The sequence below is a fragment of the Talpa occidentalis genome, unplaced genomic scaffold (genome assembly GCF_014898055.3).
Source record: "Talpa occidentalis isolate TD23 unplaced genomic scaffold, MPIMG_talOcc4v2.1 talOcc4.2, whole genome shotgun sequence".
Lineage (NCBI taxonomy): Eukaryota > Metazoa > Chordata > Mammalia > Eulipotyphla > Talpidae > Talpa > Talpa occidentalis.
The window spans coordinates 72524874-72596270 of record NW_023602073.1 but is presented as its reverse complement, the minus strand read 5'-3'; the positions used below and the strand labels follow the sequence as shown (position 1 = coordinate 72596270).

Genomic DNA, 71397 nt, shown 5'->3' with positions numbered 1-71397 from the left:
TGGCCAACTTCCCTCTGCTGAAGGTGATGCCCCCACAGTCCTCAGAGGGGAAGGCCCACATCTCCCATCTTGGGATCTCAGATTTGGACTCTTGGCCTGGTGACCAAACTCCCCGGTATTGTCCCGGCCTTCACTCTGGCCCAGGCTTCCAAGTCTGCTCTCAGTCCCTGATCTGAGGCATGAAAAGAATTGTGTTTTGTGAGGAAATTGGAGATAGATGCTTCCCCAAGGAGAGTGACTGAGGTTTTCTAAGAAGGGCCCAGGCTCAGCCTCTCTCTCTCCCAGGTCCTGTTCCAAGAGGGTTTCTGTCCTGGTTCCTCTGGGGTCCCCTTTATTCCAAGTGTGTGCTTGTGTTTCCACCCGAGTCAGTGTGTGCAGGTCTCCTTCCCTCAGCTCCTGCTCCGCCTTTCTGATACTGTGGTCTCTCTCACAGCGCCCCCCCCCACTCCAACCTTTCTCTGTCTCTCTCTGTCTCTCAGCTCTCAGGGCTTCCCTTTATATTTTCTGTGTTTGGATCCAGCCCAGTTTTGCTGTGTCTTCATTATTCCCCTGTGGAGACTTTATCTGTGTGGAGTCTCACAGACACACTACCTGTCCTTGTATTGCATAAAAGGAAGAGTCTCAAGGTTTCCGTGCAGGGAAGGAGAGGGGGAGGATGTGAGCTGAATAGTCTGAAACAGTCTGAAACCAAGAGTCGTCTTCAGTAATGAGTATTGAGCTAGAGTTTCCCCTCTGATCTTCTTTCTCACTGGTGTCTGCTTCCCAACTCCTGGTGGTACTGGTGGAGGGGAGGGTCTGAGAGGTCCTGGCCTGTGCTAATGATGGGCAGGGGTTGGCTCCTCGCTGAGGCTTGCTCTTGTGCATTGCAGGCCCTGAAAGCCAGAGTCAGCAGCCTCCCGAATGTGAAGAAGTTTCTGCAGCCTGGAAGTCAGAGGAAGCCTCCCATAGATGAGAAAGCGTTAGAAGCAGCAAAGAAGATTTTCAGTATTAAATAAAGCAGGCATAGTCACCCCGCACACTGAAGACCAATCTTCTGAAGATTTGCAATAATGGAGAGATTTACCTACTGTAGATTCTGGCTAGTATGAAACTAATAAAGAATTCCAATGTTTTAGTGACAAATAGTAAACTTCCAATGAACATACTTAGATGTAATTCATTCTTTTTCATGAGTTTCAAATAAAAAAATCACATTTTCAATCTTTTTCTATCCTGTCTCTTGGAATTCTTTCTTGAATTTTCTAGAGCTGGCAACATACCAAAATTTTTTTTTTCAAAGATTTATTTTTATTTATTTATGCATACGCAGGCCAGAGATGCGGGGGGTGAGAGGATCCACCAGAGGCAAAGCGGGGAGCAGAATAGGCAGACTGACAAAATACACTGCTGAGGGGAGCAGCAGGTGAGACAGGAGAGGTCCGCTGCACCGTATGGGTCAGCCCCTGACCGGGGATCTAGCTTGTGCCGCAGTGGCCGCCAACAGCTCCACAATGCTGAGACTCAATCCCCTGCACCACCAGGGAGGCCCCAACATACTAAATTTTTTGATACAGCATATACATTCTAGGATTTCCTTCAAAAGAATTCCATGGTAGTGGAATTCTTCAAAGGAATTCCATACTATTTCCTCCTGGTTGCTCTATCCACTTGCTGCTACAGGTTAAGCAGCAGAATGTTTAAACAATATAATATATTCTCTCCACTTTGAAGACCAGAAATCCAAAGGTGTTGGCTGGCCTGCTTTGCCTTGGGAGACTCAGGAGGAACCCCTCCCTGCCTCTGGTGGCTTTTTGCGTCTTTGTTTCCCTTCCCTGATGACCTCCTTGCTTCAGACTGTGCCTCCATCTTCATTTCACTCATCCTCTGTGTTTTCTCCTCTGCTATAAGGATACTGATCATTGCATTTAGGATCTATCTGGATAACCCAGCACCATCTCAAATTCCCTAACTGAAATACATATCCAAGGATCCTTTTCCCCAATAAGGTCACATTCACATGTTGCTGGATCACCCACCACAGGGTACGTGAGAAAAGGTTGTTGGCAATTGTTGAAGGGTGTGGGTACATCAGGATTTACTAAACTATTCCCTCTGCTGTTCTATTGCTAGAGATTTTCATGTAATAATTTTTAGAAGCTATGTTATTTCTTGAACTTCTACTTTGTGCCAAGGCCTGTGCCTGACTCAGGAAACTTGACTAAATAGAAGATGAATGTCCTACTTCTAGAATACCATGTCAATGGGAGAAACTGATATTAAACATAATGTCAAAATAATGTAAGAGAAGACATACTATGGGAAATACATCCTAGCCCAAGGTACAAATAGCTTGGGCAAAGTCCCAAAGGCAAGCATTTGAGTGTGGAAGACAGGAAAATGTATACAAATAGGGTTGCCAGACAGCAGATAAAATACAGGATACCTTACACTTACATATAAATTTCAGATAAAAGTGATTACTTTTCCATATAAGTATGTTCCCTACCCTACTTAGGACACACCTATATTAAGACATTATTTCCTATGTACTCAAAAATCACATTGACCCAGGCATCTGTCATCTCTTCTGCAATTCATTATGAAAGTTTCCAGACCACTTGCTCTTTACTGACATCTGTTCCTGCTTGGTTCACAGTACAGGTTTACTTTCTTTTTTCTTTTTTTTACATCATTGTTCATCTTTAAACAATATTTGCTTCCCCCACCCTCAGGTGTAGTCCCCATAGAATTTCCTTCCTCAATGTACCTGTGCACCATCACCTCAGTACTCTGTGCTCCTTCCTCCCTCCCTCTAATCTCTCTCCCTCCTCCTCCCCTGCAGGATGTCTCTGATTTATAATTGTCTGTTTTTGTTTTATTGTGTTTTGTATTATTATTTTTTTACTCTGATGTCTTATTTTGTTCCCCTATATTCCTGCTATAAGTGAAACCATCCGATATTTTTCGTTTTCCTTCTGACTTATTTCACTGAGCATAATTTCTTTTAGCTCCATCCATATTGCTGCGAATGGCATTAGTTTATCTTTTTTGCTTGCTGAGTAATATTCCATTGTGTATATATGCCACATCTTCTTGATCCAGTCATCTATTTTGGGGCATTTGGGTTGTTTCCAGGTTTTACCTATTGGAAATAGTGCTGCAATAATCACAGGGGTACAGGTGTTCTTTTGAATCAATGTTTTTGTGTCCTTTGGGTAGATCCCTAGGATTGGAATTGCTAGGTCCTATGGTAGCTCCATTTTTAGTAGACTGAAGAACCTCCAGACAGCTTTCCAAAGTGGTTGGACCATTTTGCACTCCCTCCAGCAATGTAGGAGAGTTCCTTTTTCACCACATCCTCGCCAACATTTGCTATTGCTAGATTTTTTGATATGTGCCGTTCTTCACAGTACAGGTTTTTATCTGCCTCAGTCATTGCGTTCATGTATGAAACCCTTACAGTGAATTTCTTCAAAAATGCCATGACACACTGACAGGCAGAGAGCATCCAAGTAATCAAAAAAAGTTTTTTCAATCATCTATTGCCAGCCTCGAAAAGGAACATGTATTCACCAGTAGTTCAGTGATAACAGGATGATGTGGCGCTTTTTCCTTGTGGCCCTTGAACAATGAGGGAGTGACTTTCCCCTGACCAGACTCTACCCTTTAGTAGCTTCAGAGGGAAGTCATTAATTGTGAAATAGCTCTAAACCCAGAGCTGTAGGCATTGAGCTGCTGAGCCAGTGGGAGACAGACTTTAATAAGGTAAGTAATGATCTAAATCTTCACCCATTGCCTCATATCTTGGTCATTAGATGGGTAATTTAAAATATTTCTCTGGCACAAAAAAAGTTGTTTGACATACTGTGTGCCTTCTCGGTGGACTTAGGTGACAGTTCAGGAGTCTTTGTAGTTGCAGTTGAAACTAATTTTATTGAAATGTGAAACTGGAGACTTTAGTTTAATAGCACAGATATAAGAAAAATTAACTCTATAAGGTGCAAAAGAAATGATCCCAATTTAGACAATCTGAGAATATTATAGTGGAAGTGGTAGGGTAGTTGCTTATGGAAAAGTTATTTTATAGAGATAGTGAACACACAGCTAATAAGAATTGTGAGACTAAAAAAATTAATTTATATTATATTATTTAAATTAATTATTATATGATTAAATATTTTTATATTACTAATTAATAATTTAAATTAAGATTTATCACATTAGGAATAAATTAGTCTGAATGTCAGCTGAGATAAATTTTAATGCAGTCTTGGCCTGATTATCTAACAGGAAAGTTCAGTTCTTTCTGGGGTTCAAACAATTCATGGCAAACCTGGAGACTGGTTGGAACAGGGTTCCTCAACCTTGGGCTACTGACTTTGAGTCTGGGTGATACTCTGTAGTGGGAACTTGTCTACTATTCTTCCCTTTCTTGGTTTTTGGATTTAAATTATTTATATCAAAACATACATTTCATTTGTTTTAAGGAATAAGCTTAACATCTTTAAGATGACTACAGCAATAGTTTATTTCCAATTTTCACAGGAAATTGCCACTTCTTTAGTACTGTTAGAAAATTTAAGATTAATCTTCTCACTTATTCCTTTCATTTCATCTGTGCTTGTAGAAAGAACACAGGTGGATAAAGTTCTATCCATGCTACTGACAGTTCAGAGAGTAGAATGAAAGGTGAAACTGGATCAGAAAATTACTGTGTTTTTCAAAAATGACAATATACTTTACCCTGAAAGATTACATAGACATACTAACAAACCATAACCAAACAGAAGCTATTTCGAAAAAAATACCAATAAAAAGAAAAAAAATTGGATCAAATGTAGAATGACTAGGGGATGAAGAGCTTTTGGATGCACATGGAAGACACAATCCCCCACCTCCACCTCTGTGTCCTTCTATCTCATCTTGTAGGATTGCCCTTTCAGGTTTGAGGACCAAAAATGCCTCCAGGCACAACAAATCTCAAAGGCAGAACAAAATCACCCCAGTTAAGAATCATGAATAACATAACTTCTCATAATCCCAAACTCAGGGTGTCTTGATGAAAACTCACTCATCATGAGAGCATAAATATAGCTTTTAAAAAGCAAGAGATTCACCTGCTAGTATGAAGGAGTCATTCAATTAGGATGTAGGAGCAGACACTTCTCTTGTGGGTTAACACTTAATGTCTTCTAGAGGAGAGGCTGAGCATTGAAGTGAGAGTGAGTGAAAATGTGGAGCCCTCCAGTACAGAGCAGAATTCACTGGCAGAGAAAACAGTACCTATGGGAGAAAACAGTGAAGTGACAATGAGGAAAAGCACTTTGCAAAGGTGCTGTACAGAGAGAACAATGTTTGGAGAGGATTCTGCTTGGTCCTAACTTGCAGGATGGCAGGGAAGACAACCCAGGTAGCTGAATCACTGAGCTGGAAGCCATAATGCTGCCCTGGAGGCAGGACCCCCCTGGCAGGCTGGACACTCCCAAAACTTCTCATTCTGGCAGCCTTCCCACCTTGCTTTCACTTGTGTGGACTAAGAGGATTATGGTAGTTGGGTCAAAGCCAATGAAAGGAAGTCACTGCTGGGCCCTCTGTGAGCTGTCAGTCATCCCCAAGCTTGTTTTTCTCACTAGAGGTAAACTCCTTTAGCGCAGGGGCCAAATCAGGCCCCCCTCTTGTTTCCTACCAACCATCATCCTTGGCACACAGAGTTGCTCACTGAGTGAGAGCTGTGGATGTTTGAAGTTATAGTAGAGGAAATTTGAAAGAAACACATGTTCTACCCCATGTGTTGTCGCAGAAATAAATTCTAGCTTTTACCCAGGCAGAGGAAGAACAAGCGGTACTTCAGGAACGGTGAGGTCAGGAGAAGCTTTATTACTCATGCATGAGGTCCCAGACCCAGGCTACCTTAGGGTAGCCCCGTAAGGTCTGAGCACCCGTTTAAAGATCAAGGGTTCCTTTTATACATAACTGTCTCCATATCTGTTACATTGATAACATCGCTTTTCAGCAGGCACAACCATTTGTGGCAAAGTCCCCAAACAACGGGGTGGGGCGAGGCAAGGAGGGAAACATGCAGGCATTCAGGGATGGCCTTGGAGAGAGAGACCAGTTGGTTGGCTGCCCGACCTTGTAGATAAGACTGCTGAGGCCGTGGCCATGAATCTTGAAAGGGAAGGAGCTGTAGGTAAGCAAACTTGTTAATGATGCCTGCATTGGAGTGTTCATTGCACCTGGGCTGGAAGTTCTGCTGGAATCTTTATTATATTCATTTGCTCAATAATACATTTTCTTATCATTGTCAGATTCACCTATGGCCCAGGAATGTAGCAGGAAAATCTTGGATTTGCTGATCTCTATTATGAACTTTATAGACATTATCTCACTTAACATTCTCAGTAGTCATCAAATGTAGCTATAACAATCTCTACTCTGATGAAAAAATTGAGGGTCAGAGACAAACAACTAAGTTTATGTATTTCATAAGAGAAGAACCTGTCCTCTCTTCACTGAGAAACACTAATTAGGACCACACCTAGAGTCATTAACTCTTCTAATTTATTACTGTGATTAGATGCCTTGCAAGGAATATTTCCTTATTAGATGAAATATACTAGCCCTAACTTAGTTATTTTGGGATGCCAAAGTAAAGCAAGGAACATTCTAATCAGTTTTTCTTCTTATCAAGTCCCTAAAGATCAGTGAACAGAAAGGAGCTCAGGATTTGATATTTCTCTCTTCCCCTTTAACCCTTAGCTGCCCAAGGAATCTGAAAACAATTGAAAAATAAGGGTCTGAGAGAGAAGCATAGAGAGTGTCTAAATGTCACACACAGCATGAAAAAACCCTAGACTGGAAATCAGAAGGAGAGCTTAAACCAACCCAACAAACCAAACATGTGAGCATTGGAGTGTTGCTTGATCTCTTTGAATTTAAGTTTCCTCATCTTTAAAGTAGGGTATTAGAAGCTATTTCCTAGGGTACACACACTCACTAGATACTAGGTGTGAACCAGAAACAAGACTGTGTGGTCCGTGTAAGGCACCCAGTTTCTCCGGATCTCAGTTGCCCAAGTGTTGGGTGGGTCTATGGAAACCTCCCATTTGGAAGCTGAAGAAAGCTGCTTGTTAGGAAATGCATTGTGATAAAATAATATGCAAGGTACATTAATTCCCCTAGTAACTTGATCCTTAGTCTAGGGAAGGGAACATAGCGTGAGGATTTGAAGGACTCTTCTCTGCAAACTCTAGTCCATATCACACACACTTCACAGGTTAGTGTGAGCTTTCTTCTCCTACTCTCTCAGCAGAATTAACACCTCCGTGTATATTATAAAATACAAATACTGGTTACCAGAAGGAAGGGGGGATTACTGGAAGGAAGCATGGGAGGTGTGGTGGAGGGTGAATGAAGAGGTGTACATATGGAGGAGTAAGGTGTACATATGGAGGAGTAAGAATGTAACCCTTAAGTTATAGAGACATGCAAATGACTGACAAATTAATAATAAATAAATATTGGGGATAGATTTTTTAAAAGAAAGTACAGTAGACAAAATTAGAAGTATTAAGATAGACGAGTTGGTTAAGAATGTTTGCAAGGATTATGTTCAATTCTAAAGAACAGAATTTTTGGGTTCCAAATTTAAAATATGAATATTGAAAACATCTTGATATCTAAAACTTCAAGTGATATACACTTATTTAGAGATAAATCCACTGGGGAATGAGAAACATATTTTTGTCATAAATTCTATAGCCACAGAATCTTGCAAGAAATGTTAATGGTTTCTTTTTTTTAACTATTTATTTGTTTTTTTATATTTTATTTCATATTATATATAATTCTTACATCACTTTTCATTTTTGCACAATGTATGCATTTTCATTTTGATTATATTCCCCGTATAATTCCCACCCCCCCTTATTTTGGCCCTAATCCCTCATCTCCTCCCCCCGTAAGTGTGTCTCTGATTTATAGTTGCTTGTTGATTTTGATTTTTACTTTATTATAATTAGTCTTTCTCCTGGTCCCTTATTTAGGTTTTCTAAATTCCTGCTATGAGTGAGGCCACCTGGTATTTTTCTTTTTCTTTCTGGCTTATTTCACTGAGCATGATCCCTTCCAACTCCATCCATGATACTGCAAATTGCATGAGTTTATCTTTTTTGATTGCTGAGTAATATTCCATTGTGTATATATGCTACATCTTCTTGATCCAGTCATCTATTTTTGGGCATTTGTGTTGTTTCCATAGCTTAGCTATTATAAATAGTGCTGCTATAAACATAGGGGTGCAGGTGCCCTTTGGAATTAATGTTTCTGTGTCCTTTGGGTAAATACCTAGGAGTGGAATTGCTGGATCATATGGAAGTTCTATCTTTAGTAGGTTGAGTAATCTCCACACAGCTTTTCATAGTGGTTGGACCATTTTGCACTCCCACCAGCAGTGCAGGAGAGTTCCCTTTTCTCCACATCCTCGCCAACATTCGTTTTAGTTTTTTTAATATGTGCCATTCTCACTGGTGTAAGATGGTAGTTCATTATGGTTTTGATTTGCATTTCCCTGATTACAAGTGATGTTGAACATTTTCACATGCCTGTTGGCCATTTGCCTTTCCTCTTTGGAGATATTTTTAGCTCTTCTGCCCATTTTTTGACTGGATTATTTTCTTTGTTTTTGTTGAGTCTCATCAGCTCTTTGTAGATTTTGGTGATCAGTCCTTTATCATTAGTGTTGTGTGCAAAAATTTTCTCCCAGTCAGTGGGGTTTCTCTTTGTTTTGGTTGTTGTCTCTTTTGCTGTACAGAAGCTCTTTAATTTGATGTAGTCCCAGCTGTTTATCTTTGCCTTCACTATCACTGCTTTGAGTGATGTGTCTGTGAAAACATTTTTGAGGTGCATGTCATATAGTGTTTCATCTATAAGAAATGTTAATTTTTTCTAAGCACAGTTTGGGATTTGGATAGAAAATGTAACTGTTGCTCCTTAAAACTGGCTTTGGTACACTAGCTTTCATGAATCTGCGTGTTTTCACTTATACCTATGAAAAACTGGTTTTGTTTATTGCTGGAGCTATTGAGTTTTTTTCCTCTGCTCTTGATACAGCAATAAAATACATATCCCTGTCATGGAGAGAGTCACCCTCCCCTTCTAAGTTTAACAAATCTTGATTTAAATGATTAACTAACATCTTGTTTTTTCCTTGCATTCTGAGGCCAGAGGGCCTTACTACAAAGAAACTTCAAGAGAAAATCAGGAATGGAATCTTTGCATAGATGACATTTTAATTTCTAACTCTGGCTCACTTCCCTCTTTTATTTCCTTGCAACTCTAGCTAAATAACCCCACACTCTGCCAGTGAGCAGGATAGTAGTTTTTCAGACTATAACCTGCTGCTCTCCTCATTTGTTGACAAATTAATGAAACTTCTTTCCTTCTCCTCAAAACTCCATTCTTACTGGCTAAGGGGAAGTGAGATAGGGATTATGGTATCAGTCCCTGCTGTGTTCAAATCACAGGCAGGTTGGAATAGATCAAGAGCTTTCCATGCTATTCACCAGATGCAGCCAAAATATCACTTTCTTTTATCATGACCAAAAGACTGTGCACATAACAGAGAGACATACCACTGAAACTGAACACACATAAGATGATGCTTAACTTTCATAGATAATGCACTTCAATGTTTTCTATTTCATTGGAGAAATTAGTGGATTTCACAATCCCTTGAAGTATATCATGCATTTTTTTTTTAAAAAAAAAAAACAGTAATGCAAAGTCTAGAATCTAAATGTTGGTTTCGACTAAATGTTGGTTAGAGTGGGTTTGAATTCCAGGTTTGCCACTTACTTTAGGCAAATAACTCAAGAAACCTCAGTCTCCCCAGCTGTAAAATGGGAGGAATACAGAATCCATCTCAGGTGATTTTTGTAACATTACTGACTATAAACTGGTGAGAATGCCCATTGTGTGACAGACATTGGATGCATTATTTCCATTCTTCCATTACTATAAAGTTAAGGCAGTGATATCCCCTTTTCTAGATTATAGAAAGTTCCAAGTTGAGGTGAAATTAGGATTATAAAAAAGAGCGAATAAAATGGCACCCTATGTCTATGGAAAAATATCTTAAGCTAAAATATTTTTAGCTATAGTTAAGTGAGATTGAACCCTGACTTCAGCTTTTGAACAAAGACAGGATGTCATTTACCCTCTGACACTCAGTTTCATTAACTTTAAAGTGGAGATCAAATCAACTAGTTCATGATGGCAATTAAGAGGATTAAAGATTATGTATCTTTAGGACAAGCATTGAGTCAGGTTCACTAAGAGGTTTTCAATGCATATTAACTCTCTAATTCTTCCCTCCCTGCTAATCCCCACATAAGGCATCTTTATCACTGGCTCCCACCAATTAGCCTACCAAGGCAATTAGATCTTTCTCGTGGAGACGTGACAATGGTTGGCTGCTGATGGGTGAATATTCTACCAAGAAACATTCCAGGGAGGTTCCCAATTCTTCCACGAAGGAGCTAGGTACTCCTTCAGCATTGCTGATGCTGCTCAGCCATACATCACATATTACATTTTTGCTTTTGTGGTTTTATTTATTTGTCCCTTTAGGTTTAGAGAAACCAGAAAGCTCCATCATGGCGGAGAAGCCCAAGCTTCACTATTTCAACGCACGAGGCAAAATGGAGTGTATCCGGTGGCTCCTGGCTGCAGCCGGAGTGGAGGTAGGTCCTGAGAGAGGCCATCTTTGTGGGTTCCCCAACCCCCTTGTTCTCGGGATGTTGTTTTGGTGCCCAAAGTTTCTGCTGGTAAAGCTAAAATGTAGAGTCAGGTAGGGCCTCTCACCAGGACAAAAGTCTTGGTATGAGGATATCTGCTGAAAACAGCAGGCAGATATTATGGCTAGATTAGCATGACCAGCTAAACCTCCTTGACAGAAAGTTAAGTATAAACAGGGACTAGAGATAGGATGTTTTGATGAGCAGCAACAATGGAGTCTCCCAGGGAACAGTCCCTATTCACTGCCCCCTACCTCATGCCAGACTATTATGCATCCCCAATGCACATCCCCACCATGCACGTTCCTCCATACATTCCTCCATGTCCTTGCCAACCTTTCCTGAATCTGATACCCAATAAATGTGAGACTGGCCTGGAAAATAGGTGCTGCATATCCAGAGGTGTGCAAGCCTTTATACGTGTCTTTCCTGCTCTACTTGGACTTTGAGTTGTCTTTCCTCATCCTATGCCACTTCTGAAGCTGCTGCCCTGTGGGGCAGATATCTGAGGTTGGATCTAAAGTTGACTGTATTAAAGTACTTTTCTCACATCAGCTAGGAGACTTTTGTTTGCTGAATGAACTCTTAAGAGTTTTGATTTTAAAAAGTTTTCACTTATTAAGAGATGAAGAGATTTGACCTAATATATTATCAAGATTTCTTCCCTTCAAAGAGTGGAAACAAAATAAATTTATGAAACTAGTCATGATGTGTAAACCTCACTTTTATTTGGATTTATGGAAACTGAAGTGTCATTTTTGACATTTGTACAACAAATTGAAACATGAACATTGATTGAATAGTACATAGTAGCTAAGGATTATTGTTAATGTTTGTGATTATTTCAAAAGTAGTTTTTAAAAATTTTTAAAAAGATTTATTTATTTATTTATACAAGAACCAGGATACACACCAGAGGTGCAGGAGGGTGAGAGGAGTCACCAGAGACAGAGTGGGGAACAGAACAGGCAGACTGACGAAATACACTGCTGAGGGGAGCAGCGGGCGTGACAGGAGAGGTCTGCTGTGCCATGTGGGACGCTCGCAGGCCAGCTGGGATAGAACCAGCGCTGCAGAGGTTGTGGACAGCTTCAGAGGCTGCGGACAGCTTCATAGCGTGGCACTCAACTGAGGCCCTCAAAAGTAGTTCTTATGCTTTAAGATACATTTTGAAATATTTATGATAAAAAATATGATATTTAGTATTCCTTCCTATTATTACAACAGGGGGAGCATGATAGGATACTAACTTGACACAAGAATGACATGAGTTGGTTATTATTGAAGCTGGGCAATGTGTACAGGAGGATCATTAAACTTTTTTTGTATTTTAATGTGTGCTAGATATTTCCGTAACAAAAAGAAAAAACATAAATATTATAATACAAATAATTAAAATTAAAGCATAATTTGCAATATTAGAGATATAACACACCTACTCAGCAATGATTTTGTGCTAATATGTGCAGAGGCATGGATGAACACAACAGACAGTTCCCTTCAAACCATTTTACAGTGTTATAAAGTCACATTCCCTGTGGAAAACTGAGCTCTGTGGGACCCTGTTGAGAGCTGCCCACTGGAGGTGTCACTGATATAATACTTCTGAGTGGAGACAGGATCCCAGCATCTCTCTGAGGGTTTTACTGGGAGAAAATGAAGGACAAATTCATGAGAGCTAGTCCCTCAAGTAAGAGCAGTAAAAGAAGGTTTCAGGTGAAGTGGTATCCTGTGACGGGAACTTCAAATGTACTCCCTTCAGATTCATAACTCACATTTGCCCATGCCTTGGTATTCCACTTTTCCAATTGCTTCATGAAGGTAGGGGAATTTAGCCTGGCCTTTGAAGGAAAAAGGACACACAAAAAAACACCCACATAGTACATTCCAGATTGTTTCTTCTCTATTAACAAACAACTTCCTTTTGCTCTAACCTGACTGTAGCTTTGAGGTTCAGGGATATGTGCAGCTCCTGGGCAGGATAAGATAAATACATGAGGGTCAAGTTGAAGTGATGCTGAGGACATCCCGAGCTCCTCTTCCGTACTGCAGCTTGACAGAAGAGGGTGGTGGTGCAAAGATTTACAGAGGCTCTTGCTGAGGACTTCTGGATTCTCTGTGCCTGACAGCTGATTCCCTTAGTCCTATCCATCTTCACCAGCCTCATAAACCACACAACACTAGCCAACCCAATCCCAACTTAACCACCTTTTATCGTGGTAACCCATATCCCCAATGTTTCTCTTGAACTGGATACTTAGACATTGCTGCACACATCCCACTATCTGACCCTGTGGGGTCACATCTGCAATACACTGTTCCACTGAGCAAGTTAGAACCCCCAAATTCCCAAATATTTTACCATCAAAATCTTCAAACTATAAGAATCATTGCAAATACTATATTAATTATTTGGTTTTGTGGGCCAGATCTGTCATAAGCATTTTAAAACACTATAATATTCTATTTGAGAAGATGCTCCATCTTCACTTTGTAGATCATGAAACTAAGTTTTGGAGACAGCAAATCACTTCATCTAGTTGTCAGAGCTATTATGAAGCAGAGCCCAGATTGCAAGAAAACTGTATCATCAAAATCCATTACCTTTTTAACCCACTTGTGAAAAATTTGTATTTTAAAATTTATTTTTCATTTCATTTTGTTTTCTAAGGAAAAAACCAGTAACCTTCCCACTCCCCAAATAATAACCATATTCCTATAAGAATGAACCTGCAAGAATGAACAGTTACTTCTGCAACACATTCTCTTTTCCTGTTGAGTCTAATTTAAATATCTAAATGGCCATGATCACACTCTAATGTGTATTCTGCCAAATTCAAATCTTACCTCCTCTGTAGGAGGCATCAGACATTAAAGGTTGAAATTGTTATGAAATAACAAGAACCCTGGGGCCTCTGGTGGCATAAGGGGTTAAGACGCAGCAGTATGAGGCTATCTACAGTCACTGAAGCACCAATTCGATTCCCTGGCCAGTTAGGGAGGTGACCCACATGGCGCAGCAGACCTCTCCTGTCTCACCTGCTGCTTCCCTCAGCAGTGTATTTCAGTAGATCCACCTGTTCTGCTCCCTGCTCTGTCTTTGGTGAATCCTCTCACCCCCTGAATCTCTGGCCTGTACCCCAGCTCTTGTATGCATAAATATATAAATCTTAAAAAAAAAAGAAATAACAAGAACTTGTGTACTATTTTTGCTTTGCAGTTTGAAGAGAAATTTATTGAAACTCCAGCACACTTGGAAAACTTAAAGACTGGTAAGAGCAAGTACCTAAGTTCCTCTGATGAGAGTGTCTAGCAGAAGTCATAATTTGAGGTTTTAATACTAGGCAACACCTTTGTGTGTATAATTGTAGTAGGGGGTTGATAAGGAAAGGGAGAAAAGTGGTTCAAATGTAAGGGATGAGGCTCCTTGAGCACATCTTGCAGGTTACTCGGGGATGCAAAGATCTAGAACTCAGAGTACTTGCTAACGAGCCATCCTTGGGGCACTGGGAATGTCCTCTCCTTGCTGTCTCCTGTTATTCTACACTATGCTGTGTCTGTTGAAGATCTCAAGCAAGCCTCCCAACCAAGGATACCAAAACAGATGCATTACAGTGAAAAGAGTAGAAAAAGACCCAGCAATTGCCTTGAGTTCCTTTTTCTTATAGACTTGACAAGCCAATATCCTAGCAATATTATAGACTTAGAAAACAAGATCACATTGAATGAGTTGGAAGGTCAGGTGAGAGTGTGAAGACACAGATACAGAGCAAAAGGTCACAGGCAGCCGTCGGGATCCAGGGTCTGTTCTGCATACACTATGCAATGGTGGATTTGAAAAGCACACAAAATACCCTTTTTTAGAAATCTATGTTAGCAGGGCCTTGTTGCCATGACTGATATAAACTTACTCTGGGAACTTTCCATGTCAAGTGACATCTGACCTTGGCCATATTGCAACTTCTCTCAACTACCAGCTAAAATATCTATGAAGATAAATCAAGCGCAAAAACACAGGGACCTAGATACCAGGTATCTGAATGTGAACTAAAGAGATCAATGAAATAATAGATTAAAAAGAAAAAGGAAGATTGATGAGAAAAATGATAAAAAGTTAAAAACAAATGTTTCCATTGAATGTTACCAAGTAATAATTTTTAAAATAATTTTCATACCTTCAGTCATTCCAACACACATTTTCTTTTCCAAAAAAGTAAGAGTCATAAAATAGTTCACGCTACTTTTTCTTTTCTTCTCTCAACAGATGGGAGTTTGTTGTTCCAGCAAGTACCAATGGTTGAAATTGATGGGATGAAGCTGGTCCAGACCAGAGCCATTCTCAACTACATTGCCACCAAGTACAACCTCTACGGGAAAGACATAAAGGAGAGAGCCCTGTACGGTATTTCTTTGTTCGTTTGCTGTCCTCTCACTAACAATTAATTGGAAAAGTTCAAGTTCTGATCGCACAGATCTGTGGTAGGGGGATCATAAACATCAACGGTATAGGCCTCGGAGATAAAGGAAAAGAAAAAAGGGCAGCAGAGAGCTACAAGGAGAAGCGTTTCTTTCAGCGTGGAATCAAGCAAGTGAGGTGACATAAGAAGATGCAGTCCACACTCACAGCTAATGACAGAGGCTTCCAAGTACTGATGCATCATGCACCTAGGAGGATGGGGTAATTGGGACTCCAGGTGCTCAGACCTCTGGAAGCTGGATACCAGCTAACAAGTAGACCCCAGGGACACAGCACCTGCCTGTCTTATTGATGAGGCTGGGAAAGGATGGGTCGAAGGAGTTGGTTCTCAATTTCCAGAATTACAAGAATGATGACCAGGATCCTAATTTATTAGTCAGTTTTAAAAAGCTGACCACTCGACAGGGTTAGCAGAGGTTGGTGCCCAAGAAACCCAGGTTAACTCTGATACAGGACTGAAGCAGCCAGGTTTACTGAATACAAATGGGGGTGTTTTCCCTGTTGTGGGGCCATGTGATTGAAATAAAAATTAGGTGTGGTATTGCTGGCAATTGCTCAAATAGTTAACCTTGGTGTTACTGTATGCTTCAGAGTTTCCACTACAAGGTTTACACCGAAGAGAATTTAAAATATGTCTACACTACAACTTCTATACTAAAGTCCCCAGTAGCATTGTCAAGAAGCTGCAACAACAAAATATCAAAGAACTGGTAAATAGGGTTGTATTCATATACTGGAGTATTATGTACCATTTAAAATGAATGTTTGCTATAACATAGAAAACCTCAAAAACATTGTTACACAAAATAAAACAGACACACAAGGGACACTTTTCTAAACATTTATATGATTAGAGAGAAGTTCAGTTGTTCCAAGAGACAAGAAGGGAGGAAGAATGTGGACTGCCAGCTAAAGCATTCAGCGGTTTCTTGGAGTGCCAAGAAAATTCTGGAATGCAGTGTGCTAAAAGTACAAAATTCTGGGACTTTACAAAAAATTGGTGACCTGGATAGGTCAACAATGCTCTCTGTCCCTCTATAATTGGTTGTGCGTGTATAACCAAGTTTTCAGAACATGTCTACCTCAGTAACTTGTTCTAGAGAGAACTGTAATATGTAAAAAAATAAATACATAACTGAACATTTGGCTTCTAAAAATGAGCCCAGTGGAGGTGAATTATTTTGCCTCCTGATGCCTCATTCTTTTACCTGTTTAATTTATAAAGTCAGACACAGGGGACATTAGACAACTTGGTCATTTTCTTCCTTCAGGATTGACATGTATGGCGAAGGTGTGGCTGATTTGAGTGAAATGCTTCTGAGTTTGCTATTTTGTCCACCTGATCAAAAAGATGCCAAGATCGCCCTGATCAAAGAGAGAACAACAAATCGCTACCTGCCTGCCTTTGAGAAGGTAGTGGGCTGTTCAGTTTTGGTGCTGAGATTAGAGGAGAAAGAATAGCATTGCCTGGGCATCCTGGGGCCCTGACCACTTCCACTGAGTCTTCTGGACCCTAATTAATGCAGCAATGCAGCAGCTGAGTCTCAAGGCATTTTATAAAAATTGAGCATGAAGATGGGTTGTTCTGGTTTTACCAAGGTACAGTTTTCAGCAAGATTTCAACTTCCTAGGACCCAGAGTATGTGGAGATTGAGGAACCATGTTCATGGGAAACAGTGGGAAGAACTGCTGGTATTGGCACCCAAGTGGGCCAGGATGGTATGACAGGTGGAGGTGGGGTGGTTTCTCTCTTGGGCGGGAATTCCTGGTCAGCATCAGAGCTTGGGCTGGGCAAGGCTCTGAGAGCTGCAAGAGATTGGAGCAGCTCCCACAGGGCTGCATGTGGGGTGTTCTGCAAGAGGGGTCCATCTACAATGAGAAAATGTTCAGGCAACGTGGGCAGGAAGCCTGAGGCCTGCCCCCATCAGGAGAATATGGCGGCGTTTCAGAGACAGATGCCATGTCTGACAGAAGTGGGGGCTGTGGGGTGGAGAGAAAGAGAAGAAAAGATGCTAAGATGATAAGTAACACATGTATATATTACAACATGATTTTGATGTTACCATGCTCTTTATCAACAATTGTTCATACTTCTACATGCCTACATACTCCAAAAGGATATTTGCCAAAATATAATTATCTTTAGTTAGTGGTGCCATATATATATTTTTCTTTTTTCTCATGATCCCCTATTCAATATTTTTAATAAGCATCTCATATTTTCTTTCCTATTTTATTATCCAAATTCACACATACTGAAAGGTTGAAGGAGATGTACAATGAACTTACAGACTCACCACCTAGATACAGAAATGGACATTGTGTTATGTTTGCATTATCATGGATCTCTCCATGCATCTCTCCTCCCGTGAATCATATTTTTTTCATGCATTTCAAAGTAAGTTGCAGACAGCCCTGCAGTCACCCTAGATAATGCGGCAAGAAAATGATAACAATTTCCACCAACATTAGTGACAACACTGGTGGATTAAGAGTCAGAACCTGTACTTAAAGAGGTGTTGAGATGATCTTATCCAGGTATACTTCAGATGCCAGAGAGATAGGAAGTGAGAAGAGCAGACCACAGGAGAAGTGTCAACTCTGAATCATGACCTGATTCCTCACATTGCCCAGGTGTTGAAGAGCCACGGACAAGACTACCTGGTTGGCAACAAGCTGAGCAGGGTTGACATTCACGTGGTTGAACTTCTCTACTACCTGGAAGAGTTTGACTCCAGTCTTCTGGCCAACTTCCCTCTGCTGAAGGTGATGCCCCCACAGTCCTCAGAGGGGAAGGCCCACATCTCCCATCTTGGGATCTCAGATTTGGACTCTTGGCCTGGTGACCAAACTCCCCGGTATTGTCCCGGCCTTCACTCTGGCCCAGGCTTCCAAGTCTGCTCTCAGTCCCTGATCTGAGGCATGAAAAGAATTGTGTTTTGTGAGGAAATTGGAGATAGATGCTTCCCCAAGGAGAGTGACTGAGGTTTTCTAAGAAGGGCCCAGGCTCAGCCTCTCTCTCCCAGGTCCTGTTCCAAGAGGGTTTCTGTCCTGGTTCCTCTGGGGTCCCCTTTATTCCAAGTGTGTGCTTGTGTTTCCACCCGAGTCAGTGTGTGCAGGTCTCCTTCCCTCAGCTCCTGCTCCCCTTTCAGATGCTGTGGTCTCTCTCACAGCCCCCCTGGCCACCTCTCTCTCTCTCAGTCTGCCGCGACCCTATTCTCTCTCTCGGAGAGCACATAGATCTCAGGGCTCCCCTTTGCATTTTCTGTGGTTCCAGCCCAGTTTTCCTGTGTCTTCATTATTCTCCTGGGGAGTCTTTATCTGTGTGGCTTCTCACAGACACACTAACCTTCCTTGTATTGCATAAGGGGAAGAGTCTACAAGGTTTCCGTGCAGGGAAGGAGAGGGGGAGGATGTGAGCTGAATAGTCTGAAACAGTCTGAAACCAAGAGTCGTCTTCAGTAATGAGTAGTGAGCTGGAGTTTCCCCTCTGATCTTCTTTCTCACTGGTGTCTGCTTCCCAACTCCTGGTGGTGCTGGTGGAGGGGAGGGTCTGAGAGGTCCTGGCCTGTGCTAATGATGGGCAGGGGTTGGCTCCTCACTGAGGCTTGCTCTTGTGCATTGCAGGCCCTGAAAGCCAGAGTCAGCAGCCTCCCGAATGTGAAGAAGTTTCTGCAGCCTGGAAGTCAGAGGAAGCCTCCCACAGATGAGAAAACGTTAGAAGCAGCAAAGAAGATTTTCAGTATTAAATAAAGCAGGCATAGTCACCCCACACACTGAAGACCAATCTTCTGAAGATTTGCAATAATGGAGAGATTTACCTACTGTAGATTCTGGCTAGTGTGAGGCCTATAAATTATTTCAATGTTTTAGTGACAAATAATAAACTTCCAATGAACATACCTAGATGTAATTCATTCTTTTTCATGAGGATCAAATATAAAATCATATTTTCAGTCTTCTATCTGCTTCTTTCTTAGAATTCAACATTAAAGAGGGAAACTGTAGGTTAAGTGGTCTGTCTTATCTTTTCCAGGAGGTGGTTTTTTTTTTTTTAAAGATTTATTTATTTATTTTATACTAGAACTGGGGTACAGGCCAGAGATGTGGGGGGGTGAGAGGATTCACTAGAGACAGAGTGGGGAACAGAACAGGCAGATCTACTGAAATACACTGCTGAGGGGAGCAGCAGGCGAGACAGGAGAGGTCTGCTGTGCCATGTGGGTAGCTCCCTGGCCGTGGATCGAACTCATGCTGCAGTGGCTGCAAACAGCTTCACATGCTGCCCTCAGTGGCCTGTGCCACTAGGGCGGTCCCTCTTTTCCAGGAATTGTTATAGACTATCTGCACGCAGCATTTGAACAGGCAAGTGTAGTGTCTATTGTTTCTGGACCCAATGCCTATGCGAGTATGTGGCTTCTCCACACTAACAGGCAATTCTTTGACACCACCAGGGTGTTTGTGAATTCAAGACAATTCAGCTCCATTCTAACATGATCAACCCAGAGATAGAACAGTTTCCATAGGTGCAGTGCTTACTTTTCTAAGACCTCCCCTCTCCCCAGGAGCCAGTCTCCAGCCCAGGTTGTTACTTGTGCTTTTGACTAACTCCCACACCCCCTTGTCATGTTTGATTAATTTTGCTGGAGCAACTCACAGACCTCAAGAAACCCATTTACTCACTAGGTCGCCAATTTATTACAAAGGCTCTAACTCAGCAAGAGTCAGATGGAAGAGAAGCAGTTGGCAATGAATGGATAATGGAAACGAGGCTTCCACATGCTGTTCAGGTGCACCTTTCTCTCCACGTCTTCCACATTCACCCACTTGGAAATTCTTGGGGTCCCCACCTCTGGGTTTTTATGGAGGTGTCATTACACAGGTGTAACTGACTCATTGATCACTGGCCCTTAAATTAAACTCAACTTCCAACTATAGCTGAGATGAGAAAGCATACATTGTAAAAAAATGAAAAACAATGTAAAAAAGTATTAAAAAATAAATTAAGTTATAAAAAAATATATATATAAAAATAAACTCAACTTCCAGCTCCTCTACCCCACATGGAGGTCTGAGGTGGGATGGAAGTTTAGCCTCTATTCATGCTGGTTTTTCTGGCAACCAGTCCCCATCCTGAGGAATCTTCCAAAAGTTATGATCATTAACATAGCAAAAGACGGGCCTCCCTGGTGGTGCGAGGGGTTAAGATGCAACCTATGAAGAAATCCGTAGCCACTGCAGCACAAGTTCAATTCCCAGCTGGCCAGGGAGCAACCCACATGGCACAGCAGACCTCTCCTGACTTGCCCGCTGCTCCCATGCTCCCATGCTTCACATTCGGGAGGCTGCTGACTCTGGCTTTCAGGGCCTGCAATGCACAACCCACATGGCACAGCAGACCTCTCCTGACTTGCCCACTGCTCCCCTCAGCAGTGTATTTCAGTCAATCTGCCTGTTCTGTTCCCCACTCTGTCTCTGGTGACTCCTCTCACCCCCCCATCTCTGGCCTGCACCCCAGTTCTTGTATGCATAAATAAATAAATATTTAAAAAAAAAAACAAAACATAGAAAAAAAAGACACCTTTACCATTCTCACCACAGCAAATTCCAAGACTCAGAGCTATGAGCCAGGAAATGTAGACATGTATGAGAAAACTAAATATATATGAGAAATATATCTTCATCATCTGAATGATTACATAAATATTTTTTATTAATCACAATATTACGGGTAGAAATTCATGGCTCACATTCTCAGGTTTTTCCAGGAATATACCTCTCTATCTAGATCATGGCAGAAAGACATTTTGTATTTTTTTGTGAGCCTTCAAATATAAAAAATTTCCTTCAAATATAAAAAATTTTGTCTTGCATATTTTTGAAGAACTCTTATGTCTACTACAGACTGTTTGGTGTCTAGGAGATGGGGACATAATGAGACCAAAACAGACCCAGCTCTGCTCTCAGGTGGCCCTGTTATCCTTAGAGCCAGAATCACCCAGTGCATCACTGCTATGGGGGACTCCAGACATAAGCCTTCCTCTCAGTGCAGCCAGTGGGCCACAATACAGGGCCTTCCCAATACAGATTACAGGCAAGAATTATAGAGATATAAAGATGTATGTGAAGTATTTTTTTCTTCTGTTCTGTCAGTGGACCAGAGTACCTGGCTTAGAAGTGATTTCTACTTTAGCCACACTAGGGGCAGAAAATCAACACTTGTCCCAGGCATCAGGGCTTGCCACATTGTGTCCTACATGGGTGAGCTTCCCCTGTTGGGGTGTCTGTTGTAGGAGCAGACAGACATACAGGGCTCCCTGACCACAGATTCACTTCGCTCTCTCTGTTCTCTAGTTATAACAAAAGCAATTTTCCTGAAATATGAAGCTGAGCATCACTCCTTTCTTTAGCTCCTTTGGTGACTCCCGTGGCCTGCAGGGATGTCTCCTCACACCTGCTCTCCAGTCCTATCTCAGTCTGGGCCCATCAGCGCCCCTCGCTTCCTGCCTGGTACATCTGCCAGCCCACCTGAGTGCTCCTTCCCCTCGCCACACTGAACTCCTCATGCTGTCCCCCACCCCCCCACCGGGAGACTGGGCTGTCTGCGGTAAATCTCCAGTAAATCTGAAGGCCATTGTGTCTCCTCCACAATGCTGTGAGGCCTGGTGTGCAGCATGGCCCTGAGTGCCCCCATGTTCTTCACAAATGGTAGTAACACCAACACAACTCTATGTACACCTTGATGATCTAAGGGTCTGAGTCTAGGCTTTGGGAATTACTCACACTGTCTCTATGCTGTCATCTGCCTGACACCTGCATTTATTCATCCATTTCTTCAAAATACATTCATTAATGTCACTCAAATGCAATGGCTGGAAATGCTTAGATCTTAATCCAAATATAACAACTAAAAATAAACATCCATGTTTATTGCAACACTATTCACAAGAGCCAAGTACTAGAAACAACCTAAGTAGCCATTAACTGCGAATAAAAAAGACATGGTATAGATACACAGTGGAATACTATTCAGCCATAAAAAGATGAAACTTCCCCCATTGGCAACAACATGGATGACCTAGAGGTATTTTGTTAGTGAAATAAGCCAGACAGTGAAAGACAAACAATGTTTGATTTCACTACATGTGGTATAGAGAGAGAACAAAAAGATGAACTGAAAAAACAAAAATAAATTTATGGGCTATGGAAACATTTATTTATTTATTTATTTTTAATTTGAGTTTTTTTTTTCTTTTTAGATTTATTTATTTATTTATACAAGCACTGGGTACAGTCAGAAGCATGGGAGGGTGAGAGGATTCACCAGAGCCAGAGCGGGGAGCAGAGCAGGCAGAAGGACCGAAGTACACTGCTGAGGGGAGCAGCGGGCGGCAGGAGAGGTCTGCGCGCCATGTGGGACCCTCCTCTGGTGGCCGGGGAGCAGCCGGGGATCGAACCGGCGCCACAGAGGCTGCGGGCTGCTTCGCAACCCAGCGCTCAACTGCTGCGCCACCGGGGAGGCCCAACTATGGAAACATTTTGTAGTTACCATAAAAGAAGAGGACTGGGACACAGGGGATAATGGTTATAGAGTGGGATAGAATTGGATGTGTAGAACATGTAGCAGTGAACTTGTAAGCAACCAAAGCAGGTCTTTAGTTTGCCACCCAGAAAGCCAAACTCTGAACCAGGAGAATGTCTTTTCACAAAGGAAGTGGGAAGGACACCCTAAAAGTCATCTTCCCAATGGGTGGCAGTGCTAGGATTCTATCAGGGGGTAGAGAAATGGGGAGTGTGGGATGTGAGGGAGTGGGGACTTTGCATTCCCAGACCCCAGGAGGTGCCTGGCAGTCTAAGGGACTTGAGTCACAGAGTATGGCTTTTCCACAGGGAGTGTCACCTCAGGGCCATCATCCAGCACAATCAGCAGTTATTTGTTTCTATGTCACTATCAACCTCAGAGACACAGAGAATTTTTGTTAGAGATGCAACACAAAGGTTTTCAAGGTTACCACAAGCAGTTGGAGAAAAATACATTTGTTGCAGTTGCAAATTAAAAGTTAACCACAGGGACGGGATAAAGGATAACAGAGAACAAAGAAGTGCCAGTTCTACTTTTCTAAAAAAGTTTAAGCTACAGGTTGGCAGGGGGATGGGGCTACAAACTTAATGAGTATGCACAGTGTTGTATATACTGAAACTTACATGATGTTACAATATGTAATGTTATAGTACAATGTTACCTCAATTAAAACAACAACAACAAAGAAATCTTTTGAGACAATTGAAAATATTTGGATGCTAGGTATATGATTAAAGTAAGAAATGAGAAATTTTAGTGTTACAGTGTTACAGTATCCTCTAAAAGAAAGTATTTACATTTTAAAGAAACATTCTAATACACACCTTCGACAATAAAAAGATGCATGTATGCGACATGTTACAGCATTGCTTGTAATTACAAAATATTGGAAATAACCCAAATGCCCACAGTTAGAGAGTAGTTGCATAAATTATTGGATTGTAGGAAAAGCCATGACTCATTTTTGCAATGGATGGCACTAGTTCATTTTTGGAAATAATAGAGTCATGGGCATCTACAGTATTTGTCTTTTGAAACTTCCAAGAGAGTTGGGACATTCTAAATCAACAAGTAAGCCAAACAGATCCACTAGGAAAAAAAATCTAGACTTTCATTTCTGAAATTTAATCTTTTAAAAGATTATGAGCCCAACAAATAATATTTAAAGGATTTTAGTCATTATTGTATTCAATAAGTGTTCACTGAGCACCTGTTTTGGCCCCTGCATTGTTCTAGGATGCCATAGCGCATACAAGAACATCTTTCTCCTTAGACAATGACTAAATATGCAAAACAATGAAAAAGTTAGCCAAGACTAGTATCACTACTATGATGAAAATAAAAAAGAAAAGTGGAATGGAGAATATTTGGGATGGTGATGGGAGGTGCTAACTTAGAATTAGTGGTCATAGAAGACTAAGTCCTAAATGACAGGAAGCAGCAGGTATGAGAAGACCCAGGATAATAGGCTTTATCCAGAAGGAACAGTGAGGACAAAGACCTGGGTAGGAACAACTTTGGTGCCTTTCAAGTGCTGTGTGAGCATGGCGGGAAAGTACAAAGATGAGGTCAGAGACCTACATGTAGGTATATCCATTATCTATTGCCACAGAGGAAATTACCCCAAAGTTTAGTGACTTAACACAACAAACATTTACAATCACTCACAGTTTCCGAGGATCAGGATTTGGGATTGGGTTGCTCTGGGTTAGGATGTTTCAGGAGGTTACAGGTAAGTCATCAATAGCAGGTGCAGGCATCTGAAAGCTCAACAGGGGTGGGGGATCCTCTTCCAAAGTGGCTCACTCTTATGGCCTGGGCAGAGACCTCAGTTCCTCTATGACCATTGACAGTAGGTCTCAGTTCCTTGCCACGTGTGCTTTGCTATAGGAGTGCTCGAGGGTCCTCATGACAGAGCCGCTCACTGCACCCAGAACACACAAACCAAGAAAGGGCAAGATGGGAATAGTAATGTCTTTTAGGAGCTAGTATTGGAAGTCATGTTTCTGATGACAGTGACAGACTGGGGAGATCACCTAGGATGAAACAGGAGTTGTAGAGAACCAGAGAGGGAGCCAGCCAGGGCATCTGAGAAAGAGGTATCAGTGAAGAAGAAAGACAGCAAGAAAGCATCATATCAGCTTTCTTCAGCCTGAGGACTGAAGAGAGGACATTGAACTTGGTAACACAAAGGTCACTGCTGCTGACCTTGATGAGAACAATTGCAGTGAAAGGGTTTGACAGAAGCCCGACCAGAGGGTTTGAGGAGAACATGGGAGATGAGAAGACAGCAGTTACTGATGGCCCTTTTGAGAAGTTTTGTTCCCCCAATGGGCAGAGTGGGATAGTAGACTTTATCTGAGATGTGGAAAAGGCAGAAAAACTTACGTAAGCTGGACTAGTTTCATCTGCAACTGTGGGAATTCACTAGGAATGGCTGAGGCTGTGTATAACAGACTAAGGTTTCTAAGACACGTCAGTTGTTGGCCACCAGGGAGGCTGCTCTGGAAAGTGTGCCATTTTGCTCCCAGCTTTGGAAAGTGCGCCATCTAGAGCTCAGCGGTGGCCTCAGTTTGACTAACTTCTTTGGGGAGGTTGGGCCTCTTCAGATTCATTTGCTGGAACAGAAAAATGACTTTTTCTAATAAATCTTAAACCCACATTGTAGTAAACTGCTAAAAGAAAAACTAAAAACTGCTCACTGCAAGGTTGAGGTGAAAATTTCTCCACAGTTCCCATTAATAGCTCCCATTTTACTCCACTTCCTCTTTCTACTCATGCATCTTCATCACCTCCATTTGTTGATTATATGACAGGCACACATGCTAAGGAACGCCAAAGATTGACTGCAGTGACCAGAGGCTACAGAGGCATGGAACAAATTCTACCTTTCTGACACTTTTTTTTTTTTAAAGATTTATTTATTTATACAAGCATTGGGTACAGTCAGAAGTGTGGGAGGGTGAGGGGATTCACCAGAGCCAGAGTGGGGAACAGAATGGGAAGACTGACAAAGTACACTGCTGAGGGGAGCAGCGGGCACGGCAGGAGAGGTGTGTTGCGCCGTGTGGGACCCTCTCCGGTTGCCCAGGATGGAACTGGCGCTGCAGAGGCTGTGGGCAGCTTCGCAGCCCAACGCTCAACGGCTGCGCCACCAGGGGAGGCCCCCTTTCTGACACCTTGATTTTGGGTATCTGGCCTCCAAAACTGGGAGAGAATATGTTTCTGTGTTTATGTCACCCAGTTTGTAGTTAGTTGTTAACAACAGAAACACAGTACAGCTACATTGTCATAAACAAGAAGGAATAAATGAATCCCCAAATAACTATGCTGAGTGGCATACCAAAGTATTGTATGATACACGCCTGAGGAGAGAGGTTGCTTTCTAATTACAAATAGGCGTAAGAGTCACCTGTCCTAACTTCTATAGCTACCTACATCCTCACTCTTTAAAATACCTCAACAAACACGACAGAACAAAATTTAAAAGTCCTTCTTTTTCCCTCATTGGTTTTCCCTTTTGCTATTTCCTTCCCTCTTACCTGTCACTTCAGAGACTCCAGTAAGTCTGCACTTCGGCTATATTTGTTCTCTCCAAAGTCTCGAAATTTTGTTTCTTAACCAGTGAGCCAATTGTCATATCAATCCTTTTAGTTCAAAGCTCTTTCCCCAGTTCCATCTTCTTTATCCTCTTTACTACTGATCAGAGGCAGACATCCTTATTCATCAGCAAAGAAGATTTTCTGCCAAAGCTACCAACCCTCCACCAACCTCCAGTGCTCATTTAATCAATCCTGAAAGTTGCTTTTTCTTTAGTTTACTGATTGACGCACTTTCTTGCCAACAGGCTGTCAGGCTCATCCCATCTAATCCTGCATCATTCCTAACAGTCAGTTTTCCTTGGAAACAACCCAAATGCCCAGATGACTGGATCAAGAAGATGTGGCATATATACACAATGGACTATTATTCAGCAATCAGAAAAGATAAACTCATGCCATTTGCAGCAATGTGGATGGCCCTAGAAGGAATTATGCTCAGTGAAATAAGCCAGAAGGAAAAAGAAAAATATCAGATGGTTTCACTTATAGCAGGAATATAGGGGAACCGAATAAGACATCAGTGTAAAAAAATAATAACAGTACAAAACACAACAAAGCAAAAACGGACAATTATAAATCAGAGACAAATTGCAGGGGAGGAGGGAGAGGGATCAGAGGGAGGGAGGGAGGAGCACAGGGGACTGAGGTGATGGTGCACGGGTGCATTGGGGAAGGAAACTCTATGGGGAGACTACACTTGAGGTGGTGGAAGGAAGCAAATATTGTTTAAAAATGAACAATGATGTAAAAAAAATAAAAAAATATAAAAAAATAAAAGTCAGAGTTTTCAAGAAATGAGTAACAAGTTACCAACAACAGTTCTCCCTCCTCAGAGCTCTGACTTATGAAGAAGACCACAGGAGCATTCCAGAGTCTGACACTGGACAGTGAATACAGCATTTAGTAGGGTAACTTGGATGATCCTCAAGAATGGCTGGACCACTGTCCCACACTCTACACTCCTTTCCTTCTTATCTTGAAATAGTCTTTCCCTTTATAACTCATTCTAAATATGAATTACAATGTACTGAGATAAATAGGAGAGGCAAACTCATAATTTTAACTGAGACTACTACTTGCCAGGTATAACTCATTGAAAAGGTAAATGTGAAGCAAAACATTTTAACACAATCTTTAAATATAGTCAGGGAGCTTCCTGTTTAAATTTGCCAAATGCAAAAGCATCTGTGTAATAGTGGAAATAATGGCCTCAAATATTGTGCTTTATAAATTAATATTTTAATTGTAAGTGTTCTTGAAATGTAGCTTCTAATACAAGAATGGAATTGTGTATTCACACGTAAGTTCCACACACATATATGAAGAAAACATACTAAATGCTTAGTGACTGAATTGCACTTAATTGTAAAGTTCCATGTTTAAGGATTTAAATTTGACCATTTAAAATCATTACATTGGGGCCTCCCTGGTGGCTCAAGGCGTTAAGACGTAACCTATGAAGCTGTCAGCAGCCACTGCAGCATGAGTTTGATCCCCAGCCAGGGAGCTACCCACATGGCACAGCAGACCTCTCCTGTCTTGCGCACTGCTCCCCTCAGCAGTGTATTTCAGTCAGTCTGCCTGTTCTGTTCCCTGCTCTGTCTCTGGTGAATCCTCTCACCTCCCCACATCTCTGGCCTGTACCCCAGTGCTTGTATGCATAAATAAATAAATCTTGTAAAAAATAAAATCATTACATTAACATGTCTTTGAGATTCTTAAGGAAATAATTGATTTTGCTTTAATTTTCCCAAATACAGTTTATTTTTTTTTCTGACCATGTGAAAATTTATTGCTACCATCTTTTCACCATTGAAGCTTATGATCTTGGTCTTTCCTTCTTGCCTTTGTATAAGGCCAAAAGAGACACATTGGCTACTTTGACGACCTTAAAGTGCTCTCCAGGAATGTCACCGACAGCATGACCTTTGCAACCAAATCCAGCAACTAGAACTTCATCATTTTCTTCAATAAAATTCAAACAACCATCATTGGGTACTAAGGCTGTGATTTTTTTCCCGTTTTTGATCAACTGGACTCTCACACACTTCCGGATGGCAGAATTTGGCTGTTCGGCTTCAACTCCCACTTTTTCCAGCACAATTCCCTTGGCATGGGAAGCGCCTCTGAAAGGATTGGCCTTTAGGGCAGTACCTAAATGGGCTTTTTTGTACTGTTTATCATGCCACTTTTGATCTCATCAGTGGCTTCTGAGCTTCCTGGCAGTACGAAGACCGCGACACTTGCCCATCCTGCCCGCGCCAAGGGCCAACGCAAAAGCCAAATACAGTTTAAATAAATTAACTTGTTAGGTTATCTGGCTATATCCAGCTAGTTATTTTACAAAAACTCATTTTCCACTGCTAGTACCAAGTACCCACTGTTAGTTCCTAGCACCAAGAGATCCTTCTACAAGGAAACCCAAGCTCAGAACTTTCCAAATCACACCAAAATATTCCAAGATGGCATCTTTATGGAGCAGAGCAAGGCTCACTTTACATCATAAGCAAGACATACGATTTCCATAAACCAAAAAATATATATTCAATACCCAAGGTCACATGAAAATGCACTGTGTGCTAGGTTACTAGATTGACTGTTATAGAGAGAAAAATGCTATTCTTTCTCTCAGATTACCCAGGAATCTACATTAGTAAAGCTCAATTTCAATAAGCAAGCAAAGCAAAGTGGAGTCAGGATGTCCAGAGGACTGGAGATAAAATTCCAGAATGTTAGGCTGAGGATTTAAAAAAAAAAGACATGCAGTTACTGGGCTATTTAATTCCTTTTATTCCTTCATAGTTTAAACAATGGATTATATCCTTTGATCTTTTTCTTAGGCACACTTAAAAGATGTGAAATTAGCTACTTAGTGGGTTGGTCTGCTTATCAAAGTTCTTTTGCCTGGAATGAGATAAATACACAATAATTGCTTCTAGCCCTTCCTTTTTGTGAACAGGTGGAGAGAACTATAATCAGCATTCTCAGAGTCTATTGAGCCTTTGTTTTAATGATTTTCCTTGCCTTCAGTAAAAGGTAGATTTGGAAGTAATTATGAAAAGAAAGAGCTGGAAACAGCTGGTAGATGATGATTCTATTAGTATTTGCTCAGAATTCTGTCTGGTGTTCTGGTCTAAGAAGTCATTACTTTCCTTTAAGCAAAAGGAAAAATCCAGCACTTAATACAGAATGTATTCTGAGGAGTATTCCATGGTATATATATATATATATAATATATATATATATATATATATATATATTGCATCTTCTTTATCCACTCCTGTCCTTGGGCACTTAGATTGTTTCCATAGCTTGGTCATTGTAATTAGTGCTGGGATGAACATGGACGAACATAGGCCCTCCTTAAGCTGACTCCCTCTTCCCATGTTTGACTGTGCTATTATGAATAAAGAGGACGGTTTCTCTCATGGATGCCCATATTCTCTTCATTCCCTCTCCAATTCTCTTCCTCTACTTCAACTACAGATGATAGCAAGACTCTTCCCCAGTTCTTCTAAATCATATATTTATGGCATGCAGTAAATTAAAATGCTGGCAACCTCTTTGACTTCTCCCTCAAAGAGAGATTGGGCTGACCATGTGGTTCAATTGAAACCTATAGAATATGGTAACAGAAATACTGTGTGACTTTTGAAGGCAAATCAGAAGAAGCCTTATAGTTTCTGCTTTGTTTCCGGAACACTCAGTCTCAGATGCTTCCTCTTAGAATCCAAGCACCATGCTGTGAGGTGTGAGAGACATGGAGAGGCCAAGGGCAGATACTTTAGTTGAGAGCCCAGGTGAGTTCTCAGGCAACAGACCTCATCAACTGCTTGCCGTGTGAGGGGGCTCTCTTGGAGACTTGGCCCTGGAGCCTTGATTCCCTTCCCAGCCAGCATCTAAGACAGCTGGGAAGACCCCAGACAAGAACCGTAAAGCTGAGCCCCTCCCAATTCCTAAAAAACAGAATTTTGAGCAAAATTAAATTCCTGTTTTAAGCGGCTAATTTTGGGGTCATTTATTATGCAGCAATAGATAGAGTATGGCATATACATTACACTCTTTTAAACTCAAAATGCAGGCTTGCATTTGACTCCAAAGTCATAGCATCTTTGAATTCAGAGTTAATTGGAAGAGACAACAGATACAAAGAAAATATGGTGAATAGGGTGGGGATATAGAGTGTGGAATCTTTGTTGGTCTCAAAACATTATCCCACCCAAGTACATGGCATGTTATGCATGAATGAGGTGTTTTTCATGTACCCTACAAAGAGGGATGGGTTGTAATTCTTGAAGAAGACAAAGAAATGATTTGAAAAGCATTAGAGTTGTCAGACTTTGGAGTATGTTGGGCTCTAACAACACAGGAGTAGTAAGCGGTAGGAGAGGTATCTGTCCAGATGGTGTGCACACCTACCTTTGTCAATCACTGTTTAGGGAGTAGCTACTAAGACATGGAGGGAAACCTTGAAGAAGGGAGCACCCCAACACATGAGGATCTGCTCACTCCTGTGTGGAGGCGCTGGTAGATCTCATTGTGAACAACCTGCTTTCCAGCTTGCAGAAGAGTCGATTCACAAGGAATTTTCCAAACCAACACAGTGACAATACTGAGAGAACCTTTCTTGGTACTCTTTCCAATCTCTTTGCTCTCATCCTCCACTGCTTTGGCTTGGCTTTCTTTACCAATTAGTTTTCTCTGTTCCTCACTCTATGTGACAACATATGACTCTTTCCCAATTTCTAAGTTTGTTCCAGTTCCTGTTGCAGAGCTGCCTCAGAGTCTCAATGCTAAATTCCTAGGATGAAAGCAGACTGGGATTCACTTGAGTCCGAGGGATTCATGGACTGGTCAAAGCAGTCATGACTTTGGGGTGGTGGGTTCTGTTGTACAACCAAGGTTGGCAGAAGCCCAGCACCTTATGGGGTGAGTGGGGAGGACTAAGCAGTTCTTGGAGAAAGAGCAACACTGTGAAAAGGACAGATATTTCATAAGTGTCTAACTGCTAAAGAGTCGTCTATCACAAGTGTGCAATAAATCATGGCTATTATGAGAAAAGCATTGGATACCATTAGTGTCATTCCTAGTTTAATTACTGGAACAACTCAACGATATTCATTGTGCAAAAATTGAAGACCTTCTTTCCTCCACGCCCCACATACATGATCTCATTCTAACCTGGAGAGTTACTGAGAATATCATCAAAGCTGATTCATCTTATACAATGTTCACAAAGCACAATCTGCTTGGCCAGCATAATCATAAACAGAGAGATAATCACCTTTGGGCATAAATATCCCCATAGAAAAAAGTCTTTATCCTAAATCATAAGAAGAGCTGCCAGCTATTGGAAGCTTATTCTCTGAATGTCACTTTGAGATTATTATCCCATTTAATAATGTTCACATTAATACTGTGGGAATTCATGTGATCATTCCTATTTCCCAGACAGAGAAAGTGACCTTCAAAGGTTAAGTAGCTTCTTAGTGAATAGAGGGTGAGACTGGGATTCAAGCCTAGTTCTATATGCTGAACCTCTAAACACACTTGCCTGTTAGCACACAGCCTTACCTGCCCATCACCTTCCAGCAGCTCTGAGGCTTAGTACCCCACAGTCCTTTCAGTCAAAAAAATGGGCAGAAGAGCTATAAAGACACGTCTCCAGAAGAAATGCAAATGGCCAATGGGTTTATAAAAAAAAGTTCAACATCACTTATAATCAGGGAAATTCCAATCAAAACCACAATGAGATATGACCTCACACTGGTGAGAATGACCCGTATTACAAAAATCTGGCAACAACAAATGCCGGTGTGAGGATGTGGAGAAAAAGGAACTCTCCCACATTGCTGGTGAGAATGCAAACTGGCACAGCTCCTATGGAAAGCTGTGTGAAGGAGCCTCAAAATACTAAAAATGGAGTGACTGTATGATCCAGTGATTCCATTCCTGGAAATCTATACAAAGGACACAAAAACACTAATTCAAAGGGAGACCTGCACTCCTGTTAATTGCAGCACTATTTACAATAATTAAGACATGAAAACAATCTAAATGCCCCAAAACAGACAAATGGATCAAGAAGATGTGGTACATATACACGATAGAATACTCAGCAATCAAAAAGATAAATTCATGCCATTTGTAGCATCATACATACATACATTTTGCTTATGCTAAGCAAAATAAGTCAGAAGGAAAAAGAAAAACATTAGATGGTCTCACTTATAGAGGAAACAGAGGGAAAATGAACAAAGAAAAAAGACAAAACTTGCAGGCAAATCATAGATCTGAGATGTATAGCAGGAGAGGGGAAAGGAAAGGGGTTAAAACAAGGAAGGAAGCTATGATGATGGTCACAAGTGCCATGGCCATGGGAGAATTACACATGAGGGGAGAAATCAAATAATGGTACTAAAATGAACAATGATGTAAGAAAATTAACAAGAAGAATCACCTGGAGGTATTCTAAAGGACACTGATGTCACAGATCTATTCCAGATCAATTATATCAGAATCTCTGGGGTGGGGTTGTGTGTGTGTGTGTGTGTGTGTGTGTGCGCGCAAGATCACATGCAAGCACACACTCATGCATTTGCACATCTCAAGCCTCTCACATGATGCTAATAGGTACCATGTAAGGTTGAGAAACCATTGGTCTTCCTGGATAAGTTTTTTTTTTTCATTCTGGTTTCCAAAATGCTTATGTTCTTCACCTGTCCTTTTCTCTGCATTTATTTTGCTAAGCTTTTAATGTGTACAAGTAAGTGCTGGTTTATAAAGTAGCCAGCCAGGTGGTGTGCTGGGCACTAAATTCATGCCAGAAAGACACCCCGTTTTTTTTTCTAAAGGTACTCCCACCCCTACCCCTACCCCTACCCCTGTGCTTTAAGGATTCCTTTTCAGGTACCTGACAGTATGTTTGGCTGTCCGGAGTCTATCATCCCACTAAAAATCTACCCCTTCCTGCCCCCAAAGATTCATGAGTTATCTGGAGGGAGTGGGGATGGGCTTTAAATTTCTAAAACCCCAAACAGCCAAAGCTCTCCTGAAAAAAAAAAAGAAGGGAATGGAGGCATCACACTCCCAGACTTCAAACTATACTACAAAGCCATAATCATCAAAACTGCATGGTATTGGAAGAACAGACATATAGACCAATGGAATCGAATAGAAAATCCAGAAATAAATCCACAGATTTATGGTCAACTAATCTTTGACAAAGGAGCAAAGACTATGCATTGGAGCAAAGAAAGTTTATTCAATAAATGGTGCTGGGAAAACTGGGTCGCTACATGCAAAAGAATGAAGCTTGACCACTACCTCACACCATACACAAAAATCAACTCAAAATGGATTAAAGAACTAGACATAAGACCTGAAACCATAAAATACATAGAAGGAAATATAGGCGAAACACTACGTGATATTCACATCAAAGACATCTTTACAGACACATCACCCAAAGCAGTGATAGTGAAGGCAAAGATAAACATCTGGGACTACATCAAATTAAAGAGCTTCTGCACAGCAAAAGAGACAATAACAAAAACAAAGGGAAACCCCACCAACTGGAAGAACATTTTTGCACACAACACTAATGATAAAGGACTGATCACAAAAATCTGCAAAGAACTGATGAGACTCAACAACAACAAAGAAAATAATCCAGAGGGGGGGCGGAGCAACATGGCGGCGAGGAGACGCTGCGAGTAAGATCTCCCATTAAAAAAAGTGAATAGGGAGGAAAAGCGGCAGGTCCCAGTGAGAACTGGGACACGGAAGATAAACGGGTGACTCCAGCGAACTGCCCAAAGAAGAAAGTGGCCATAAAAGAGGACTAGAAGGGAGGGAAGCGCAGAACCCTGCTCCCCTCCCCCGCCCACAGAGGCGGCACTCTCCGACCGGCAGAGAGGAGGAAACAACAAACCAAAACGGCCCACAAGAACAAACAACGCAGCAAGCGGGACTGTGCGTGGAAAGGAACTATTGCAGCCACCACACCCCGTGAACGGGAGCTGAGGCGAACCCTGCAGGATCCGCCGCGGCGGTGAGCGAACAGCTCTGGGCGCCATTAGAGAAGAACAAAGAACCTGGGAGACGCGCACACAGCCCGGGCTGCCGGTAAGCCTGCGCGGGAAAGCGGCGCATTCGGCGTGCGCTTGAAAAGCAAGTGCAGACCTGGATCGCAGCTGCCCAGGTCCCCGCGCCTGCGACCTAGGCTTGCGGGGAGACGACCTAGGCTTGCGGGGAGACGCGCGGAGGTCCTCACTGAGGTGAAGGTCCCTCCCTGAGTGAGCAGGAACCAGGCGCCCAGGCACGGGAGCTGTGCAAAAGGCGCCATTCCCGCGCCACTGAACTGGGCTACAGCCCGCGTCCTGGAACTGAGGGCTTTGAACTGAGACCCGGGGCACGAAAATTCGGGGCGTGGGTTCTCCACGACGGTGGGGCACAAGGCAGACACAGCACCCCAAAGCTGTTGAGGTGTACCCTACCATTCCCGCTCTGTTCTCTGTCCCACGGGGTGGGGGGAGGCGAAAAACAGCCCCCCAAGGACAATAGGAGAGATCTCTGGCGCCACCTAGCGACCAGGAAAAAAAAAAGTCACTAACACCCTATAAAACAGGACATTTCTTAAGACTGCTTGAAAAGGGCAGAAGGTTTCTGGAGGACCCAGTGGCCAGCCGGGAAGTTATTCCACGCCAGGCCCCTTCCGACCAGCAGTCTGAGCCCACAGAGGGAGCAGGCACCCACGTCCGGGGCAGACCGGGTGCGCAGAAGAGTGTGCCTGAAACCGGAGGCGCAGGGACTGCATCCCGCTTCGCCATTTGAGAACAGGGACATTTCTTCAGTAAAAACTGCCTAAAACCAGCAGAAAGCTCCCCCAGAAGACAGAGATGGCTCCTGGAAGAGCCAGAGGGGAGCGGAGAAGTTCACCCAAGATGTCAGTCAGTCCGAGCAACACAGTGTCCCAACGCATACGACAAATTAGAAAACAGACAGTAGGGAGTAGAAGAACCACACGCAACCTAAAAACGCCTCAGGAAAGAAGCACACCGCAAAAAGAAAACTACTCCCCAGATTGCAACGACAGCAACTTGGAAGAACTTCTGAGCCTTCCAGAAAGAGAATTTAAAATTGCCATGATTAAAAAAGTGATAGATCAGAAGAAGGAAATTGAGTCCCTAAAGAGGGAAGTAAGAGAAATGCAGGAGATCAAAGAATTAATGGAGGAACTAAAGAACTCTGGGAAAAGCAAGGAAAGCAGAATAGATGAAATGGAAGAACGAATAAGTAATCTTGAAGACACAGAAATAAAAAGAACCAAACAGAAAAGGAAAGAGAAGTACGAAGGAAAAAGAATGAAGAAAGACTTCGGGAACTATCTGACTCCATGAGGAAAGGAAATATAAGAGTTATAGGAATACCAGAAGGAGAGGAGAGAGAAGTAGGAACAGAGAAAATATTCATGGATATAATTGAAGAGAACTTCCCAAATGAGAAGAAGGAGCTGAAAATTGATATACAAGAAGCAAGAAGAACACCAAACTTCCACGACGAAAGGAAAAACACAGCAAGACACATAATAGTAAAGCTCCCAAGAATCCAGGACAAGGAAAAAATAATGAAGCTGACAAGAGGGAAGAAACAGATAACATTCAAAGGAAAACCAATCAGGCTGACATCAGACTTCTCTGAAGAAACACTACGGGCAAGGAGAGAGTGGAGGGACATAGTCAACAGACTCCAAGAAAACAGATGCCAACCAAGAATACTCTATCCCGCAAAGCTCTCTTTCCTCCATGAAGAAAGAATATGGACCTTCCCAGACAAAGAGAAACTCCGGAATTTCATTGCGACTAAACCCCCACTCCAAAAAATACTACAAGGAATCCTAAAGCCAGAACCTCAGAGGGACGAATAACAACGAAAGAAGACCAAAAAAAAAGTTATTAAAAGAATAAATAAATAAAATCAAAGGAAAGACAAACATAATGGCAAATACAGAAGCTAACATATCAATATTAACTCTAAATGTAAATGGACTAAACTCTTCAATAAAAAGACACAGAGTTGCAGCCTGGATTAAGAAACAAAACCCAACCTTTTGCTGTCTCCAGGAAACACATTTAGCTACAAAAGATAAAAATAGGCTCAAAGTCAAAGGATGGAAAACAATCCTACAAGCAAATGGGCCAAAAAAGAAAGCAGGAACAGCTATACTTATATCAGATAAAACAGACTTCAAACTCAAAAAAATAAAAAGAGACCCCAATGGTCACTACATTATGATTAAGGGGACAATACTTCAAGAAGAAATAACACTCATTAACATATACTCACCAAACGAAAGAGCACCAAAATATATCAGACAACTGTTGTCCTCTCTGAAAACAGACATCAGAGAAAACACATATGTAGTGGGAGACTTCAACACACCACTATCAACAATGGATAGATCAACAAGACAAAAAATAAGTAAAGAAACTAAAGCTCTAAATAAGGACCTAGAGCATTTGGGCTTAACAGACATCTATAGAACACTAAACCCAAAAAAAACGGAGTACACATTTTTCTCAAGCGCACACGGATCATTCTCCAGGATCGATCACATACTGGGGCACAAGACAAACATCAACAGATACACCAAGATTGAAATCATACCAACCATCTTTTCTGACCACGAAGGCATCAAACTAGAAATAAATCATAAAAAGAAGGCAAGGAACTATCCTACCTCATGGAGATTAAAAGCCACACTACTGGAAGACCACTGGACTAACGAGGAGATCAAAGAAGAAATTAAAAAATTCTTTGAATTGAATGACAAGGAGGACACCAATATCCTAAATGTATGGGATGCAGCAAAAGCAGTAATAAGAGGAAAATATATAGCAATAGAAGCTCACATCAAAAAACAAGAAAGAACTCAAAGAAACAACCTAATCTCGAAGCTCAAAGATCTAGAAAAAGAACAACAAAAAAACCCCAGAACCAGTAGAAGAAAAGAAATAATAAAAACCAAAGCAGAAATAAATGAAATTGAAACTAAAAAAACAATCCAAAAGATCAATGAAACCAAGAGCTGGTTCTTTGAAAAAATAAATAAAATAGACAAACCCCTAGCCAGGCTCACAAAGGAAAAAAGGGAGAAAGCACAAATACACAGAATCATAAATGAAAGAGGAGAAATCACAACGGACACAGCAGAAATCAAAAGAATAATCAGTAACTACTATGAACAGTTATATGGAAACAAGTTCAACAATCTAGAGGAGATGGACAAATTCCTACAACTCTACAATCACCCAAAGCTAGATAAAGAAGAAATAGAACACCTAAACAGACCAATTACAAGCAGCGAAATTGAAATGGTAATTAAAAACCTCCCCAAAAACAAAAGCCCAGGACCTGATGGATTTACAAATGAATTCTACCAAACATTCAGAGACGAATTAGTGCCTATCCTTCACAAACTCTTCCAAAAAATTGAGAAGGAAGGGACAATACCAAACACGTTCTATGAAGCCAATATTACACTAATACCAAAACCGAATAAGGACAACACAAAAAAGGAAAACTATAGGCCAATCTCCCTAATGAACACTGATGCAAAAATCCTCAATAAAATTTTAGCTATCAGAATCCAACAATGTATCCATAAGATAATTCACCACGACCAAGTTGGATTCATTCCAGGGGCACAAGGATGGTTTAACATCCGAAAATCAATCAACGTTATCCAACACATCAACAAAAAGAAATATAAAAACCATATGATAATATCAATAGATGCTGAGAAAGCTTTCGACAAAGTGCAACACCCATTCATGATAAAAGCCCTTGAAATTCTTGGGATACAAGGAACATACCTCAACATCATAAAGGCCATCTATGACAAGCCAACAGCCAGTATCATTCTCAATGGTGAAAAGCTGAAAGCAATTCCATTAAGATCTGGAACAAGACAAGGATGTCCACTCTCACCACTGCTTTTCAATATAATACTGGAAGTCCTAGCCAGAGCAATAAGACAAGAGAAAGACATCCAAGGAATCCAAATAGGAAAAGAAGAAGTCAAACTATCACTATTTGCAGATGATATGATAATATACATAGAGAACCCCAAAATCTCCACAGAAAAACTAATTCAACTCATCAATCAATTCAGTAAAGTGGCAGGATACAAAATCAACACGCAAAAGTCAGTAGCCTTCCTATACACAAACAATAAATCTGAAGAAGAAGAAATCAAAAAAACCACCCCTTTTATTATCGAAACAAAAAAAATCAAATATTTGGGAATAAATCTAACAAAAGAGGTAAAGGACCTATACAAAGAAAACTATAAAACACTGTTAAAAGAAATAGAAGAAGACACAAAGAAATGGAAAGACATCCCCTGCTCATGGATTGGAAGAATAAACATTATTAAAATGGCCATCCTACCAAAAGCAATATACAGATTCAATGCTATTCCAATCAAAATCTCAATGGCATTCTTCAAAGAAATAGAACAATTATTGATGAAATTCATATGGAATCACCAAAAACCCCGAATAGCCAAAGCTCTACTGAAAAAAAAAGAAGGAAATGGAGGCATCACACTCCCAGACTTCAAACTCTACTACAAAGCCATAATCATCAAAACTGCATGGTATTGGAACAAGAACAGACATACAGACCAATGGAATCGAATAGAAAATCCTGAAATAAACCCACAGATTTATGGTCAACTAATCTTTGACAAAGGAGCAAAGACTATGCATTGGAGCAAAGAAAGTTTGTTCAATAAATGGTGCTGGGAAAACTGGGTCGCTACATGCAAAAGAATGAAGCTTGACCACTACCTCACACCATACACAAAAATCAACTCAAAATGGATTAAAGAACTAGACATAAGACCTGAAACCATAAAATACATAGAAGGAAATATAGGCGAAACACTACGGGATTTGCACATCAAAGACATCTTTACAGACACATCACCCAAAGCAGTGATAGTGAAGAGAAAGATAAACAGCTGGGACTACATCAAATTAAAGAGCTTCTGCACAGCAAAAGAGACAATAACAAAAACAAAGAGAAACCCCACCAACTGGGAGAACATTTTTGCACCCAACACTAATGATAAAGGACTGATCACAAAAATCTGCAAAGAGCTGATGAGACTCAGCAACAACAAAGAAAATAATCCAGTCAAAAAATGGGCAGAAGAGCTAAAAAGAAACTTCTCTGAAGAGGAAATGCAAATGGCCAACAGACATATGAAAAAATGTTCAACATCACTTGTAATCAGGGAAATGCAAATCAAAACTACCATGAGATACCATCTCACACCAGTGAGAATGGCACATATTAAAAAAACTAACAACAACAAATGTTGGCGAGGATGTGGAGAAAAAGGAACTCTTGTGCACTGTTGGTGGGAGTGCAAACTGGTCCAACCACTATGGAGAGCTGTGTGGAGATTTCTGGACCTACTAAACATAGAGCTTCCATATGATCCAGCAATTCCACTCCTAGGTATTTACCCAAAGGACACAGAAACATCAATTCCAAAGAGCACCTGCACTCCTATGTTTATAGCAGCACTGTTTACAATAGCTAAGCTTTGGAAACAACCCAAATGCCAAAAATAGATGACTGGATCAAGAAGATGTGGTACATATACACCATGGAATATTACTCAGCATTCAAAAAAGATAAACACATGCAATTTGCAGCAACATGGATGGCACTGGAAGGGATCATGCTCAGCGAAATAAGCCAAAAAGAAAAAGAAAAATACCGGATGGTCTCACTCATAGCAGGAATCTAGAAAACTTAAATAAGGGACCAGGAAAATGAATATAAGAAAGTGAAAATCAAAATCAACAAAAAACTATGAACCAGAGACACTTTTTGGGGGGTGGGGTGCGGGAGGGGAAGGATTGGGGTCAGAATGGGGCATTTGCAATTGTATGGGGGAATATAAAAATAAATTAAAAAAAAAAAAAAGAAAGAAAAAAAAAAAAAAAAATAATCCAGTCAAAAAATGGCCAGAAGAGCTAAAAAGAAACTTCTCTGAAGAGGAAATGCAAATGGCCAACAAGCACATGAAAAAATGTTCAACATCACTTGTAATCAGGGAAATGCAAATCAAAACTACCATGAGATACCATCTTACACCAGTGAGAATGGCACATATTAAAAAAACTAGCAACAACAAATGTTGGCGAGGGTGTGGAGAAAAAGGAACTCTTCTGCACTGTTGGTGGGAGTGCAAACTGGTCCAACCACTATGGAGAGCTGTGTGGAGATTTCTGGACCTACTAAACATAGAGCTTCCATATGATCCAGCAATTCCACTCCTAGGTATTTACCCAAAGGACACAGAAACATCAATTCCAAAGAGCACCTGCACCCCTATGTTTATAGCAGCACTATTTACAATAGCTAAGCTTTGGAAACAACCCAAATGCCCAAAAATAGATGACTGGATCAAGAAGATGTGGTACATATACACCATGGAATATTACTCAGCATTCAAAAAAGATAAACACATGCAATTTGCAGCAACATGGATGGCGCGGGAAGGGATCATGCTCAGCGAAATAAGCCAGAAAGAAAAAGAAAAATACCGGATGGTCTCACTCATAGCAGGAATCTAGAAAACTTAAATAAGGGACCAGGAAAATGAATAACTATAAGAAAGTGGAAATCAAAATCAACAAATAACTATGAACCAGAGACACTCTATGGGGGTAGAGGGCGGGAGGGGAGGGATTGGGGTCAAAATAAGGGGGTTGCAATTGTATGGGGAATATAAAAATAAAATTTATTATTAATAAATAAATAAATAAATTTCTGTACTACTTTACATTCTTCAAAACAAGCATGGGTTATGTTTTCAGAAAGATTTTCTCATTTTCAGAGCAAAAAGAATGTTTGAAAAGACTGATTTTGCTAAGTGTGCACTTTTGCTTTAAATCCCAATGAGTCATTCAAATCCTCTAGAATGAAGCTTCTAGGTTTTAGAGAACGCCACAATTAAAATACTGAAATTAATTTGGAAGATTAAAAAACCCAACCTCCCCTAATCTCACCCAGTTTTGCCAGTCTAGACTTGCCTTGGGAGGAGGGGAGAGGAGAATCTGTACAGATAAAAAGAAAAGACTAGAATGCTGAAAACTTGCCACCTGCCACATAAGGAGTCGCTGGTCAGTCTTACTTTTCATCCTATCCTATCTGGCTTGCACAATCTAGTCTTCTTTCTTTCTCTCTCTCTCTTTTTTTTTAATGTAGTTGCTGCTTAGTTAGGTTTTTAGAATACTAATTTCTGAAGATAAGATCCATCTGTGAGGAACAGTGGGAACACCAGTGGCCTTAGAGTGAAGGGACAGCTTTGAATCTGTCCATAAGTTGTGAGTCTAAGCTTTCTGGTCAACCTCTAAGCTTCTGTTTTCCTCTTTTCCTTCTCCCCTCGCCTCCCTCTCCATAGGAGTCTTAGTCTCTCATGAGCATCCCGCTGTCCAAAAGGGAGCTGGAATTTTCTGAGTACCTGTTCATTTTGCATACAGAGTCCTGGGACTTTTAGAAGTTCTGCAAACAGAAATTCTTTCCAGAATTGACTCCTGTTCTCTGAGGATATACTAGCTTAAGTGCAAGTTCCCTACTAATCAGAAAAACTTGTTTTCAGCAATAGCTTATTAACCTGTTTTTAGCAAAAACACAATTGTGTGCTATTTTCTTGTTCCTTTATTCATATCTTTAATAAAAACTTGGGTTGGGTGAGTGAAAGGCAGAGCTTTTCTCGATGGCTCTCTCCCCAGCCTCCCTCTGTTGCAAATTCATTTAGACTCCGAGTCTTCATTGATAGCAGAGAACTTCATCAGCTGTCTGGCTGTCCGTGGCAGTCTCTATGTTAATTTTCAGGAATCCTGAAGCATGGCAGGGAAACCCAAGCTTCACTACTTCAACGGAAGAGGCAGAATGGAAACCATCCGATGGCTCCTGGCTGCAGCAGGAGTGGAGGTAAGATGCTGGATTTGTTTCCAGTATTTTCATTTTGAAGTCGCTGGGGACACTGTAGAACACTCTGCATGATTCCTGAACAAAAAGCAGCTTAAATGTTGGACTACGCATGAATGTTAGTTCGTTTAATTAAGTGCCCAAACACTGTGGTAACCGGTTGTTGTTCCAAGGTGATGCAAACAATGTTCGAGGAGGAAAGGAAGAGGAAAGGAGGACTGTGGGGAAGGAGATGGAAGGACTGTTCTCAAAACAGAAAAAAATGAAATCTGCTTTCTGAGTCCCATGTGGCTCTTCCTTGGATCCTCTGATAACACATACTGTACATTCAGGGTGGGCATCGTCCTAGCTTGTCAGTGGTTAGAAGAAAATTCTACAGTCAATATCCACCTTCTGTGCCCAAATTTTCCTTTTTCTGTGAGCCATAGCATATCTTCACAGTTAGATAGCCATGGCTAGCGCGTGCACTTCTGCTGGAATGGCTGTGCTCAATGTCTCTGGAGTCCCAGCAGCACCTAACATGACGTCTCACACCATAAGCCTTTCAGTACAGGATGGAAGAAAATACATTATTATTATTTTAAGTTCAGGTGGGAAACCGTTTCTGTACCACCTGGTGAAACTCAATCTATAGCTACAGAAATTCCCTCAGGTTACATCTGAATTTTGCTGCACCCCATGTGTACACCCAGAGCCTGGGCACCTGCAGGATTGCAGCTGCCAATTCTTCCCCCCGGGGGGCTGTGGGGGTTTAAACACCCTTATTGGGGCTTGAGATTGGGCTCCACGCTCTGAGCACTTGGCATCTGGCCAAACCAGACAGTCAAAGTTGCCCTGAAGTTCCAGACAGGAGAAACTGAAATCATAAAAATATGCTTAAAAAAATCTCACACTTCATAAAAGTCACAGGTAATCTTTAGATTTAGAAGAAAATACTATGGAGGAAGCTTTGTTTTAAACTTTGGTTATCCCTGATATCTCAAATATTCTCATATTTGGTATCAATTCGGTAATTGGCTTGTTACTTTAAAAATTATTTCAATATAAATTATATATATTTACAAAGATAGAAATTTGAGGGATTCTGGCCCTGGTTCTTCCATTCTTTTGCTGAGGGACTGCTTTCCTTAAGTATCAAATATAGGCTTGAAAAAGAAGAGCTGCAATATTATAATGTCAGCTGTTGCCTTTTTTTCCCTTATGAAAATGAGAGGGGGGAGGAGAATCAACTCTCTCTGTGAACCAAGAATGTTTTTTGGAACACAGGAGAGTAAGAGGTAGTGGAGAGACTGCACTTAGTGTTGGATGCTGTTGAGCAGGCTTGGAGAAGAGGAAAAGAAAAGACCCACCCCCACCCCCACACCCAAAACCCTCACATAGAGATTCTTTTTCAAAGTAGTAAGGCGGGGGCCTCCCTAGTGGCGCAGCGGGTTGAGCGCTGCGCTGTAAAGCTGTCCACAACCTCTGCAGTATGGGTTCGATTCCCAGCTGGCAAGGGAGAAACTCACATGGCACAGCAGACCTCTCCTGTCTTGCCCGCTGCTCCCCTCAACAGTGTATTTCAGCCAATCTGCCTGTTCTGCTGCCTGCTCTGTCTCTGGTGAATTCTCTTACCCTCCCACGCCTCTGACTGTACTCTAGTTCTTGTATAAATAAATAAACCTTAAAAAAAATAGTAGTAAGGGGGGCCTCCCCGTTGGCGCAGCAGGTTGAGCACTGTGCTGTGAAGCTGTCCTCAGCCTCTGCAGTAGGGGTTCAATTCCTGGCCGGACAGGGATATACCTACATGGTGCAGGAGACCTCTCCTGTCTCGACCGCTGCTCCCCTCAGCAGTGTTTTCCATCATCTTCCTGTCCTGCTCCCAGCTCTGTCTCTGGTGAATCCTCTCACCCTCCCGCACCTCTGACCTGTACCCCAGTTCTTGTATAAATAAATCTTAAAAAAAAAAAAAAAAGTAGTAAGGATCCCATATCGATCTTCTGATTGCTGTGACTCTGCTCACCGAGGCATTGTCATAAAGAAAAAAATATGTCGCTAAACCACTTCTGGTTTTGAGAGAAAGTCTAATAAGTATAAAAGGTGTTTTTTTGCATAAAAGAAGTGGGGTATAGGTCACAGGTACAGGGAGGGCATGGTAGGGTGAGAAGATTCACCAGAGACAGAGTGGGAAGCAGATAAGATGGAACGACTGAAATACACTGCTGAAGGAGCAGTGGGGAGGTCTGCTGCACCCGGTGGGTCACCTCCCTGGTTGGGGATCAAACTCATAGCAGTGATAGTGCTGAGCCTTAACCCCTAGGTCATCAGGGAAGCCTGTAACAAGGTTTTTTTTTTTTTTTTATGCTTATCTGTATTTTCTAATCTTTCTAAAATGAGTTTCTGTAACTTGTACAATAACATTGAAAATAGTCTTAAGTGAATAAAGGGAAGTAAAGATTTTTGCATCTTTACATACATTTTTGTCTTGTAAAAATGGCAGAATTGCCTAGAGACTGAAGCATTTCTTGCTATTAGATCTGAGAGTTTAGTTAATGCTGGTCTTCTGGGTTTACGACTGAGAGTGATTGAACACCTCAATTTAACACTATTTAACACTAAGTATCAGGAATTATGTCCAGTGACTCCTTATATAGCTATCTTTCCTTTTTTTTGTTACTTCAAATGTTAAAATTTAAATTTAAAAATTGCTTTATAGTATAGGTTGTAGAATAGAATCTTTGGGGAAAATAATACTTTCAGTTCTGTGTTGGGTTTTTACATCTCTAATCATGATATAAAATAACACAGAAAAACTCATCATGTTTAAATTTTATATTCAATTTGCATTGTGTAAAATGAGCTCAATTTGGGGGTGTATTTTTTTTAAAGATTTATTTATTTATGCATACAAGAACTGGGGTACAGGCCAGACGTGTGGGGAGTGACAGGATTCACCAGAGACAGAGTGGGGAACAGAACAGGCAGACTGACTGAAAATAATACACTGCTGAGGGGAGCAGCGGGCGAGTTATGAGAGGTCTGCTGCGCCATTTTGAAGAGAAAGCGTCAGGTTAATTGGTAATACTCTAAAAATAAAACTGAAAACCAGACAAGACATCTTTCTGGAAGCAACTAGAAATAATCTATACTGGTTTCCTTAATTAATGCAACAAAGGGTGTTTTGAGTTCATTCAGGTCTATTGTCAAATTGTTATCAAGTCATTTTTGAGATTTGCTGCAACTTAATCTGTCTCTAAGCCTCTTGGGTTTAAACAGAGAATGTACAGTGGAATGGTCAAACATTTGAGTGTTCTTTAAACACTGGAAATAAGGGATAACAAACACTACCTAAGTGAAAGTTTGAGGAAAAAGAACACAATGGTTATTGTTGAGCCCAGCCTGTGAGCTCGTCTTATCTGATATGATCTCATTCAACCATCACCACTGGGAGCAGGTATCAGCTTCATTTTCACACATTAATAAATTGAAATCAGAAGAAGGTTAGTAATAAGTCTGAGCTAATTAAGGGAGTAGTCTACATTAAAGTGTAAACGTTTACATGGCAGGCTATAGCTACCCAACAGTATAAGCTCAGTTAAATCTAGTAAACCCTTTGCTTTGGTTTTATGTGAACACCTCCTTAGTTTTGCAGGATGCAGAAAAGACAGCCAAGATCCAGTAACTGCTTGACATGTCGGTTTAATTGGTGGTTTAACTCCTCTTCCATGATACTTACAGCAATAAAAATAAACTACTAACAGCAACGTATTCTTGTATTCTTTCATTCCTTAGTTTGAGGAAGAACTTTTTGAAACACGGGAAGAATTTGAGAAATTAATTCAAGGTGAGGTAAAAGCCTGGTCACTCATGTTGTTGCCTTAGGCCAAGAATGAGCTCGTCTCTGCACTACTATGAAAGGCATACACACACACATGCTACATAAGAGCAGTGACAGCTGTGGGGAAGGTATTGTCTTATCTCTGCTTGAGGAAGGAGTCACTCATGTCTTGCAGTAAGCACAAAAGCTCTAACCAGCCTCTAAGCTGTGCTGATTCATCCCCTCCATACCTGTGTCCAAAGCCCGGGGATGCGGTCCACCTTTCTTCATGGCACAGCACTGTTCTTTTGCTGCCTTTCAGTTCTCTAGGGCCTAACTAACTTCTTTATGTTAAATTCTTCCTGCTAAAGTAACTAGCATGGTTCTGTCAGTTGTGTCTCCCATCTGGACCCTGACTCATGTGATTAGGGAGCAGAGACTGTACAGTTTAACCTGGTTGCAAGGGCAGAAAAGCCAGGTTTTCTTGCATGAACTCTGTCCAAAGAAATGGGAAATGATGGAAAAAGAACAAGGTCAATTGAAGGGGCTAAGAGGGGAAATCGCAGAGCCAGCTTTACTATTGCTCTTCTGAGGGAGGGGGAGAGAGAGATAGAATATGCATTCTTTTTAATGAAACCATGACTATTTTTTTCTTAATGCAAAGATTCCTTGGAAGATTTTTTTTTTTGAGATTTATTTATTTATACAAGTACTGGGTACAGTCAGAAGCACGGGAGGGTGAGAGAATTCACCAGAGCCAGAGGGGAGAGCAGAGCAGGCAGACTGACAAAGTACACTGCTAAGGGGAGCAGCAGGCAGCAGGAGAGGTCTGCACACCATGTGGGACCCTCACTCGGGGCCAGGGATCGAACCGGCACTGCAGAGGTTGCGGGCAGCTTCGCAACCCAGCGCTCAACCGCTGCGCCACCAGGGAGGCCCGATTCCTTGGAAGATTGAAAAAGCAAGGCCCAAACAAGCTGTCACCCAAATGGGAGATGGCTGGGGTTCTGGGGGGCAGAAGGGAGGGAAAGGGCACAGTCAATCATGTAGGAGAGTGGTGAGGACAAATAATGTAGAAGGAATAAAAAGGCAAATTTCAAGGAGCACTTTGAATTACAGGAGGCTGAGGTTAAATATTCTCTTACAAGAAATGAAGAATAATGGAAAGGGTTAAGCAGAGTCTTAGGATTCCAGGAAACAACAGGCAGTGTGCAGGGGGTAGGAAAGAAGTGGCCATCTGGGGGCAGAATGAACAGTTCTGAGGTCAGAGGTTAAAGTAGTGGATTGGTCATAGGGATGGAAAGTGAGAAGGAAAAGGAATCCTTGCCCAAAAGCTTCTGTATCTCCCAGATCATGTGATCATGTCTGACACATTTTCCTATGAATGCATAGTTTCATCTTAGTACATATTATTTTGAATATTTTATTTGATTACATAGCCCTATTTTATATTACCTTTAGAGTTAAAGAACAGTTACTACTATCAGGGACAGGAAATAATCCAGCTTCCTTTGTATGCTCTCAGGTGGAACCCTGATGTATGAACAAGTGCCCATGGTGGAAATTGACGGGATGAATTTAGTAGAAACGAGAGCCATCCTAAGATACATAGCTGCAAAGTATGACCTGTATGGACAGAATCTGAAGGAACAAGCCTGGTACAGTTATCACTTCTAACTTAGAACAAAGTATTTTTAAAAAGAAAACCTGTCCTCTAGGCTTGAAAGCAGAGTCATACATTGTCTAGATCCTCACTGGATAACAGAAAATGCTTGTTTATTTAACTTTCTATTATGGAAAAAAAAATCTAACATATATCAAAGGCACAAGAATAGAATAAACCCAATGCACCCAACATCTACCTTCAACAGGATCAATTCATGATCAACTACAATGCTTCTTTATTTTCTGGTTTATATTTAGTGTTAAGCCATTAGCTCTCGTGTACAGAATTTGGTTTTTGAAATCTGTGGCTTTCTGGGGATCTGTTTGCCTTCACTAGGTAGGAATAGCACACAGAGTAAGTAAATCACAGACTTAAAACTTGGGACACTGATCCTGAAATGACCTTTGGAAACCACCTCATTAGTGTCTGGTCATAGCGGATAACCCACTCAGTTTCCCATGTATTAGTTAATTCTCATATGCACACAGCAATACTTTTACAGGGGCAGACCTATCTACAAGCCAGCAAAGTAAAAGTTTTGTCTTACCTGGAGTTTAAAAGAGCAACCTGTAACTGTAAATTACTGCACAGAATTAGAAAATCAATAGCAGGCAAGCAATAAGCATCGGACCTGATTCACTAAGTGAAGTGTTTTAAATAAATTCTCATTGCTTAAGTTGTTTTATTTTAAAAATATTTATTTTTAGAAACAGCTTTAAGAAATTTGCTAAAGTTTTAAAAATTGATCTTTTATTTTTAAAACTCAATGTGAGCTTTCTCTTGCTTTTGAGAGTCTGTCCAATTTCTGCTGATTACATCCCTGCAATCAGGGATAGTTGGATGCAGAGATTTTACCTGACTCAAGTTCTAGTGGCTTTGTCAAGACTACGTCATAGGTATTGAGTGGTCCTACATTAGGAAGCACAAAACGTCTGCTTGTCTGTCCTTTATGATATAGTAGCCATTCGTGTTCAATGCTGTCATTCCTTCTAGACTAATTTTTTTTTAAAGATTTATTTATTTATTTATACAAGCACTGGGTACAGTCAGAAGCGTGGGAGGGTGAAAGAATTCACCAGAGCTGGGCACAGGACAGGCAGGCGGATGAAGTACACTGCTGAAGGGAGCAGCAGGCATGGCAGGAGAGGTCTGCGCGCCATGTGGGACCCTCCTCCAGTAGCTGGGGATCGAACTGGCGCTGCAGAGGCTGCGGGCAGCTTCGCAGCCCAGCCCTCAACTGCTACGCCACCAGGGGAGGCCCCATTCCTTCTAGACTATTCTATTATCTAGACAATTACCCTAAAGGAGACGTCCCTTCATCTACAGTCTGGTTGCCTGGGTGCCATAAAGGAAACACATGATAAACCTTTACCAATTTTCCAATGATGACTTAGCACACCTGTAGTCTCCTGTGTTGGTTTTATTATCAATATGAAGTCACCAATGAAACATCTTTAATGTTCCAATTTACTTCCACTGTTATTCTAACTTATGTTCACATTGTCCTATTTTGGCAAGTGGCCAAGTGGCTCTTTGGAATTTTTGACTTACCCTAGTGGTCTCTGATAGCTTCCTTATTATCTGGCATATCAAGATGATCCAGATTAATCCTGTACATCCCTTATTCCAGACCTGAATGCAGTCATTTCTCGAACTCTGTTTCCTTTTAATGAAAAATGGTTTAGTAGTTTATCCTTTACAGAACTAATATTTATAAATTGAAAATGAATTGTTACACATGGCACCTTCACTGATATATCATTGTAAGTCTTGTTAGACACTTTATATTTTAAATCTTTCAAGTACATAATCCCACAACAAACCTAATGCTCAGAAAGCTATTTACAGACATTATCTCTTTTAGTTCTGTGGGTTGACAAGGATCAGCTCAAAGTCTCTCATATATCTGGCACCTGGGTTTGGAGAGCTGGACCTACCTGGGTTTCTCTCTTCCACATAACTTTTCCACGTGTCTAGCTTCCCTTAGAGCTAACGTGGGAGAGGACCAGGTGGAAGCTGTAAGGCTTCGTAGGACCTTGCCTTAAAGTCTCAGAACCTTACTTCCCCATATTCTATTGGCCAAGCAAGCCCCCAAGGTCTACTCAGATACTACAGGAGAGTGGATTCTTAGTGGCAGGAGTTGCAAAGAATGTGAGGATATCTTCAAGTCATCCATTGCTATGCTAGGTTAAAGCGAAAGGAACTATGGTTCAAAAAGGTTAAGTGACACAGCGTGGAAAGGACAGAGGTTTTACATTGTTCAGATGGTCTTTTTACTATGCCTGGTGCCTTGTTCAACATGATACCCTTCTTTCCATTCAGAGTTGTGGCTGGTGGTAGGTGAGAACTTGTGGGTTATCTTGTGCTATCTGTTCTAGAACTTAAAATTACAGATGGTGATGCTGTTGAAGTGTGGAGGTCCTTAGGTACCTCTTCCCGGACAGACGCTAGTAAAAGGATGATCTCACTGTTACTGCATTTAAAAACCAATTATGATCTTTGCCTAATTTATTACTTTGGTATTCTTCTAATATTTTATGTGTCTTTTAATTAGCTTTAGGGTTACATAGCTGATATTCACACACATCTAATCACATATTTGAATACTATAATTTTCCTATCTCCTAAACTGATCTTTCTTGATATCTCAAAAGAACAGCATGCAAGTAAAAACACCTGATTTAAGTTAACAGTACACTGGAAAACCTGATAGGCAGATGACACTGAAGTACTACTGAAAAGGTTTCTTTGGTTCATGAAATGATAGTTCCCTTTACCTAGAACTCTTTAAAATTATTGTCCTTTCTCTAGGATTGACATGTATGTAGAAGGCTTGAAGGACCTGAGTGACATGATTATGTTCTTCCCACTTTCTCTGCCTGAAGAAAAGGATATGAATCTTCAATATATTCTTGAAAGAGCCACTGAAAGATTCTTCCCTGTCTATGAGAAGGTAACCAATAAATTTCTGGTCTGCTTTAGAACTTGGATCAAGGGGAGAAAAATCAACTAAACTAAAGAATAAAGAACATAATTTGTGGATGAAAGATCTCAAAACACTTTGTGAAAACAAAATTCTTCCCCAGTTGTAGTTACAAAACAAATAGGCCTTGCTTCTACCCCATTTTTGTGAATTTTCTATTTTTAAGGATTTCATGCATTTCTGGTGTTGTTAAAAATTTCAGTTGCCTGATTTAGTTCTGGAGTAAAATAGGGTCTTACAAAAAGAGGATTCTAGGTGGAAGAAATCCCACATTACTTAGAGAGCTGAGAATGAGGATGGGATGGATATTATATCCAAAATACACTTGATAGTATCAGGGTTTCGGGTAGTTCATAAGACTTAGCAGAATTCTATGCAATATTCTAAGAGTTGAGAAAAAATTGTTTTTAAAAAACACCATTTTTCATCTGTCATTGCATTTTTAATAGTTAAATATATCTTTAAAAGCTTGAGCTTTAGGGCCTCCCCTGGTGCAGTGGTTGAGCGCTGGACTGCGAAGCTGCCCGCAGCCTCTGCAGCACAGGTTCGATTCCCGGCCGCCGGCGAGGGTCCCACATGGTGCGACAGATCTCTCCTGCCGTGCACACTGCTCCCCTCAGCAGTGTACTTCGTCAGTCTGTCTGTTCTGCTCCCCGCTCTGGCTCTGGTGAATTCTTCTCTTCCTCCAACACTTCTGACTGTACCCAGTGCTTGTATAAATAAATAAATAAATCTTTTAAAAAAAGTTAAAAAAAAAAAATCTTGAGCTTTAAGAAAAAAGTGTCATCTCTAACACAAGAGCTGAATGATCGCTTTAGTTATCAATGCTCTTATTCTCCAGCTGCATTCATTGTATCAGTAAACCTAGGAAAGTATTGTAAAAAAATAATAGTTTGTTAAAAAAATGAACCAGATGAGTTTTCCAACCCCACTTGTCATGCTGGCTTAATCAGTCCTTCTGGGTTAAGAAACAATGGTTCTAGTTGAATGATTTAATATATAACTTTTAAATATATTTATCATATCAGCAATTTTAGAGCCCAGTCAGGTAACGCACATTATACGAATTTGTCATAGATGACAGCTACTCTAACTCCTTAGGCTATTCTTTTCCCTTAATAACTTTTAGTGAGTTATTAGTTCTCTTGGTCCAAGATGGAAGATGAATCAAACTGTGAACAGTCTAACTTTAGACTCTGTCCTTATCATTCTTTCAAAAGTATTTAAAAGAGCAGAAGATTTTTGTCTTAGAATTTTGCAAATATTGACAAAGGGAGGGAAATTTAACACCACAATTCGAAATGACTGAAGTGATTTATTTTTCCAAAGAATAAAGAGTGCACTTTAAAAAAAAAAAAAAAAAAAGATTTATTTATTTATTTATATAAGCACTGGGTACAGTCAGAAGCGCGGGAGGAAGAGAGAATTTACCAGAGCCAGAGCAGGGAACAGAATAGGCAGAGTGACGAAATACACTGCTGAGGGGAGCAGCGGGCACGGCAGGAGAGGTCTGCGAGCCATGTGGAACCCCCGCTGGTGGCCGGGGATCGAACTGGCACTGGAGAGGCTGCAGGCAGCTTCACAGCCCAGCGCTCAACCACGGCGCCACCAGGGGAGGCCCAAGAGTGCACTTCTTAACACCTTTCTCTTAACAGTGTATATTACATTATCTGTTTTTTGGTATCCAGTAAATGAGATATTTGTTTCGCAGCCTTTGTTTGGATACTATTTATTTGTATTTATTTGGGTTGTCGGAAAAGTCATGAAGTATTTTTTCTATGTTTTTCAAGCAAAAATGCATCATGACTTTTCCGACACCCCAATATCTTTGAGATGACATCGGTTGACCACACCGTATATGATTTAGAGGTACAGGATCACACCTCTTCAGGTGCATGTCTCCATACCATACCCGCCACCAAGGCCCCCATAGTCACCACCATAGTGCATTGGACTCCCTCTGCAAACTGCTCTCTATTCTCCCAACTCACGCTGGTAGCCTCTGTGTCACAGTCCAACTTTTAGGGTTTGTTTTGATTTGGTTTTGACTAAAGTTTTTCTTGTGGAATACTATAAAGTAGAGGAAGTTCTCTCATGTTTAAAAATATCAGAGATGACACCACTGTTAACAACAGTGTCAATCCTGACAACTAACGATGCTTGCTAAGTGCCAAGCACTGTGCTATGCATCTACATGCAAGATTCCATCTAATCTTTAAAACTCTGGGAATGAGGTGCTATTGCTATTCCCATCTTCCAGATAAGGCATCTAGAGAACTTAAAAAACAAATCACTTGTCCAATATCATACAACTGATAACAGAACTTGTACCCACACATCTCTCACTCCTAGCCCCAATGCCCAAGGATCATAAAATCAGAGTTTTAGGACTCAAATATACCTTAGTGACCTCTTACTCCAAACTTTCATTTTGTATTCATCTGATTTTGACTGCAGTGGCTCATACATACTAATAGAAGGAAAATGCTGATGAAAGTGAGTTTTGTGTTTTGTGAGAATGTTTTTGTCTACAAAGGAGCAGCATACGTAAGGAACCCATCCCAAGATAGCAGACAGAAAGAATATCACAGACCTAGAAGAACCACTGATCCAGGATATGGTGATAAAATCACTCTCTAAAGGGTTAGAGTAGGGAAAGGAGATGAAATGAAAAGAACACAGATGAGATTAGGTTATGTCCAGTGTTCAATTTGTGAGGATTTAAGCTCCTTCATCTCTTTCAGGTGAACAAATTGCAGCCCCCAGAGAGACGAGATTTATTCAGGCTCTCACAGCTGGCCAGTGGCCAAAAATAGATTAAGAACCACATATCTTTTTGCAAAAGCATGCTGACTTTGAATTATATACTAGGTATTTCCCTAAATTCTCTATCTTCTTCTCAATTATCATATAGGCGCTAAGGGAACATGGGCAAGATTTTCTTGTGGGTAATCGGCTGAGCTGGGCTGATATACAGCTCCTCGAAGTCATCTTAATGGCTGAAGAGTGTGAACCCAGTGTCCTCTCAGGTTTCCCTTTGCTACAGGTAATGCTATCCAGGTAACTCCCGAGAACTGCGGGGAGAAACGAATTTCTGTCATTTGTTTACTTGTTCATTTATTCATCATTTGGGAACCTGTTAGCTTCTTTATGCCAGTACCTACACTAGAGGTACAAAGCCCTCAAAGAACACACCTAGTGGGGGAGACAAGCACATAGACAACCTCAATATAATGTGGTAAATTGAAAAATAAAATATGGGAAAGCATATGAGGATTACCTGGGCAGGTTGGGGATCTGAAGCCAATTTCTTGCAGGAGTTAGTCTCAAAGGCTTTGCCTGGAATGCAGTAGGATCCCAATAAAAGTGGTCTAGATAAGTTGAGGGGAAAGAAAACACTTAAGATTTAGATCTCATGCTAGCATAGCCATTATATAACACCTACCATACCATCACTACACTCTTATTATATACTCAGCTTTATACCAAGCACTGCATAAACATTCCTTCATTTACTACCTCCTCAAAGTAGACAGAAGACTCAGAACTGTTAAATAACTTTCCAGAGGTTACACTGTGAGAAGGAGACAGGACTGGGTCTGATGCCTGGGCCTGCATTTCAAAACACCACTATGTTGGTGGATTCCTTTATAAATTTTTAAAAATATGTTTTTTTAAAGTAATTGAAACTTGCATTGTGATAATTTTGTGGTCTCAATTTTTCTACTTCAAGATACATTGTAAGCATGTTTTGGTACTGTTATTTAATCTGCCTCACTTTTATACAAATGTAGTTTATTTTTGGAGTATTTTTCAAAATTGAGATACAATTGATATAAAACATTACATTTTTAGTTGCAGATGTACAACATATTTGATATTTGCATAATTTGTGAAATGACCACCATCATAAGTCTAGTTAACATTCATCACTACACATAGCTACAATTTTTTTTTTCTTGTGGAAAGAACTTTTAAGATATACTCTGAGTCCTTTCAAATATACAACACAGTATTAGTAGTCACTGTGCTATATATTGCATCCTCAAGACTTATTTTATTACTGGCACTTTGTACATTCTCAAACAAGAAATAACAAGTGTTGGTAAACATGCGGAGAAAAAGAGCCTTTTCTCCCCATTTTGCCCAATCTCCCATTCCCTTCTCTGGCAACCACCTGTCCGTGATGAGTTTAGGTTCTTAGGGAGACAAGAGATGGGTGTGGGGTGTTTTTAGATGCCACACATCAGTGAGATTATATGATATTTGTCTTTGTCTTATTTCACTCAGCATAATACTCTCAAGGTCCATACATGTTCTTGTATACAAGTTTCTTCCTTAAGGCTTGAAAAATAATTCTACTGTGTATCTATATTTTCTTTATCCATTCATTCATTGATTGACATTTAGACTGTTACCATGTCTTGGCTATTGTAAATAATGCTGTGATGAACATGGGTGTGCATATATCTTTTCAGGTTAGTATTTTCATTTCCTTTGGATAAGTACCCAGAATAAGAATTCCAAGATCAGACACTGGATCATTTTTGAAGCGTCTCATTACTGCTTTCCATAGTGACCAATTTACATTTCCCCCAGCAGGGCAAAAGTTCTTTTTTCTCCACATCCTTATCAACATTTGTTATTTCTTGTCTTTTTGATAACAGCCCTGTATTAGGTATGAGGCAATATCTTATGGTGGTTTTGATTTATTTCCCTGATGATTGGTGACACTGGGCACCTTTTCATGTACCTGCTGCTCATCTGTACATCTTATTTAGAAAGTCCTATGCTATTTTAAAGTTTTTCCACAATTAACAGTCTACTTGTGATCACAATAGCCTTAAGTAAAAATCATAAACAAGCTGAAATTTCAATACCTAAGAAATGTCTACATAAATAGACATATCCATTGGACGGAATTTTATGCAATCACTTAGTTATGTTTTCAAATATTACATAATATGAAAAAAAAGCTTTTAAGGAAAATGTGGATTTTTCTTCATTAGTTATATATCAGGATACTCTGGAATGTTGCAACGGCATCTTCATGGGTATGAATTTTGCCACATTTAGGATTATATTACTAGAATATAATCTTAAAAATAGGTTTGCTTATTCACAGCCTATGTACATTTTTGCTTTTTGAAAAATATTACAAGAGTAGCATCACTTGAATGCTGCCAGCAATGGGGATTATAAATTTTAATTTTTTTCTCATATGTAAAAATGTACGTCATTTATATTTTATTTTCTATATTTTTTTTTCTCATGGATACCATACTTTTTTCATTTTAGGTATTCAAGGCAAGAATCAGTAACATTCCTACAATTAACAAATTTCTCCAGGCTGGCAGTCAGAGGAAGCCTCCACTGGATGAAGATTCCATTAAGACTGTGAAGAATATATTCAAATTTGATCATGGCATGTTTCTTAAAAACATGGGCACTGTAGTAGCTGAGTATTAATAAATGGAGAGTTCTCAAGAACTCAATAAATGTTTCACTTCACATTTATAGAGCTACCCAGAAAGATATCATGAGACTATTTAAATAAAGTAACAAAAGGCATAGGGAGATAAACTATCAAACAGTTGATAGTTGATCAAACTATCAAATCAGAAAAACCCCTTCTGCTTTCCATAAAACAGTAAGATACTAATTTATCTAAATAAGAATTCTTCTGCATTCTACTTATTGCAAAAGAATAAAATCATAAGAAAGCAATGGAGGTCAAGAATTTCTTATAAAAAAACAAATCCACACATATGTCAAAATACCCACTTCCACCACCTTTTGGGAAAAGTTTAGGACATATAACATAGCTTCAAATTAGCTTCTGAAGGGCCTCCCCAGTGGCGCAGCGGTTGAGCGCTGGGTTGCGAAGCTGCCCGCAGCCTCTGCGGCGCCGGTTCGATCCCCGGCTGCTCCCCAGCCACCGGAGGAGGGTCCCACATGGCGCGCAGACCTCTCCTGCCGCCGACTGCTCCCCTCAGCAGTGTACTTCGGTCCTTCTGCCTGCTCTGCTCCCTGCTCTGGCTCTGGTGAATTCTCTCACCCTCCTGCGCTTCTGACTGTACCCAGTGCATGTATAAACAAAAACAAAAAAACAAACAAACAAATAAAAATAAAAAAAACATGCCTCTACAAATTAGCTTCTGAAACTTTCAATCACTTCAGTATTTTACAGATAATAGTGTTTACTTCTCTGATCTAGGTCACAATTAGTTTCTATTTTAGTATCATAATCATAGTTTAAGTAAAAGTTGTTGATCTGAATCTGAAGGTTCTTAATCACTGCTGACAGTCAGCAGGCATGTAGAACACTCCGAAGACAGCTTCTTTCTCCAGGCTGCGTGTGGTAACACACCTCTTTGGTGTAGCTAAGTATTTTTGTCTGGGTTTCCTATTTGGTTAAACTAGTTGGTTTCTGTTTTTTTCTTTCTTCCTTTAATTGAATTACTTATCACTGGAAGTTTAACAACCCTTTGAAAGTCCACTGGGAAAGGTAACTGAACACAGCACATTAACTATGCTATTATCAGTAGGGAGCTCTACCCACCAGTTCTTTTAAAGAAAGAGTTTGAGGGGCTTCTCTGGTGGCACAAGGGGTTAAGCACCGCACTATAAAGCAATCTGCAGCCTCTGCAGCATGAAATCAATCCCCAGCCGGCCAGGGAGCTACCCACATGGCACAGCAGACCTCTCCTGTCTCGCCCACTGCTCCCCTCAGCAGTGTATTTCAGTCAATCTGCCTGTTCTATTCCCTGCTCTGTCTCTGGTGAATCCTCTCACCCCCCGCATCTCTGGCCTGTACTCCAGCTCTTGTATGCATAAATAAATAAATCTTTAAAAAAAGAAAAAGAAAGGGTTTGAAATCAGATACCATTGTACAGAGCAAACATACCAAAACTGCAGAGTTTTAAGAGTTCTAAGGGGTCTTGTCAATTATGTAGTTCAAATTCCTCCTTAAGGATGAGAAACTGAGTCCCAGAGAGAGGAAGTGACCTTCCAAAGAGCACACAACCAGTCCATGGAGAAACTGGGCTGGGACTCAGATCCTTGGTGTTCAGTCTTGGATATTAAAAATTATAATTATGCTTAAAATAAAGCAGTGATTTGAAATAGTCATTTTTGTTTCAGAATGATAAAGTATCAACATCTGAGAAAGAGTTTGAACTTAAATATTCCTTCTTCTCAATCTTCCTAATCTCTCTAATATTTGGACATTTAGACGTCAAAGATGACTTGCATATATAGAAAAGATACTAAAATGAAAGAAATGAGCTTAAAGCAGAAGGCCTTTTATTTGAATACTGAATACATTCTGTTATTACACAGGGTGTGTGAAGAATGGAATTTTTTTTCAAGGAAAAAAAGCAGTGCTCCCAGCAATACAATTAAAGCAGAAAAATAGAATTTCTAGTATTAACACAAATAGATACATTACCATTCTGTGAAGTTTACTTAGGGTATTCTGTTATCTGATACATTGTAGTTTAATTTAAACCTCAATTGAGAATTTGGAATTGTCAAAATATTACATATAAAAAACTAGACACAGCAAATTAAAGAATGTATTGCGATCCATTAAATATCTTAACAAAACAGTACCTGACAATTAGAAAACAGTTAAAGTTTTTGTTAAAAAACACACCTCAAATTAGCATCATATTAAAGGTAACAGTGTTTCTTTTGTTTCTAACATAAACAAGACACCTGCAAACCATACTGAAATTCATCTTCTAAACCCAGCGAGCATGCTCTGCACCTTACAGTAGAATGACGTGGATTCAGCCTTCAGTCCCTCTGGATTTTCAGAGTAGCAGCAGGACAAGTCTCAGGATCATCATGAGGCTGGGTTAGAACAAGGCAGAGAAAGGGTTACTTGCCAGTGGTGTAGGCGAGAGATGGCCATGGCTTCCCTTGCCTGCCTGCAGTTTGCTAACTCTGGCTCTGGGGTCTCTCACCACATGGAGCAACGGTGCTCTCCTTATCTCTGGATTTCAACTTCCTAGACAAAATCAGTCACTTAAAAATGCTCAATGAATGAATCAGTAAAAGCAGAACTCCCTGTTCTGAAAATCTGCTAAGAGGTTTTATGAGAGGTTTCAAAGGAAATGTAAAAATTTCAAAAGCCAGTAAAGGAAGCTACTTGGGAAAAAAAAAAAAAATCAATGAACAATTTTCAGGGGTGGAAAGTCATTATTATCTCGGTTACTTTCCATTGATTGGGGTCTTGTCTTCTTGACCCATGAACCCTATTTATGATTTTTTTCTACCATCAAGTATCACTTTTAGAATAGGGATATAACTGAAGAGCAGTCCTTTGTAATGATACTCCCTCCTCCAACCTAAATCATAAACATAATACATAGTCATACTAGAAATTTCTACAATAAATAGAAAGCACTACCACCCAGAGTGGTAGTGTAATTTTAGTAGTTAATTAGAAACTAACACTAAAATTAAACAAAAAACACTACTAATGTGTTGAAATGTTTCATTTTACCTTGTTGCTTTTTTTACACACATTTTTAAAACTTGAGATTATACTTTATTTGGTTTTAATATTGTTTTTAATCCTTTGTTATGTCACTGAGGTTTTCCAATGCTACTAAGCAGTTTTTGAAAACATGACCTATTCCGCCTTTTTACTATTCCATTTACTGAATCATTTCCTTACTTATGAACTTCAGATTGTTTCTAATTATTCAGTTTATCATGTTTTCCATTAGAAATAAAGTTGCAATAAACACCATTCTATATGTACATCTCATTATTTCTTTGGAATAAACTCCAAAAAGATATATCAAAGGAAAAAAAACATGTCTATGACTCTGAACATTTAAAGACAACTTACAGGAAGAATTAAAAATGTTACCTACAAATTTTTACCTGGTAACATGCTTAATCTCAGGGGTAGAACTACTGAAATTAAATAAAGAGAACTTGACACCCCCTATTTATCTTTTAAAAATATATTAAGCTTTCTGTCTTAAAAAAATACTTTTGCGGAGGACTATTGAGAGTAGTGCCCAAATATCTTTTAAAAACAAAAAACCGAGACAACAGAATAAGTGCCCAACTCCTAAGTATGACTGAGTACCAGACTTACCGTCTCAGGTGGATAAATCTTGAAGAAAAACAAGTCTGAATTTGGTTCTTTATTTTGAAAAAGCTAGGTGTGCACATGTGACCTGATATTATGCCAAAAATAAGCATATTTGATTAAAATGGTCACAGGCACATCAATACTAAGACTGGCAGAATGCATAACATTTTAAGGTTTTTATAGTCATGCTTAATGAACTTTTGTCAAAAATTAGCATTTTAAAATGGTGACAGAGAAAGGATAGGTCAAGATAGTTTTTCTTACCTTAAACCAGCAACAAGCCCAGCTGGCATTATTTTCTTAGATCTCTTAAATCTCACACCCATGATGGTGGCCAGGAAGAAAGCTGTAACTGAAAACCAAACCAGTGCTTGAACCAGAGCTTCAAACATGCTATCTATTAATGCTTGTTTTGTGAAAAAATGGCTATCACTTCTGCTAAATAACATTATATACAGGTACTAAGCTGCTGTTTTCTTTGGGGAAAAAAAACAACTAAATGCTTTATTAAAACACTATAAACACTAAAAGCTAGTGTTTTTAGAAAAGATTTTAGAAAAGATTTCTGAGTAAACCAGCATGTTAAAATCCATTCCTGAAATATTTTCAAAAGAAATAGTTTTTTTCTAAGTTAAATTTCTCTTTATAGAACATACCTTGAAGGCTAGAACTGCCTCTTACCAGCTTCCCCAGGAGCACTAAGCATTGTACTTGGACCCACAGGAGACACTTAATAAATGTTAGGTCACCGAATGTAAGAAAGATAATCAGTATCTTTTTTTTTTTTTTTTTTTAAGTAGAACCTGATTAATAAAATAATATTATTTTATTTTAGTTTTGCAGCATTTGGGAAATTTGATGCCTGGGAGACTAAATAACAACAATCTAGGTAAAATTATATCAGCCTTTCAGGAGCTGAACTGATATGAAGTAAGACATGGTTTTATGTAAAAGATTAGGACACTGATATCACAATTTAAGAAGAGCTTAAGAAAAACCATTTGCTGATATAAAAAACATGACTGATAATGAACATGTGAATTATTTAAATGCAAATGAGCAAATAACCTAATATATCCGTATCTTGCTGACATAATTAGGTATATATATATATAATAGCTTTATCTCCTGACAATTTCATTATTAAAAATATCCCTAGTTTTTCTTTACATTAAAAACAAAAAAAGCCCACCAAATCTCTTGCTTTCCCTCAAATACAGAACTGACACTATTACACTATTACTATTTGTTTTCATTTGTATTTTCTTCCATACTTTACCAGGCCACTTTGAATAATAATCAAAGAAAAAAGACAATTTCCTTGGTGTAGTTTTCTAACTTCACTGTGTTTCCCTCTCAACCTAGGTAAAGGATAGTCAAGTGTCTTGGGGCTTTAAACACACACATTTCCATTTTTCTGTGGGCATTCGCCTACTAAACCCACAATGGGAAAATGTTAAACAAAAAAAAAGATCAGCCTTGCTTCTCTAGATTAAGTCTTAAGGCAAAGTAGGAGCTAAAGCTGTCTGTAAAATAAATAAAATAATGCAGAGAGCCAGAAGAAAATCTGGGCCTAATTCCTTGCTTTTTCTAATTATATTTTATTTTTCTTGTAACAAGTTCTGTAGAAGTATACTTCTGAGTTGGAAGGCATGGTACAGTATCATTTTCTAAAAGTTCTGTCTAGAAAGGAAGAAGAATTGTGTTCAGTCTGGAACACACATACACCCATTTGCCATCTGTCTATAGGTTTTCACTTATATTACTTCAGAAAGGGTTTTAAGCTACCCCTGCAGTTTGCTTCTCCATAACCAGGAAAAATACCTCACTTACACAGGGATAGTTTTACATCTCGCTTGTCATTGGAGACACGGTAAGCTCCATAGCCAGCCAAGAATCCAACAAATAGACCTGCTATCAATGATGGAACACCACCTGGAAAAAAAAAGTATGAGCTCAGAAAGAGAATCCCCAAATGAAAGGAATTCCTTCCGCTACTTCAAGTCTGATATGTGGACTTTCCAATGCCATTTCTAGTCAGGCACTGTGACAGGACACAGTCTAGTGAGGTAAGTATTGACCTGCTGATGGATAGTTCCTGAGAAATGACTGCCACAGCGGAGGAAGTCCAAATACTTAGTGATGCAACCAACACTGAGCACTTTCCATGCTCTGGACAGAGGGCTACATGCCAGTGACAGTGTGAAGAAGAAGCACAGTCATCGTCTCGTGGAATGCACTCTTTTTAGAATCGATTCAAATGGAATCCCTAGGGTAGGGTTAAGGCATTCTCTTTTTAAAATATTTATAAGAAATGCAGATTGCAGTCAGCGTTAGAGCCATTGCAGCAACATCTCCATATACCCACACATTGGCCCACCCATACCCACACATGTGCATGCCCCCCGAGCAGCACCCCAAATGAGAAATCAGGTATACTTTTCTCAAAACAGAAATATGAGATACCATGACTATAAATGCTCCTATCTTAAATCAAGGTAAAATATAAAACTTCACCTTTCATTTTTCTCCATGAAATCTCTTTAATTTAGCAACTGGGAAGATTTTCCCCTTCTTTTTGACAGAGATGAAAAGACAACTTCAGATATGATAATTAAGTATTTAATAATTTTCCTTTGTAACACACAGTATCAATATAATTCAGTTTTTTGACACTGTGAGCATGTAAACAAACAAACAAAAATCCTCATTGGATAATGAGAGAGTAGCCCCGAGGAGGTTAAGTCACTGAATTATGCAACCAATAATGACAGATGAAGGGCGACCCAGAACCCCAGGTGGAATACCCAGGGAACCACTTCCTTCCATGCAGCTCCTCAGGCACATCTAGGACATCTTTAGCTTCAGGTCCTAGTTACAGGCCCTTAGACAATCTTAACACAACTCCACTCCCGACCAAGACCCTTGGGTGGAAAGTCTGGTCTGGGCTTACCTCTTCGCTTATATCCCAAGATGCTTCCAAATGTCAAAAGGGCTGCGTATCCAAAACCAATCAGGTCCATTGGTAAAGTTGCAATTCTAAAGCAAGGGGGAAGGGACACATTTACAACGTGAAGAGAGTTTGGGGGAGCAAATGTATATAAAAGTGATATGTAATCTATATAGTTGTAGAAATTAATTTCTCTAGTCTACTATAAAAAGGAAAGCTCAATCTTCACCTATCCCCAGGGCTCAGCCACTGTGCCCTCCCCAAACCCCCAACCATCCATTGCACTCTCAAGCACACCCAGGGGGGCACCGCAGGTTGATTCACCTTTCCTTGTCTTAAACACCAGCTACACACTCAATGGTCAGTCATTAAAGAATACAATGAAGCCTTGGCGCAGTGTTAACTGAAAGATGATGATATCCTATTATGTATCAAAAGCAACAGATGAAATACAGATTCAGGGGTGGGATGTTCCATTGAATTCCTGCCCTCAGGATTCTCTAAGATGCAGAAGAATGATGGCTAAGATGCTGGCAACAGGCTGGAGACCTGGGTGCTGGTCACTTGCTGGTTGTTAGTCCGTGGACCTTGTCCCTAACACCAACTCTTCTTACAGTGAGAACAGGTAAGATGAACGCTAAAATTCCATGCAACTTTTTAAATGTGCTAAGATTCTGGTAGCGCTTTTATTTTTTTATTTTTAAAGATTTATTTATTTATGCATACAAGAACTGGGGTGGAAGCCAGAGGGGGTGAGAGGCTTCACCAGAGACAGAGTGGGGAGCAGAACAGGCAGATCTACTGAAATAACTGCTAAGGGGAGCAGGTGAGGCAGGAGAGGCCTGCTGGGCCATGTAGGTTGCTCCCTGGCCGTCTGGTGAAGGGGGATCTAACTAGTGCTTCAGTGGCTGGAGATAGCTTGAAAGTGCTGTCTTTAACCCCTGCACCACCACAGAGTTCTGTAGCACTTTTATATCTTAACTTTTTAATATTTCCTCCATGGGAAAAAAATTTTATATGAAATTTCTTTGTATTTTTCGTTATCTCAATTGATCACGTAAGTTAACCAGATTTCTTATTCCCTTAAATAAAACAAATTAATCCAAAAGAACAGAAAAGGAGTTCTGTACTTATCTCAGAGTAAGCCAGAACTTACTGCGAGGAAGGAACTGAGGGGAGGGAATTGGAGACACAGGTGGAGATGAAGGCACTGGAAACTCCTTAATACCTGTGGGGAAAAGAATTACAACAGGAGAGTTTATCTGTGCCCAAGTAGTGGCACAGTGGGCCTGAACATGTAGGAAGGACCTGTGTTCGAACACCTGCGCAGGCTTTCCCAGGAAAGACACAGAAATTCATGCTTCAGTGATCAAAAGTGCTTGAGAGAGAGGCTTGGCGGTTGTGACAGGGGGTGAGAGGCTGCCGTACAAATAATGGAGGCGCTGCTACTTGGCAGATGGCTGTCGGGAGCGATGAGCGGAATGGTATGGACATACTTGACTGAGGGTAAATATATACAAAGGAGCTGGGTTACTCCCAATGGGCCAGGTCCCCAGGGAAATGAACAAGGACAGGGCCCTGGGCTGTATTCCCCTCCTTCACCCCTTGGGACTGTTGCTGACCTTGTGAGGCTCATTGAGCCAACACAGAGACAGCAAGTGTCAGGTCTGGAACCCCAGAAAGAAGGGCTGTCAGCAGTGCCACAAAAAAAAAAGACTGCCCTCCACCTCACCTCTCCCTCCCATGCCCAGAGCAGTCATACCATCCAAGCCCCTCTCCTACCCTGACTTAGCAGCTGCAAGATCAGGTGTCAGTCCTACGGAAGCTTGGAATGGCCAAACACCCAAAATCATAAAACACCCACAGCACCACCTCCTGGAAAGGCCATATATGACAAGCCCACAACTAACATCAGTTAATGGTGAAAACTGAAAGCTTCCTCTCAAAGACCTAGTATAAAACAAGGATATTCACTTTTACCACTATTATACATCATAGTATTGGGGGTACTAGCTAGTGCAATTAGGCAAGAAAAAGATATAAAAGGAGTCCAAACTGGGAAAGAACATGTAAAAGTATTACTACCTGTAGATGACATGATAATATACATAGAAAGCTCTAAAGATGCCACTAAAAAACTACCAGAAACAATAAAGTTTCAAGAAAGAATCCCATTTATAACCACATCAAAAATTAAATACCAAGGAATAAACTTATCAAAGAGGTGAAGGACCTGTACAATAAAAACTATAAAGCATAGTTGAAGTAAAACACACAAAGAAATGGAAAGACAGGCCCCAAACATGCATTAAAAGAATCAGCATTGTTAAAATGGCTATTTTACCCAAAGCAATATACAGATTCAATGCAATCCCTATCAAAGTTTCAACAGCATTTTTCAAATAAAACAAACACTACTAACATTCAAATAGAACCACCAAAGACCCTGGGAATAGCCAAAGCAATTTCGACACAAAAGAAGGGTAGTGTCATATGCCAGGACTTCGAACTATACTACGGAGCTTATAGTAATTGAAAAAGTAAGATACTGGAATAAAAATAGGCACAGAAACCAATGAAATAGAATTTTGAGAGCCCAGAAATAAGCTCACACTTATACGAACAGTGAATCTATGATAAAGAAGCCAAGAGTATACACTAGAGAAAGGAAAATCTTTTCAACAAATGGTGTTGGAAAAACTGGACAGCCACATGGAAAAGAATGAAACTAGGCCACTATCTCACAGAATATAGAAATATTAACTCAAAATGAATTAGACTTGAATGTAAGACCTGAAATCATGAAGTACACATAAGAAAACATAGGCAAAACACTCCTCGACGTTGGCTTCAACAATTTCTATGTAGATTCATCTCCAATGAGAAGAAAAAGAAAAGAGAATATAAACGAATCGGACTGCATCAAACTAAAAAGCTATACAGTGAAAAGAAACTATCCTTAAAACCAAAAGATACCCTACTGAATGGGGAAAAAAACTTGCTCATCATACATCTGACTAGGAGCTGATATCCAAAATCTACAAAGAGCTCATACAACTCAACAAAAAGAAAACAAATAACCAAATCTAAAAATGGGCAGAAGAGCTAAACAGATACATCTCCACAAAAGACACATGATGCCCAAAAATAGATGAAAAAAAAAATCATCATTACTTATCATGGAAATGCAAATCCAAACCACAATGAGGGGCCTCCCCTGGTGGCGCAGCAGTTGAGTGCTGGACTGAGAAGCTGCCGGCAGCCTCTGCAGCGCTGGTTCGATCCCTGGCCACTGGGTGAGGGTCCCACATGGTGCGACAGACCTCTCCTGCTGCGCCTGCTGCTCCCCTCAGCAGTGTACTTCGGTCCTTCTGCCTGCTCTGCTCCCCGCTCTGGCTCTGGTGAATTCTCTCACCCTCCCGCGCCTCTGACTGTACCCAGTGCTTGTATACATAAATCAAAAATAAATAAATTAAAAAAAAAAACAAAAACAAACCACAATGAGAAACCATCTCACAACTGTGCAAATGGCCCATATTAATAAGAACAGAAACAACAAGTGCTGGCAAGGGTATTGAGAAAAAGGAGATCTAGTACACTGTTTTCCTATGGAAAATACAAAGGTTTCTCAAAAATGAAAAATGGATCTACTATATGATACAGCAATTCCACTCCTAGGTATCTACCCACTGACTACAAAAACACTAATTCAAAGGGATATATGCACTGTTTGTTGCAGTCCTATTTATAAGAGCCAAGTTATGGAAATAACCTAAGTGCCAGAGGACAGATGAGTGGATTAGTACTATGTGGTATAGATACACAATGGACTATTATTCAGCTATAAGAAAAAGATGAACTTCTGCCATTTGTGACAACATGAATGGACTGGAGGAGATAATGCTAAGCTAAGTCAGTAAGAAGGAGAAATACAAATACAAAATGGTTTCAGTCAGATAGTGAGTACAGAGATACAAAACAAAGGATGAGAAAAAAAATCAACCCAGTAACAAACCCCAGAAATCTGACCATTTGGGAGGGGGAATGGGAGGTGAAAGGCCCAAGAGAAGGGACTGTGGTGAGGGACTATAGGTGGTGTGGTGGTGCGTAGCCTGTCTGAAGAGGGATTATCTTATACTTCTGAATCATATACAATGGCGTACATCAATGTTACCTTATTAAAAACAACAACAAAGAGAAAGGGAGGAGGGAGCGAGAGAAATAGATGGTGGAAGAAAAAAGGAAAAATATATATGGAAAGTTCTTCGCATATACTGATTTGCAGGCTTCTATCATGTTAATCTTAATGAGTGAGTTCTCTTGAAGCCTGCTCTTGGGCACTTATTCTGTTGTCTCGGTTTTTTGTTTTTAAAAAATATTTGGGCACTACTCTCAATAGCCCTCCGCAAAAGCATTTTTTTAAAAAAGACTGAATCTGAAAAAAAAAATAGCCATTTGTTGATTTAGTGATGGATAAATAATAATGAGAATGATGATACTTTGAGAAATTACATGTGTTAGGCACCATTCCACAGCTTTACATCAACTCATTTTATTACCACTACAACATATGAGGTGAGTGCTATCAATATTGCCCTTTTCCAGGTGAGGAGAATGAGGCAGAGAAAGCAAGCAGTACCTCTGAGGTCGCACAGCTGAGCCAAGATTTCAGCCTCAGAAAAATCTCATTCCTAACCACTAGCAATACCTCTTGGAACTAATTCAGCTGGCAGGAAAAAAGGGAATATGCAAATGCAACTGATGTTCCTCAGGTTTAAATTCTGGATTCATCATTTCTCTTTGGACTCATAGCTTGAAATTGTGATCACACTGCTTTCGATCAGTGACTTGCCATTTCAGCTCCATAAGCACCTCAGATTCAATCATGCTTAATGTCTTTTTCAAAGAGGTATTCACATTCCACTATGTTTGCCTGGCTTCAAACCCCATGCCACCACCTTCTGGACATGTAACCGTAGGCCTGTGCCTTAATCTCTCTGTAACTGTTTCTCCATCTTTAACACAGGATAATAAAAATATCCACTGCATAGAGCTGTGATAATTAAATGAGCTAATACTGCAAAGCACTTAGAACAGTGCCTAGCACACATCGAGGACTCAAATAATAGCCACTCTAAAGATTATTCTTCTTTTTCACTCTCAAATCCACTTTTAAGCTTTACATGAGCAAAGACATGTAAAAGACATGTAAACATTCCTTTAACATTCTCCATGAACTGAGCCTTGTTCTAAGGAGGCAAAAGAAATCTATTCTCAATCCTTGCAAGAAGTTTCAGCACTCACAGAGAAAATTTAGACAAAGAGCAATAATCCCTCTTATTCCTTTTCCAAAGCAGGACCATTTAACCTGGCCAGAGGCAACACAGAGATGAAGGGGCTGCGATAATATGAAGGGGCAGGGTAGGGACCATGTGTTGGAGCAGCACACGCCGCCATGCAAACTTGGAAAGGCCAGAAAGCATCTTGGCTGCAATGCAGCAAAATGATTCACCAGGTATAAAACTAAGTGGCACGGTCCTCCCTTGCTCTTCGCCTTCCAAAATTTGGGACACCCACTAATAGATTTTTCCTAAGCTACCACTATATAAAAAGCATTTTCACATGTTAAGTATCAAAAATTGCCTACCCTAGAACTCCTTGGGACTCAAAAGACACATTTTCGAGTGAAGTCTTGGTGATGCTGGGGAAGTAAAAACCCTGCCAAGTATTTCTGCAGTAGCCCAGGAGCCCCACCCGTTTCTCCACCTCTTCCCATCTCCGGGGAGGTAGGGAGGGTGGGTGGCTGACTCAGGACCCCACGTGAGAAGGAAGAAATTCGCGGAATTCCCATGAAGAGGAGAAAAGCGATCCCTAAGAGAGCCCATAACCAGCCCCACCAGAATCCTCCCCAGGTCCTCTGCATCGCTGCCTACTATTTTCCGCGCTGTTAGTAGGAAAATCCATGGCAAAAAGGGCTCCCTTTGTGGGGTGTCTAGCTCACCTGCAGGCCCGAGCCCTCAGCACGGCTGAGAAGAGAGAAATCGGGACTGAGAAGCCAGCAAACTAGATCCCCGGCGTCCGGAAGCAGCCTCACTGGCAGCGCCTTGCGACTCTGCAACCTACTTTGCAGCACCGGGCTGGGGCGGCGGGTTCCGGGCGCGCCCGCACGCATGCGCCGGGCCTCCCTCCCCGCCCTCGGGGCAGCCCTCCCGGGCTCGCCCCGCGCAGCCCGGGGCCGTGGTGGGCTGGACCACCTGGAGCATCCAGGCGGCTACACCCCAGAGGCTGCTGATCGAACCTGGCCCGGAGTCCGGGGCCGGAAGCGGCTGCCTCCTGCCACACGGAGCAGGACTGAAAAGCGCATGGAGTAGGTCTGGATGTGACAAGGGAGCCCATCCCAGTAGGGGAAAGATTTTTAACCATGAAGTTGATTCATCATTCAAGAGACATTTGTTTACAACAGTCCAGGCCTTTTACATATTTTCCAACAGATTGTCCCATTGCAAGTGGAGGTTTTGGGGGAGAGGATGTTCTGAGCAACTCCACAAACTCGGGTTTTATGGATTCCGCCCCCACCCCAGGCCAAAGAGATTGGAGGCACCAAGGACTGCAAATCCCATATGTCATCATCACAAAAGGGAGGCTTGCTGGGAACTGAGTGGAGTTAAGCAGCCAGTCTTGGTATATATAGCCAGACGGTGTAAACCTGGGGTGTGGCTGGTTTTTCCGTTGGCCTTCAGCATGCTGTTGAGGTCCCAGCTCAGTGGAACTGGTAGGATGTGTTCACCAATTTATCTCTCTTTCTCCCTGGGTTATTCCTCTCTTCATTTCCCCTTTAAAAAAATAAACCCTTAATTAACCTTTTTTTCATGTGCCTGCAGTTGAGCCTCATTATAAGTCCCTTTTAAGCACATGGGTGAAGATCCACACTCATGCCAACTCATTTCACATTGGGGCTGCCCTGTAACAGAGGGAGCGAAGGTTCAGGGAGGTGAAGTGATATGGTTGTACCAGGTCTCTGGCCCTAAATGGAGTGGGTAGATTTGAGTCCAAGTTTGTCTCCAAGCTGGAGCACTATTCATTACGTCACATACTCTGGGGTGATCTAGATGGCAGGAGGTCGGCTTCCTGGTTTATACTCCAGGCCAAGGGTTTTCTGGGCTTAAATATTTGAAGGGAAAGGCAGAGAGTGCCAGAATTTAAGGTTCTTTAAATCTGTCTAGTCCCAGGATAACCGGTTCCCAGGTATGACACTTAAATTGACTTGGAATTATCCCTCTTGTAACAACTTTTCATCCTACTCCAGTTAGCCTTCTGGGCTGCATACAATAACTCTGATCTCCTTCCTCAAACAGTCCTCAGATCTGAAGACAACCCTGTAGTCATCAGGTAGCTCTAGGGGTGCCTTAGGGCTGGAATAAACAAATCTCTTAAAATAAAAAGAAACCTAGAATATTCTATTAACTCTTGTCAAGTTTATTTGCTGAATCCAATCCCTGTGCTTAAAAGTGCTTCAGGGAAGTAACCAACTTAATGAGAAGTCTAAGTTGGTCCCAGGAAGTTGATAAGATTCCTGAAGGTTGAGAGTTGACTGCAGACACGGGAATGTGGAGTGCAGAAAGCACCATCTAGAAGTTTGGCTCTGAGGTCGCTCTACTTTCCATTCCTTCTATGCCCCTGGCTACCTCAGTCTCTTCCCTCTCTCTCTTTAGACTTGAGCATTTATTCAGAATAAAACTAAAAACCCTCTTGGAATGCCTCAGTTCCTTTAACTGATGTGACCTCTCACCCCCCAGAAATAACACCCTCTCCCCTAGAGCTGGACTTATGCTACTCAAATTAGATGTTGAGACCCCTTCCACTCTGTCCTGAGGTGTTAGAAGCTGAAAACAGTTGCATGGTATTCCCACTCAAGGAATTTTCACCTTAAATGAACAGCTCTGATATTTTATATTTTATGGGACTGCCATACTCTTGGACACGTGGGAGCAGGAAAGTTGTTGGGCAAACAGGGCACTCTCCTCTCAACTCATAGGCCACCAGCTGCTACCTACTCCAAATAAAAGCAAGGTTAGAGCAGGAGGAGAGGGTGCAGCAAAGCCTATTCACTTCTACCTATTTGTCATGCTTTCTATTCATGAATCACAGCATTGTGCCTCCAGACCCCTTAGGCAGTCTGAAGAAATGCATAAGATAAAATATGTGGGATTGTGAGGAAAGCCAATTTTATCAAAATGTTAAACATTAAAACTGTGATATAAGAGATGTGCTTCTTTACTAAATTACTCTAGAATTAGACCTAGGTGTGGTTTTAGTAATAACTTTTAATAGTGGTACACATGAATAATAGTTTGAGGTGAGGTGACAAGTGTTAACACCTGAGTATCTGTGATTCCTAACGAGAATCATGGGATGGGGCGGGGAGGAGCACAGA

At 40.7% G+C, this 71397-nt stretch overlaps 5 protein-coding genes across 6 annotated transcripts in view; 3 read left to right on the top strand and 2 right to left on the bottom strand.

The window, feature by feature from the left end:
* The window catches only part of LOC119252561 (glutathione S-transferase A2), a 12716-nt gene extending 11497 nt beyond the window's left edge, over positions 1-1219 (top strand). Inside the window, exons 6-7 of the mRNA XM_037519866.2 lie at positions 1-23; positions 870-1219. The exon at positions 1-23 is cut by the window's left edge and continues 109 nt beyond it. Of these exons, the coding sequence (XP_037375763.1) occupies positions 1-23; positions 870-995 (149 nt within the window). The 3' untranslated portion in view covers positions 996-1219. The remainder of the gene's footprint in view (positions 24-869) is intronic.
* Positions 1220-10457: 9238 nt separating this feature from the next.
* LOC129144634 (glutathione S-transferase A2-like) lies at positions 10458-19120 on the top strand. The gene is made up of 7 exons (XM_054698151.1): positions 10458-10521; positions 10609-10721; positions 13996-14047; positions 15040-15172; positions 16524-16665; positions 17887-18018; positions 18880-19120. Exons 1-7 carry the CDS (start codon positions 10458-10460, stop codon positions 19003-19005), a joined length of 762 nt encoding a protein of 253 aa, XP_054554126.1. The 3' UTR covers positions 19006-19120.
* Positions 19121-28229: 9109 nt separating this feature from the next.
* LOC119253345 (40S ribosomal protein S23-like) lies at positions 28230-28696 on the bottom strand. Its single transcript, XM_054698208.1, is given in 1 exon segment — positions 28230-28696. A coding segment is annotated over 1 exon segment (432 nt). The 5' UTR covers positions 28688-28696; the 3' UTR covers positions 28230-28255.
* A 13673-nt stretch (positions 28697-42369) lies between these two features.
* LOC129146286 (glutathione S-transferase-like) lies at positions 42370-56367 on the top strand. The gene is made up of 6 exons (XM_054698150.1): positions 42370-42456; positions 46225-46276; positions 47775-47907; positions 50727-50868; positions 53813-53944; positions 56197-56367. The coding sequence occupies exons 1-6, from the start codon at positions 42370-42372 to the stop codon at positions 56365-56367; spliced, it is 717 nt and encodes a 238-aa protein (XP_054554125.1).
* A 1798-nt stretch (positions 56368-58165) lies between these two features.
* TMEM14A (transmembrane protein 14A) lies at positions 58166-69113 on the bottom strand. 2 transcript variants are annotated; one of them, XM_037519864.2, is made up of 6 exons: positions 68965-69113; positions 64120-64191; positions 62967-63052; positions 61847-61948; positions 60278-60365; positions 58166-58755 (listed from the first exon to the last, which is right to left on the bottom strand). In XM_037519864.2, exons 3-6 carry the CDS (start codon positions 63034-63036, stop codon positions 58716-58718), a joined length of 300 nt encoding a protein of 99 aa, XP_037375761.1. In that variant the 5' UTR covers positions 63037-63052; positions 64120-64191; positions 68965-69113; the 3' UTR covers positions 58166-58715. The 2 variants fall into 2 exon arrangements, with proteins under 2 accessions (XP_037375761.1, XP_037375762.1); XM_037519865.2 differs by lacking the exon at positions 64120-64191.
* Positions 69114-71397: the final 2284 nt, after the last annotated feature.

What these genes read in the sequence shown, in the direction of transcription:
- TMEM14A (XM_037519864.2), bottom strand. Translation starts at nt 63,036, where the DNA reads ATGGACCTGATTGGTTTTGGATACGCAGCCCTTTTGACATTTGGAAGC. An exon ending in CTTGGGATATAAGCGAAGAG is followed by an intron (nt 61,949 to 62,966) that starts GTAAGCCCAGAC and finishes TTTTTTTTCCAG; the next exon opens with GTGGTGTTCCATCATTGATA. An exon ending in AGATGTAAAACTATCCCTGT is followed by an intron (nt 60,366 to 61,846) that starts GTAAGTGAGGTA and finishes TTTGGTTTTCAG; the next exon opens with TTACAGCTTTCTTCCTGGCC.
- LOC129144634 (XM_054698151.1), top strand. Translation starts at nt 10,458, where the DNA reads ATGGGTGAATATTCTACCAAGAAACATTCCAGGGAGGTTCCCAATTCT. An exon ending in TGGCTGCAGCCGGAGTGGAG is followed by an intron (nt 10,722 to 13,995) that starts GTAGGTCCTGAG and finishes TTTGCTTTGCAG; the next exon opens with TTTGAAGAGAAATTTATTGA. An exon ending in CCAACTTCCCTCTGCTGAAG is followed by an intron (nt 18,019 to 18,879) that starts GTGATGCCCCCA and finishes TGTGCATTGCAG; the next exon opens with GCCCTGAAAGCCAGAGTCAG.
- LOC129146286 (XM_054698150.1), top strand. Translation starts at nt 42,370, where the DNA reads ATGGCAGGGAAACCCAAGCTTCACTACTTCAACGGAAGAGGCAGAATG. An exon ending in ATTTGAGAAATTAATTCAAG is followed by an intron (nt 46,277 to 47,774) that starts GTGAGGTAAAAG and finishes GTATGCTCTCAG; the next exon opens with GTGGAACCCTGATGTATGAA. An exon ending in AATCTGAAGGAACAAGCCTG is followed by an intron (nt 47,908 to 50,726) that starts GTACAGTTATCA and finishes TCCTTTCTCTAG; the next exon opens with GATTGACATGTATGTAGAAG.